The sequence below is a fragment of the Phragmites australis genome, chromosome 4 (genome assembly GCF_958298935.1).
Source record: "Phragmites australis chromosome 4, lpPhrAust1.1, whole genome shotgun sequence".
In the NCBI taxonomy this organism is placed as follows: Eukaryota; Viridiplantae; Streptophyta; class Magnoliopsida; order Poales; family Poaceae; genus Phragmites; species Phragmites australis.
In genome coordinates, this window is record NC_084924.1 from 12152977 (window position 1) to 12225065 (window position 72089).

A 72089-nucleotide genomic window follows, 5' to 3' on the forward strand; every position below is an offset into this window, starting at 1 on the left:
CGTGAGCAGCGATCCCACGCTGTGCCAAAGCCCACGACCAACTAGTCGTTTTAACTTCCTGGTCTCCAGGTCCTGTAGTCCGACGGGGGTCCCTTGTTGGTCGTGACATCCTACAAAATAGAGAGTCTAGTCTTTCGAACTTTTAAAAACTTACTAGTCTTATTCCATGCTCGTCCGGAAGGTTCTACAAAATACAGAAACAAGTTCGTCTCTGAGCAATCCTACACGTAGAACTTGCGCAACAGGATGATGTTCTAGGAGTTGTGAAATTCACGATCGTCCTCCATGGCTAGCTTGACCGCACCAGGTCGGGTGACATCGACTACTTTGTAGGGCCCTTCCCACCTCGGAGAGAGTTTCTTCCGACCGGCCTTATTCTAGATTTGCCTAAGGACAAGGTCACCTATGATCAGTCTCTGCTCCCTCACCTTGCGGTTGTGATAGCATTTGAGGCTTTGCTAATATCGAGCAACTTAGATTAGAGCACGCTCGCAAAACTCTTCGATCAAGTTTACATCATCCTTGTGTCACGCCACCTGGTCATCGTCCAATTAGTTGGCCACTCGAGGCGACTGAAGGGCGATCTCGGAGGGAAGTATTGCCTCTGCGCCAAAAACAAGGAAGAAAGGGGTCTCTCTCATAGCCCTACTGGGAGTTGTTCGTAGCAATCAGAGTACTATAGGTAGTTCATCCACCTAGCATCTTGAATAGCTGATAAGTCAATCAAAGACCCGAATTTTGATCCCTTGCAGTATCATTCCATTTGCCCTTTCAACCTATCCGTTGCTCTGTAGGTGTGCCACCGACGCATTTCGACCTATCTATTGCTCTGTAGGTGTGCCACGGATGCATAACAAACTTTGGTCCTGATATTTTCGTACTAGTCCTGGAAAGCACTGCTGGCAAACTGAGTTTTGTTGTCCGTAATTATGCGATTTGGACTACCAAACCGCACTATTAACTCCCGTATGAACTTAATTGCTACTGCGGCGGTGATATTCTTAACGGGCTCGGTCTCTATCCACTTGGTGAATTTGTTGATTGCCACGAACAAGAACTCAAAACCTCCTGGGGCTTTAGGGAACAGTCCCACGTGGATATCGAGCCCCAGACTGTAAAATGCCAAGAGAGTGGTATAGTTTGTAGTGCTTTGGCTGGTAAGTTGGTTTGTCGGCCATGGTATTGATATGACTCGCATCGTTTCACCAGCTCGCAAGTATTCTGGAGGGTAATGGGCTAATAAAATTCTTGCCAGAACGCTTTTCTGACTAGAGTGCGATACGAAACATGACTACCACATGTGCCTTTATGGTCATGGATATCAGAGAGCAATGTGCTCCTATCTTCCTAAGTGATGTGTTTTAGTAAATGCCCATTGCTCCTCTGGCGACAATGGCATCCCTCTATCATGAAGTATCTACGAGTTTACCGTGAGACCTTTTCTCCTGACGCATCATTATCAGAATTTACTCGATTCCGAAGGTAGTCCAAGATCTGATCCATCCAGGTCATACTCGAATCGAGCAGGGCGACCACATGATGACCACCTGAGGTCGACAACACCAAAAAAGATGTTTTCTCCAAAGGTATTGCCTCTAGTGCTTCGTTTTCAAATGAAGCATCTCCTTCACCTTAGTACGAGACTACAGTGGATGATCGTGTGAGTCTTTCTTCAAAAACTCCGACTAAAACAAGTTCACGAGAAGAAACTAAATAGACTAGCTCATAGACTAGAAAGTTATCTTACAAAGTACGTACCTAACTTTGTATCTTGAACCAGTTAAACTCGAGTAGCTCCTGAATTTAGAGTTTTTGTTATAGTCGTAGCTGCAGCGACGTTGGGTCGGAGCCGTCGTGTTCCCCGAGGCCGCTTGCGCCATTGGCGGCCATGTTGGGTTGGTGAAGCGAATCGATGCATGCCGACGGTGCGATGACTGCGTTCTTGTGGGCTGCTGCGTGGGGCAGGCGGTCTTCGTTGAGCGCGACGTCCCGCGTGCTGGGCTTGTGGCAGCCGGCATGGTTGCTGACTGGTGATCCCCGCAGCGTTAAGATGCGATCGTGTCTGTCTTCGAGAAGAAATGCAACTGCATGTCCTTGCATAGGCACCATTATTTTGGTTATTCATCTTTTTCATATAATATTTATTAATCTATTGGTTTTTTTTCATTTACTATATGATTTTTAACTACTTTTTTAATATAAATTTCAATACACATTTAAGATAAGCCATGCGTGTGTGCACGCCGTCTTCGTGGGGCGGTGTATGGCCCCAGACTGCTGGAGTTAACACTTGAAACGGAAGCTTGACCCAGCTCATTTGGACTGTCAACTGCAGTCAGACTAGCTTTTGCCAAGATGATCTTGTAGGACAGCAATAGCTGGGCATATCCACCTCGAGAGTTTTTTTATTTTTTCAATTAAAAATTTAAATAAATAGACTCTTGGAATAATATTTGTAAAAATAGATACCTGCCGCCCTCTGAGGGCGGTAAGGGGTGACACGCCACCGTGGCACTCCTTACCGCTTTCTGAAAGGGTGGGTATGGCTAACCGCCCTCCCACCGGACCTATCTTTGGATTTTTTTAATTGTACAATTGTATTGTTCAATATTTGAAAATTTGAAATTAAAATGGTAAAAAAGTGGCCAATACGGTATAATGGGAAAGCGATATTTTGGAAAATATGGATCGTTGTACATATGTCGATATTTTGGACTAGTTTACATATTGTTGGGAGGATACAAAATCAATTTTTGTGAACAAATTATATATGTGAAGCACTCGCAGCATATTACACGGCAATGAGACGACAACATAAGATTATACATACGGTGGAAAACATTACATGGGACTGTAACCACGAAGACACGACGACAAAAAAGGTGGCATGTACGATTCACATAAAAACCTACTTAATAGTACGTCACTCCTAATCATAACATACCTTAGGGAATGGAAACATACCGAGTTACATTAGATACTCTCTACTGAGTGCACCTAGGATATTTGTCCTTTCGCAGAGCATCGGGACCTACTGCCTTAGCACGATAAGCCCTCTTAGCTTCGCGGGCCTGAGCCGTGGTATGGTCCTGCGTTGCCTTCCTCATACGCTCTTCTTTCTGCCGCTTCAGTCATAGTTCCTCTTGCTGTTGCTCGTACATCCGGCATGCGTAAGCTTCCCTCCTCCACCGCATGGTCATATCAACTCACCGCTTCTGGTCTTCATTTTTCTCAATGTCGAGCCATTCAATAAAGTCACAGATAGGTGGAGGAGACCGAACAAATAAAACAAGATGAGAGATTAGTAAAATAGTGCGTAAAATCAGGAAAGATGTGGCTGATCTTTGTCGCTATACCGGTGGGTACTCATACGGTCCATATTGAGACTTATCGTATTGGTAGTTGGCACACTAAAAAAGCGTAAGCCATAGGTGTAGGAGATGTCCTGGACTCGCGAAGCCTACAACGGTCACCACAGAAGCACATCGGTGGTTCGATCCCCTGGGGATGAAAATCCCCCAATATTTCTTGGGTGGGCTTAGTGAAGCTGAGGAAGACATTGCAGTTGAGAGAACTGAGAAATGAGTGGTTGATCCATGCATGAAGGTGGGGTTATTTATAGTGGTGGAGGGTAGGAGTATTCAATTCCCTCTTGAAGGTCAAGGGTCTGGACGAAAACGGTCGAACTGCGACCGAAAAAGCTCGTACGCGCTATGGGCCTGCTCATGCGCCCAGTACGGCTATGTGAGAAACATAGTCAGAATCCAGAACAAAAATATGTGAGAAGTAAAGCATTCAAATATTACATACGTACCCGGCATCGACACCACAGTGAGGCCATGGTGGGCTCGTCCTCCTCAGGCTCGTCGTACCATTCCTCAGGGTACGAGGAGCGGTCCACAACTAGCCGGCCTATCGTGAACCGCTCGTAAGACCACAGCTGCAGCAGTAGTGGGCACCCAGCAAAAGTGGCTAGTGGCTCCTTCTTTGTGCACGTGTCACACAACGCCCGATATGTCGCAGCAAGGACAACAGAGGCCCAACTCAACTGTGGGACCTCATCGCCCTCCTCATCCGCTATCCACCTTGCGTACGGAACAAGGCTCCTCGACACCAGGTGGTATTGGCCGCTGGTGAACATAACCCAGCCAAATAGCCAAAGTAGGTAGGCCTCCAAATGCCTTAACATCGAGTACAAGCTGACCTCCAGGTGCATGTACGCAGGCTATAAGTAATGTAAGTGATGATAAGAAAAATATCTGGAAACTCGAAAAGTAAATAAGAAGTTAAATTGGAAGGTACCTGGAACTGTAGGATCCACTTTTTCGTGAGCTCTCGTGGATCAGACAAGAACTCAAGCACGTAGGGGGGGTGCGTCATATGTCCGTTGAACAGGGGCGAAGCACTGATGCATGACGTTCATCCAGTCAGTATCCATATCGATGACTCCAATGGTAGCTCCGGCGCAAGGTAAGCTTAACAGGTAGGCTACGTCCTGCAATATCGGAGTCATCTCGCTGCAGGGGAGGTGGAAAGGATAGGTCCCAGGCCTCTATCGGTCAACCAGGGTAGCTATCAGCGAGCGATCAAAATAGAATCGTCTCGCCGCTGCCTCGGGGTTCTTCGTCGCTTGGGTCTCCACCAAACGACAAAGCGGTAGGAGTCCCGATGCTGCCAACCTGCACCATTAGGAATAGAAATAAACCGGGGGATGCAATACATAAATAAATCAGCACATACGTATCTAAATAGCGACATACCGGTGCTTCCAACGATCATCGATTGTAAGTAGCTCCCCAGGGCCACGTGGTTGGAATACCCCTAACTCCGTCTGGTGAACGACGAACAAGAAGTTGTGGTGCCTCTTGTCCACTGCAGGGTCAAGAAGCTCGGGGGTTGGAGGGTGCATCATATCTGCATTAAAATCACAGGTACACGAATATATTGCAACATGTAGACAAGAAGAATATATATTGAATCAAAATATATATTGCAACTACATATACATGAATAATATGTACAGTCTGTTACGTGAAAATATGTGCATAGTTACGTGAACAGAACAACATATTACATACAGGTACGAAAAGTTAAATGAATATATTGCGACATGTAGGTACAAACGTAAGGTCCAAATGCAACAGAGGGAACTAAAGCTATTACCGTACAAATATAACAGCAAGGTACGCTAAATACATTCACACTAAACCGTGGTCACGCACTCACCTACACAACAGGTGTATTTTTCGGACAATACTTGTACATATGACCTATTTCATTGCACTGGCTGCATCGCTTCACCCTTGGACCCGCCTTGGATTCATCTATATCGTTGCGAATCCAGCGAGTTTATTGACGTCCCGGTGCGTTCTTCATCCTTTCGAAATCAGGCACATAGATTTGTGAGGGACCTGAATTACTTGTAAATGTATCAACAATGCCATAGCCATACAGCTCATGATTCCAGGTGTTCAGTATCTGATTCTTCATGAAGTACTTTGAAACATATTGGTCGGAAGCATATTGTGCTTCGCACATGCAGCTATGACATGTGTACACGGCCTGTGAAGCAATTGTGGCTTCTGGCATGTACAAATGCATGACCCACTCCTAAGCACGCACTTTTACACATACCGCTCACGTCTTCTACCCCTACGACCCTTATCCCGGCATAGGACACCGAACCTATGCTCCGCAGTCCCCTCTTAATTAGCACGGTGCATGTGTGCCTTCTTTGTGGCCTTCTCCACATACTCACATAGCATCCATCCATAAAGCATACAGTTATCTTTCATTGCCTTCGAAGCAGCTACGTACCGATTAATAAAATATCTGCAAGTCCCATACATAATACCTTCTACAATTCCAACAAGTGGGAGGGACCTCATACCCCACATGACCCAATTATAGACCTTAGCAAGATTTGTTATCATTATCCCATATCTTGCCCCACCACTGTCGTATAGTAAAGCCCATTTTTCATTTGGCTCATTACGTATCCACTACGAAAAGTTCATAATAGCTGACTCTGGCCTCCTTACTATCTGAAGAGTATCTGTTTGGAGAGTTCCAAGAGCTATTGGTTCATCACTTGTGGCTGCTACCTCAGCTGTCTATTTCATAGTTAGTTCGTCTAGTCTTGCACACAGGGCATTGAATTTTCTTCGCTGGTTCTAACTACATAATTTCTTGAAAAGCTTCATCAAGTCTTTGTTTTTGAACTGTCTGTAAAAGTTCGCACCCATATGGCGCATGCACCACGTGCTCTTCAAGTCGGGCTACTTTGCTGTAATACACCGTCGAACACTCCCATATTGCATATCCAGCAAAGCCTGCAACAAACCCGCATGTCTATCATGAATTAAACAAACATCTAGCTGATCCAAAACGATAGCATGCTTCACCCACTCAAGGAACCAATACCAGCTATCCCCGTTCTCACTCTCCACGAAGGCAAATCCAAGTGGTAGGACTTGGTTGTTCCCGTCGACCCCAATTACAGACAATATCTATCTTTTATACTTCCCAGTGAGGAACGTCCAGTCCAGGCAAATGATGGGTCAACAATGCCTAAATTCTTTGATGGTTGCCGCGAATGCAAAGAAAGCACGCTGCAATACTCGTTTCCTGTTGTACTTCACATCAGTCGAGAGGTAATGCTTGATGTTATAGTAACTTTCAGGGTTTTTTCCACATATTGTGGCTAATTGACGAGGTAGATTGTGATATAAATCTTCATACATCCCGAACCTTATGTCAATAGCCTTCTGTTTCACCCTTCATGCCTTCGCGTAGTTTATTGTATGCTGGAACCTTTGCTCAATAGCACGGATTATTGATCGTGGCTCATACTTCAGGTTGTCCACAATCTCTCCATACATAACATTGGCAATAAAAGCAGATAACAGGTTCGGTGGGAGAACTCTATTTCCTCAATATGACAATTATGCTCCCTAACTATTGAGCACTGCCAGTAGTCAACCCACTTCCCCTTGCATGCGTGCACCCACCAAGGACATTCAGGCACCAAACACTTCACATCGTACTCCTTTTTACTCGACTTCACAACCTTGAACTGCCTCCGAAGAGACAGCGACCAGAATTTAACTACATCAATAATAGACTCCTTAGTAGGATACATAGCACCCTGAGACACCTTGTTCTCATGATACTCCCACAGTATCCAATCAGCCTCACTAACCACCAGCTTCAAAAATTCCTAATTCCTCCACTCTGCAGGAACATGAGCATTTCCCTCCTCATCGGATGAATCCTCATCGGCAATGGCTTCCTCCAGCTCTTGATCCTCCAACTCCATCTCTTCAATTATGTTAGGGATGTGCTCCCCCTCATCGGCTACATCCCTCGGTTGCATCTCAGGTATATCCCCAACATCTTCTCTGGCCCCGAAATTTATCGGGTCTGATTCATCTACCATTGTCTGACTTATTCCCGCTACTGCTTTCACAGAGTTTATCTCTATTAGATCCTTCTGGTACGCCTTAGCTAACAAAACTAGAGGGAGTCCACGGTCACATGATATATCTACATACTACCTCCAAGTAGATATCGCATTGATCGGGACGAGCTCGCCAAAGTAGCTCTGATTAGCACGGCTTAGGATAGCTCTCAGCTTAAGATCATATTGCTGCAGATCTAGTTGAAAATGACGTATCAACCACTTGCACACAACCACAATGGTCCTCTCTTTGGCTTTACTAAGACCCTTAACGACATACCGAAACCCAGAGAGATCTACACCGTTATGACCATAACTAAATTGACCTTCACCATAATATATCTGAAAATATAATTTATCTGCCATACCTGGAAACATCCAAAATACATCCAATGTTAAGACCGACAAACTATATTACTGATTATCAAAATTTTAAAAAACATTACAGGCATCGATTATCGCCTAACAATAGGTTCTTCCATATTGCCCCTAAGCAAACTAACCTATAGTTATGACTTACATCATTATTCTGTATAATCTAGATATTCGAAACTACCATACTATAAATACTACTATACATTTAATGGTTATCCTACCATGTCGTAATTAATATTGACAATATACTACAAAATACAACATTTTCTAAACTCTAAACTCTAGGTCATACCGCTAAAATCTAGATCTAGTGATACTTTACTTACTAACAAAAACATGAGTATAAAAGAAATTACCGAAAAATGCCCTTCAAAATCCGCCGATCGAAAACAGTAGGACTTCGCCGCGCTATCTCCCTCTCCTCTCGTCTTCTCTTCTCTCATTTTCTCTTTTTTCGGAATAAAATGAGGATTTTTCCTCAATTTATTGGCTTATATAGAGGAGGGACGAGGGGAGAGGGTGCGGGGCTGACCTCCTAACCGCCTCCTGAGAGAGCGGTAAGGGTGCCCTACCCGCTCTCTGAGAGGGCGGTTAGCCCCACCCACTCTTTCAAAGAGCGGTAAGAAGGCCACCCCTTATCGCCTTCTGAAAGGTTCAGAGGGTGACAGACGTCTATTTTTACAAATATTGTTCCAAGAAGTCTATTTATTTAAGTTTTAATGAAAAATATAAAAATACTCTGTCGCCGCCCAAGCCCAGTATCAGAATATTCTGCAGTTTGAACCCAACAGCTTTAGTAGCCCAATACGAGCGCAGAACAATTACTTCCAGTCTTATGGCCCTAGGACCGAAACAGAGATTTCCTTTTCTAGATCTAAAAAAGAGAGATATTTCTTTTTTTATTTGTGCCCAATTTGGCCTAGTAGTGTCATGTACCCATTTTGGTGAACATTTAATAAAGTCCCGGCGTCCCTCCAAAAAAAAAGGATCACCTTGAAAACCTTAGGTGTGGGTCACCGCCGCTCACGCCATTTCTCTTGGGGCATCTAAGGTGGAAACATTAGGTTATTAGAGAAATGATGTAAATTCCTTAAATACAAGCTCTCAAAATTATGAAAAATACGCCAAGTGTTAAAAGTAATCAATGAAATAGAAAAGACATAACCATCTTCCCATCATCCAATAGAATCACATAAATTGCACTTGTCGGTAAGGTAACAAAAGGGAGAACAAAGAGACAATAGTTTAAATATAAAGTATTAGATTAAATTGAACTAAATTGACGTTAATCACATAGCCTAATTACAAGAACACTTAGCCATAATGCAAAATTAGGTGGACTTAACCTTGGTTAAGCAACGCCATCAGATCGATCTATGTTGCTTGGAGAAGAGCAGCGACAAGGATCAGTACGGTGTCCTCGGTGAGGCTCCATTAGTGTAGGTTGGTGGAGAAAGCTACGTAGATGTACTCATCACTGGAAGAAATCTGCATGTGGCCAACTTTGATCTTCAAGTCATGCCCAAGCCCCTTTGATCAGTTGGGTTTATTGGGGTTGGTTTTACCTCGGTGCAAAGATTAATGTGCGTGAGGTGCCAGAACCCATTTTTTTTATAAGACCATCCTCAACTATATTTTCTTCATTTCGTTCTCTCTCCGATTCCCCTCCCCGTTCCTATTTTCTTTATTTTCTCTCATCTCTAACAGCTTTTCTTTGAAGGGATTCTGAAAGGAAAGTAGAGAGAATCTCGTTCTAAAGGGAATAACTTTGAGAATCCCTTCATGATAGAAGCTGTGAAGAAAAACCGTTGGAACGCTGAAGAAAACGAGAATACCTTCGTGAAGGTATTCTAAACCCTGACAGAAATCGGTTGAGAATAATCTAAGATAGAATGATCTGGGACCAAGATATGGATTCGATTTTGGCCCACCGAACACAGGCGCAATGTGGGGTTAACCAACCTCTTAGGATTCAATCATAGCAGTTAGAGCATTAGCAAGATCACAACTAACTAAATAGTAACGTACCAGGAAAAGGGCAGAGGAAAACCCACAGGTTCCAACCAAAAGCTCAAAACTCTGAGTCCCTTGGCTGGATATGGACACCTGTTCCAACATCCCAAGTGCAGCCGCCATGTGTCACAGGCAGGACCAAACCAAAACCGCTCACATGCAATGCAACCCTGCAAAGCAGAACTCAAGAGTACATTTAATCTAATCCCCATGCAAAGCACCAGCAAGCGGCTTTATCTCCAGATGTTGATGCGCCCCATGTGTTTGGCTACAATCTTCAAATAAAGAAGCATAGATTTCAGCAACCTTAGTGACACACACGTACATGAAGCTCCAAATGCATATATAGACAATGGAAGGGACGAAGGGTTCATTGAAGGTAGCCACCTGACTTTACGGACAACATTTCTTGCTTTGGTGAAGCAAACTCATGGCCTGTCGTTACTCGTTCTAAAAGCTAAAGCATAACTGATAACTATATATGTTTGTGGACAATACGTAGGGAGTGTTTAAATTGAAGGATATGAACTGTCGGTGTTCGGTCTCTCGTGCCACCCACTTGGTAAACTTCTTGCAATGAAATGACCATGCATATATATAGGAGTATGCTTTAGCCAAAGGGAGAAGCTTTACAATATCATTAGTGGCATATACTTACCACTACCACTGCATGCGCCAGCAGAGGATATTCTCTCAATTACCAAAAGTTATAGAGTTTTGCCATGCCCTAAGTAACTCTAATGATTGGTGACACTGAGACAACTAGCACTGGATTCGTAAAGTTCTTTATTATTTGACTAAAGCTTCGTCTTTGTATAACCTATAGCTTTTGGAGGACTAAGACCGAATTAACTTGTTGTTTACTTTATTCAGTTCTATTTTCCAGATGCTCTTGATGGGCTGACGAGTAAAAAAGGCTTGACCGCGCATTACTCCCTCTGTTTTAAAATAGATATTGTTTAGAGATGTGCACAATCAAACTTTTGAAGAATTGACCACTAATATAGATGAAAATATTAAGATTTGTCATATAAAAATGTTATTAATAGTTTGTCATGAAAATAAACGACTATATTCTCAATAACTTTCAATAACAAATTATTATAAAAAGTATTGTTGAAAGATGTGTATTGGAGATCGTATCAGTAAATCACAAGTAAACAAGAACACAGATATAGTATATTTATAGACTTCTCTACTATTGTGTCGACACAACAAATGTGATACCATATTTTGAAACCAGGTTTACTATAGATCACTTAAGTAAAAATTTCGAATGTGTGCCATTTATAACATAAAACTATAAATATTGTGAGTAGTAATATAAAACTACAAGTATTATGCACTAATTTCACAAAAAACCTGATTTAATTTACATTCACTCAAAAAATGGCCTTATGTTTCTCAAAAAATCCTAGAACTTTTGTACCTATTTCATAAAACATGTGCAACCCATTTTAATTGGAATCACCCAAAAAGGTTGTGCAGAATTTAAACTAAAATTCTCTAAATGGAATGCTTTTATAACTCCTAATAATTGTTAGGGCCTCAAATAAAATCCCAAAAAATATGGAAAAATTCACTAACATTCTTTTTATATGATGGACTAATTTCTAAAATTATTTCCAGGCCTAGGTTATACACTTACAAAGTAATTCATATTTTCACATATAACCTAGGGCTAGAAATAATTTTAGAAATTAGTCCATCATATAACAAGAATATTAGTGAATTGTTACATATTTTTGGAATTTTATTTGAGGCCCTAACAATTATCAGGAGTTATAAAAGTAGACTTTTTGAAGAATTTTATTTTAAATTCTACACATGATTTTTATGTGAGTCCAATTAAAATAGGTTACACATGGATTATAGAACATGTACAAAAAGTTTTATGATTTTTGGATAAATATAAGACTATTTTTTGAGTGAATCTAATTAAAATTGGGTTTTGTGTGAAATTAGTGTACAATACTTGTAGTTTTGTGTTACTATTTACAATACTTATAGTTTTGTATTACAGATGGTACAATACTTATAGTTTTGTGCAATTCACTCAAAAAATTCCTTCCGATTTTTCTTCACAATTAGTGTGTGGCATGTGGTAGTAGCTTCTCCTCTATTGATTGCAGCGGGGCATTAGTGTCAGTGTCCTTAGACCACCACATAAAAAGCTCGGCTAGAAAAAGCAGGGACCCATCCCAATTTTGGCCCACCCAGGTTGGCCCATTGGGTGTTGTCGACGGGCCTAGGCAATAGTTTACGAGCCTAGAAAAATAGGTCAAGCCCGAGCCCACCTAAAACATTAATTTTAATTATATTTAATCATAAAATTCAATGGGCAGCCCAAAACCTAGCATGAGCCCAGCCTGACTACAACCCGACTTTGTAGCCCAATGGGATTTTTTGGCGAGGCCTAGGCAACCATTTTTTGCTCGAAATGAACCAGACTTTGTTTCAGCCCGACCCAAGCCCATCCCAGCCCAGCCCATACTAAGGTCTAGGTCATCTTATGCATTGTTCACCTAGGATTTTAGATGATGCAGATGAGACTTAAGAGGAGGAGGATTTCATGTTAGTGTTAGAGTTCAGCTGTTTTTTCTTTTATCACAAATTGGGCTGCCACATCTAAATATGCACTTGATTAAGTTAAATATACCATGCATGACAAAGAGGTTGTTGAAACGGTAATTAATAAGGGTGTCTTCAAAAATCCATATCAGCTAGCTACAAGTGTGCTCATATCAATTTTTTTAGCTTATATGAGAATAAATAAAAAGAAAGTAGAAGATAGTCTACACATTTAATACAATAATATTGCAGCTTATTGTTGTGGCCCTACATTGATATTGTAGGCAGTGCCATAATTAGACTATTGGGGAGATTGTCTATTGTATCATTTGTTGATGATATATATAATTTTTATAGATAGTTGTTATCTATATTATTGAAGATGCTCTAAGGCTATCTATATCCTAATTAAATGCTATGATACTTAGCGATTAGGTCCGTTGACACAAGAAATGATCTGCTCCCTTGTCCAAAAATGGTAGGCTTATTTTGCCTTGCACATAAACCAAGGAACAATTGAAGATGACTAAAATGTCCCTAATTACTATCTCTAAACATTATATTCCATGTATGTATGTGAGCAAATGCAAAGTAAACAAAACAATAAGTATTTATTAGGGGTATATAGAGATAACAAACATATTTTTCATTGTAATTAGATAAAATATAAGCTTGTATTCTTGGAGGGATTGAATGGCTAACTACATTCTGAATCTGTTTTAGCCCTATGAATACAGCTGAAAATAACAAAAGAACCGGGAGATAAAATCTCACCCTTACGCCATGATTAAGCTTAAAATCTCTGCGACTTTGAAAGGATTGAATGGTTCAAGAGAGGGTAAATTGGGCAATTAAAAATTTCTACCGAAATCAAGAACAAATATCAATCTTAGTCTAGAAGAAAGTAAATACAACTACATGAATAAGCTAGGAGAGGGCAACAAAATAAGCAAACAAAGACACTAAGAAAAAGTGGAATTTAAAAGCTTGCAAGAATGTAAATGCTCAAATTAAATTGCGGAATAGTAAATAGATGGACAAGAGAATACGGATTTTTTCTCGAGGTATCGAAGAGTTGGCACTCCCCCTAGTCCTCGTTGGAGTATCCACCAAGGATATCGCTCCCTCTTGAGTTATCAAGACTCAAGTGCTCCCTCATGATTGCTACTTCTCCATCTTTGGATTGGCGAGCATCACACCAAGTACAAAACTCTTCCCGGGGCTCCTATAAAAACTCCAAGAGCTCACCGAGAACACCTCCAATCACTAAGACCGGTTAGGTATTGCCAATCACCAAGAGTAACAAGCCAATAACTTCACTTGACCAAGATCAAATCTAGATTACAGCTAAATGCACACTTACTACTCTCCAAGCACTAATAAAGTCCTTAATCTTCAATTAGGGACTTTGAAATCAACTTAAGTGCTCTCTCTTGCTTCTAGATAACACACATAGTATACGAGCTTCTCTAGGTCGCTAACAAGTCAAATGAAATCAAGTGGAAGGGTATTTATAGGCTAGAGATCCAAATTATAGCCGTTGCATAACCACATATTTTTTCTGCTAACACCGGATGATCCGGTGAGTATCTTTTTACTCACACCGGACAATCATGTGAGTTCAAACTTCAATCCTCCACTATGCTAGCTGTCATTAGCCGTTGTACTGTTAATAGTCCAGTGTACGCATCCGGTGAACAAATACTTAACACCGGACTATAATGTGAGTGTAACTTAGTCAAAACTACCCATTGCAACCCTCTCTGGAACTATTAGTCCGGTGACTCTCATCAAGCCAACACCGGACTATCCGATGGGTTGAGCTACTTCTGCCATCGAAGGCTCCACTGGAGAAAAAGCTTCGATGTACATATATAACTATCACTGGACAATCTGGTGAGTAGTTCCAATTCAAAACACCCGAAACAACCATCTCTGAAAATATTACTCTGGTGTAGTCTTTAATCAACTCACCAGACCATCCGGTGAGTATACCATCTTCAATTTGCCTCTAAAAAACTTAGTCGGTGATCCCTCATTTCCATCACCGGATCATCCGGTGAATTCAACTTTATTTTCCTGAGCAAGTTCACTTCTGCTGAAATTGGTCCGGTGATTTCTCCACACTAACACCAAACCATCCGGTGTAACACTTCTGAAATTTTTGGACACGTGTCAACAAAAAATAATCGTTCGGTGATCCATCAACTTATATATCGGATCATCCTATGTATTCAACTACTTTCTGTCTTGCTGATTAAATAAAGCTCTGGTGGGTTCTGTCGGTGTATTTAGAACCAGGGGTCCCTAAGTCCCGAGGCCAGACCGGCCGTCCACCACATATCACCACCCTGCAAGATAGGTAGAAACAGAGTGCTCGGGGCTGCACGTGGCAGCCCCCGAGGACTCGGTGCCCCGAAGGTCCCGCTGAAGTGCTCGGGAGAGAGTGCTCGGGGCTGCACGTGGCAGCCCCCGAGGACTCGGTGCCCCGAAGGTCCCGCTGAAGTGCTCGGGAGAGAGTGCTCGGGGCTGCACGTGGCAGCCCCCGAGGACTCGGTGCCCCGAAGGTCCCGCTGAAGTGCTCGGGAGAGAGTGCTCGGGGCTGCACGTGGCAGCCCCCGAGGACTCGGTGCCCCGAAGGTCCCGCTGAAGTGCTCGGGAGAGAGTGCTCGGGGCTGCACGTGGCAGCCCCCGAGGACTCGGTGCCCCGAAGGTCCCGCTGAAGTGCTCGGGAGAGAGTGCTCGGGGCTGCACGTGGCAGCCCCCGAGGACTCGGTGCCCCGAAGGTCCCGCTGAAGTGCTCGGGAGAGAGTGCTCGGGGCTGCACGTGGCAGCCCCCGAGGACTCGGTCCCCCGAAGGTTCGCGCAAGCTCGTTCAAAGACTCGAAGGGCCCCGTCGTCAGGGTGTCATCCAGTCAAGGGCCCGATGCCGCATTTAATAGGCGCGCGTGGCCAGACATTCTGACATCCTGACATTCTCGGCTGCCCACGCCCCAGTGTCAGACCCTGCCATGCAATGGCAGGGGGGCGTGGGTCCATTAAATGCACGGGTCCCGTCCCGTTTTCGCCTGCGCGCCTCGGGATAACGTCGCCAGAATCGAAGCGCTCGGCCTGCCACCCTGCCCTGGCAGGAGAGCAGGACAGGGTGGGCGCACCGGGCACCTCTGAGGCTGTCCGGTGGGCCCTTTTCAGAGCACCCCGAAGCTTCCGCAGCGGCTGGTGGTCGAATGCACGCCGCCTTCCTCCACCGCCCCTGTCACTTCGCCAAAATGAAATGATTACGCCTTTCTCCGTGGCACCTGGGCATTCGCGTCCCCTCTTTTCCATTCAGGATATGTCGAGGTCGGCGCATCTATAAAAGGAAGGGATGGAGGACACCGAAAGGAGGAGGAAAAAAGGAGAAGAAGAGAGTCAGTCGAAGAACAAGAAAACAACAGCCCCCGATCGCAAGACGATCAAGAGACCAGCTAGCTAGAACATAAGAGCCTCCAGCTCTTTGTAAACAGCTCTCCTTGGAGAACCAGATATATCCTTGAAGGATCCCCTTCAAGGATAGATATAACACTCATACAGGAGTAGGGTGTTACGCCCCCGCGCGGCCCGAACCTGTTCAAAAACCCGGTGTACCCGCAAGCCAGCGCATTTACTTCCGTTCCCGCTTTTTTCCCGTACAAGCTTTTCTAGGATCATCCCCCCGGCCGAATCTCTAAAGAGGGGTCTCTCGGGATCCCTGCGACAGGAGTTCACTCTCCGACAGCTGGCGCGCCAGGTAGGGGGGAATATCCCTAGATTGTTTGTTTCCCTTTTTTCTCGACAGGAAAAGATGGCTGGTGGGCACCGTCTGCAGCGTTCCGGCTCCACTTCCAGTAACGGAACGCCGCCCCACGACCAAGAGGTTTTTCCCGCCCAAGGGGATCAGGGCGCTGGGCCCATCAGCGCCGCCGCTGCCGGCGTGCTCTCCGACCCCCAGCAGATGGTCGGGGCCCCGGCCGCTAGGTCCGCCTCTGGATCCCGTCGAGCGCCGCCCCGGCGCAGGCTAGCTTTTAGTGAGGCCAGCCCAGGGAGCGCCTTGCTTGCAGCGCAAGCCCTCCTCAGGCACCCTCCCATTCGGGCCACGCCAAACACTCCGGAAGGCCGGTGGATGCAAGATATCGCCGCTTTGGTCGGCACCGCTCGTCGCCAGGTGCAGGTCGAGAGCCCTCGCGCCACTTTTCAGCGCGGTGCCGCCAGAGTCGGCTCCTCAGCGGGCAACACCCGCACGGGCCGAGGGGCCTCCAGGCGGAGCGCCATCCCCCAGGACGTATCCGAGGCCCGGGACCTCCGTTTGCGTCTCGACGAGCGAAGGGGCCACGAGGATGCCCGGGTCACTCTCGAGCGCCAGCGGGAGACACGGCAGGGGGTTGGGGCAGAGGACCAAGCTTCCTCTCTCCCGGTCCACGACCACCGGGGATCCCCGGCTCGCCGTTCCTCTCCACCAAGAACCCCCGCTCGTGCTGCGGGGTACGGCACCGGTTGCCGTGCCTTTACCACCGAGCTCCGTCGGGTGAGGTGGCCTTCCAAGTTCCGCCCCGAGCTGCCGGAGAAGTACGACGGGTCCATCGACCCCGTCGAGTTCCTCCAGATCTACACGACGGCCGTCCAAGCGGCCGGAGGCAGCGAAAAGGTGATGGTAAATTATTTTCATGTTGCCTTGAGGGGTTCCGCCCGCTCCTGGCTTATGAACTTACCCCCGGGATCTATCAGCTCCTGGGACGACTTGTGCCACCAATTTGTGGCCAACTTTCAGGGTACGTTCGCACGTCCCGGGCTGGAGTGCGACCTCCACGCCGTCCAACAGCAGGAAGGGGAGACGCTGCGTCGATTCATACAGCGTTTCAGCCAGGTTCGCAACACTATTCCGCGAGTGGCCCCCCATGCTGTTATTGTTGCTTTTCGGCAGGGCGTACGTGATGAGCGGATGCTCGAGAAGCTAGGTACGCACGAGATCGAGACCCCTGCGGAACTTTTCGCACTGGCCGATAAGTGCGCCAAAGCTGCGGAGGCCAGGGCATGGCATGCTCCTCGCCCCGCTTCCGATCGACCAAGTTCTTCCCGCTCTGATAAGCGGGAAAAGAAAAAGAGGAGGAAGCGCGAGGCTGCTCCCGTTGAGCTAGCCCAAATCCCCGCTCACGGGGAGCCACAAGAGCCCGATCGCCGGCAAGAGCGTCGGCCGGATGCCGATCGGCGCCCCGTCAGGGCCCCTGCTCGGGCTCATTCTCGGGCCTCTGCGCCCGCGAGGGCCCCAGCGCCGGCTAGGGCGTCAGCTCCAGCAAGAGCCCCGGCCCCTGGCCGGGCTCCTATTCCAGCGAGGGTCCCCGCTCCCGCGGGGCCCGAGCCAGGTAAATGGTGTCCCATACACCTGACCAGATGGCACGACCTCACAGAGTGTCGTACGGTCAAGGGACTCGTGGAGCAGCGCCAGAGGGAGCGCGACGAGTCTCGCGGGGGAGGCAATACCGAGGTCATTCCCAACAATGCCGAGCTCGGCTTCCAGGAGCCCGAGCATGCGGTTGCCTTCATCGACGGAGGCGCCTACACACCCTGCTCGCGCCGTGGCATCAAGGTCATGCGGCGCGAAGTATGCTCGGCAACCCCAAGCGAGGAGGCCGCAAGACCCCTGAGGTGGTCGGATGCTCCGATCACGTTCAGCATGGCCGACCACCCCGTCAGTACTGCAGCTGTGGGGCGGCTACCTCTGGTCGTATCTCCCACTGTCTGCAATGTCAAAGTCGGCAGAGTGCTGATCGACGGTGGTGCCGGCCTCAACCTCCTTTCCAAAGAGGCTTTTGAGAAGCTGCAAGTACCCTCCCGACGCCTAAAGCCGTCGCTCCCCTTCTGTGGAGTAACGCCCGGACACTCCCTGCCCCTCGGGCAGGTTGAGTTGCCTGTCACGTTCGGGAGCCGGGACAACTTTCGTACGGAGTGCGTCCTCTTCGATGTCGCGGAGCTCCCTCTCCCCTACAACGCCATCCTCGGGCGTCCGGCGCTCGCCAAGTTCATGATGGCCGTGCATTATGCATACCTTACGGTTAAGATGCCCGGCCCCGCAGGCTCTATCTCCGTGATCGCTGACTCCGGTGGCGCTGTCTCCTGCGCCGAACAAACCTACATGGCCCTAGTCTCAGCGCAAGCCGAGGCTGATGGCTCTTCAGGGGGCCCGGGACCCTCTTCATCCAGACCCCGACTCGCCGCCGACACGACTGTTCCAACGAAGGAGGTCAAGGTGGGCGAAGACGCTACCCAGGTTGTCCGTATCGGCAGCGACCTGGGCAGCAAATAGGAAAGCGCGCTCGTCGCCTTCCTCCGGGCTAACGTAGACGTGTTTGCCTGGCAACCGTCTGATATGCCCGGGATCCCTAGGGAGGTGATCGAGCATCACTTGGCCGTGCGTCCGGACGCCCGCCCAGTGAAGCAGAAGGTCCGGCGGCAGGCGCCAGAACGCCAGGAGTTTATCCGCGAGCAAGTCCGCAAGCTCCTCGACGCCGGATTTATCCGAGAAGTTCTCCACCCCGACTGGCTAGCAAATCCAGTCATCGTCCCGAAGGCCAACGGCAAGCTTCGCATGTGCGTGGACTACACCGACCTTAACAAGGCTTGTCCTAAAGATCCTTTCCCCTTACCTCGCATCGATCAAATCATAGATTCAACTGCGGGATGTGATCTTTTATGCTTCCTAGATGCAAATTCTGGGTATCACCAGATTCGCATGGCCGTAGGGGACGAGGAAAAAACTGCTTTTACTACCCCGGTGGGGACTTATTGCTATATGTCAATGCCTTTCGGCCTGCGCAACGCTGGATCATCCTTCCAGCGCGCCATTCGTATCACACTTAACTCGCAGGTTGGCCGCAACGTCGAGGCTTACATCGACGATCTCGTGGTCAAAACCCGAGACCGCGCCACCCTGCTCGAGGACCTTGCCGAGACTTTCAACAGTCTCCGCTCTACCCGCCTCAAGCTCAACCCGGAGAAATGTGTCTTCGGGGTCCCGGCGGGCAAGCTCCTTGGTTTCTTGGTCTCTGGCCGAGGAATCGAGGTCAATCCGGAGAAGATCCGGGCCATCGAGCAAATGCGACCCCCGGTTCGACTCAAGGAGGTCCAGCGCCTCGCCGGCTGCATGGCCGCCCTCGGGCGCTTCATCTCTAAGCTCGGGGAGCGGGGGCTCCCCCTCTTCAAGCTTCTGAAGAAATCCGGTCGTTTCGACTGGACGCCGGGGGCCGAGCAGGCCTTCCGCGACTTAAAGAAATACCTTACCTCGCCACCCGTTTTGGTGGCTCCTTCTCAAGGTGAGCCCCTGCTGCTTTACGTTTCGGCCACTCCTCAGGTTGTGAGCGTAGTATTGGTGGTGGAGCGAGACGAGTGTTCAGGGCCGGGTGCTGGGTCCCAGCTCCCAGAGGCCCCCGATCACTCACCTGTCCTCGTGGCTCCCCCGGAGCGAGGGGTCGAGCCCGAGCACACTGCTCTTCCTAGCCAAGGAATCGAGCTCGAATGCCCGGCCAACCCCGACCATACCGCCGACCCTGGGAGCTGTAGCAGCCCCCCGGGTGGGGCCACCGTCCGGACCCGCCGGGCACAGCGACCGGTGTACTTCGTCAGTGAGGTCCTCCGGGAAGCTAAGACAAGGTATCCTCAGGCTCAGAAGCTGCTCTATGCCGTGCTCGTCGCCTCCCGGAAGCTGCGCCACTACTTCCAGGCGCACAAAATCTTAGTGGTTACCACTTATCCACTGGGACCCATTCTCCGGAACCGGGAGGGCACCGGGCGCGTTGTCAAGTGGGCAGTAGAGCTGGTGGAGTTCGATCTACACTTCGTTAGTCGCCAGGCAATTAAAAGCCAGGCGCTCTCCGACTTCTTGGCAGAGTGGACGCCCGTCCCCTGCGTCGACCCAGAAGAGTCTTCTGCCTATCCCGGGCGCGACGCGCCCGGGCACTGGGTCATGCACTTCGACGGCTCCCTCTCGCTGAAAGGCGCAGGGGCCGGAGTGGTTCTCACCTCCCCAACGGGTGAAGAGCTCCGGTACGTCGTACAGTTGCATTTCCGCGCATCCAACAACATGGCGGAGTATGAAGGTCTCATCGCCGGCCTCCGGGCTGCGGTGGGGCTCGGGATTCGTCGCCTCCTGGTCAAGGGGGACTCCCAGCTGGTCGTCAACCAGGTCTCCAAGGAGTACCAGTGCACGGATCCTCAAATGGCGGCGTACGTGGCCGCAGTCAGGAAGCTCGAGAAACGCTTCGATGGCCTCGAATTACGGCATATCCCTCGCCGCGACAACGCTCCGGCCGACGAGCTCTCTCGCCTGGCCTCATCACGTGCGCACGTCCCTGCCGGAGTCTTTGAAGAAAGACTCGCACGGCCTTCCGTCCTGCCTGCCGAACAGGATGAAGGGGAAACCTCGAACTCAATTCAGGGGACCCCGGCGGTGCCCTCAGTGGGAAACCCCGTCAGGGCGCCGCCATCCGGCGAGTGCGCTGTGCTCACCGAATGTTCTCAAGATGCCTCGTGGATGTCTGACATCCGAGGGTACTTGAAAGAAAGGTTCCTACCCGAGGATGAGGCGACTGCCGAAAGGGTTGCTCGGCAGTCCAAACGCTATGCCATAGTAGACGGGGATCTCTACCGACGTAGCGCAGGAGGTGTCCTCCTAAAATGCATCTCTCGGGCAGAAGGCGGCGATCTTCTCGCTGAGATCCACGAGGGCGAGTGCGGTGGCCATTCATCGTTCCGCACGCTGGTCGGGAAAGCCTTCCGGCAAGGTTTCTACTGGCCCACAGCTCTCCAGGATGCTTCCGAGCTGGTTCGGCGCTGCAGGGCATGCCAGTTCCATGCAAAGCAGATTCACCAGCCAGCTCAGGCTCTCCATACCATTCCCCTGTCATGGCCTTTTGCGGTCTGGGGTTTGGACATTTTGGGTCCATTCCCCCGAGCAGTCGGGGGCTATGCATACCTATATGTCGCTATCGACAAATTCACCAAGTGGCCGGAGGCAGTCCCAGTCATCAAGATAACCAAAAGCACGGCGCTCCAGTTTGTCCGCGGTATCACTAGCCGTTTTGGTGTCCCCAATCGGATCATCACCGACAACGGCACCCAGTTCACTAGTGCCTTGTTCGGGGACTATTGCGAGGATCTTGGCATCAAACTTTGCTTCGCTTCCGTCGCTCATCCTCGGAGTAACGGGCAGGTCGAGCGTGCCAACGCAGAGATACTAAAGGGCCTCAAGACCCGGACCTATGACGTGCTCGCTAAGCACGGGAAGGGATGGGTGGATGAGCTGCCAGCCGTGCTATGGGCCAACCGGACTACGCCAAGCCGCGCTACCGGGGAAACTCCTTTCTTCCTCGTCTACGGCGCCGAGGCGGTCCTCCCCTCCGAGCTTACTCTAGGCTCCCCTCGAGTGCATGCATACTCTGAGGGCGAGCAGGAGCATCAAAGGCGCGACGACGTAGACTACCTGGAAGAGCGCCGGCGGCGTTCTGCTGTCCGGGCGGCTCGGTACCAGCAGAGTCTGCGTCGTTATCATCTGCGTCACGTCCGGGCCCGGTCTCTCGAGGTGGGGGACCTAGTTCTCCGGCGCATCCAGTCGCGCGAAGGAATGAATAAGTTGTCCCCTGTGTGGGAAGGTCCTTTCACCGTAATTGCAGTCCCCCGGGCAGGTTCTTTCAGGTTGGCGACGGAGGAAGGGCAGCCACTCCCGAATCCGTGGAACATCGAGCATCTTCGACGCTTCTACCCGTAGACGGTCAAGCTCGCGGTTCAGGTTGATAAGGCCGGGGGCTTCTCCCCGCCCGAGCAGTCTGGAGGCTTCGCCCCGTGTGGTAAATTGCTGTCACGCAACCTTGTAAATATCGTACATTCAGTATTTTAATAAGCAATCACTATGTCAAATTATATCTCTGGATTCCCTATGTTTAATCTGTCTGGTGAGGTGCTCGGTTGTGCGAGAAAAAGTTCGCTCTCTCATTTTTTTCCCGTTGACAAAAGAATCCCAATCGGTATACATGCGAGCAGTCGCCGCTGACTTACGTCCGGCATGGTAGGCTGTGGTGTTCGGTGTCGTGACGGGCTCCCGGGCACTAACCGAGTTTCGGGGCGCTCTGAGTAATCCCATCACTCGAGCTGCTCGAGTAGGCCGGAGCTCAGGCCCTCGGAGCGGGCTGTCGGTGCTCGGTCTGGCCTGTCATACCCAGGCGCCACCGAACCATAGGACCTCTAGGTTATGCCTCTGTCCGCCTTTGTCTGCCGGTTCGGGTATTCGAGAGGTCTCGGGTCGAAAAAACGAGAGCAGTCTATGGCAAGTACCGCACTAACAGAGCGCACCAGACAAAGAAATTCTATATTCTCTCTCTTAAGTCACAGGTCGGCAATCACAAGCAGTTCGGCCGCGAGGGCTTCAATGCCCCGGTCTCTGGTCGGCCCCAAGGGTCTTCGGGTGGTCCTACCGCCTAGGCTTGGGTGGTCGAGATCACCCGACCCTAGGAGCCTCGTATGACTCTGGGCGCTCGGGCGCTCCGTTGAAAGGATCAAGTCCCCGGGCCCCCGAGCTCGGAATCAACCCCTTCTGGGTCGGCTGGCCGGAAGGCCGACGGCTGTCCGGTGAGTGGTTATGTTCAGACAAGTCTGCTTTCAGTAAATTTATGTTCCCGAGTCATTCTCGGGGGCTCTTGCGCTTTAATCTGCTCGGTGAGGTGGTCTCTTGGCACGCAAAAACCCTGCCGCGTGTCGGCTTTTTTCCAGAACGACAGAGCGGCTCGTAGAAAGGAGTACCGTGCGTGCGGTAACGTCTGACCGAAGCCCTTCGTGGTGGTCGTGGTGTTCGGTCCGCTCTTAAGGACCCCGAGCACTACCGGGTCCTCAGGTGCCCTGGGTAATCCTATCACTCGAGCTGCTCGAGTAGTCCGGAGCTCAGGCCTTGGGGGCAGGCTGTCAGTGCTCGGTCCGGCCCTTTTTGAGCCCGGGCACCACCGGACCGCGAGGACTCTTGGTCACATTCTCGCTCACACGCGTCTCCCTTCTACCGGCTGAGTGGTCGCAAAGTGAAAAGGTGTCCGCTGGGCACGGCGTGTTCCGGGCAGGGCCGTTCCATCTCCCGAGCAAGGGAGTCTGTGTCTTTGTTTCTTAAACTAGGCAGTACGGACTCGCGAGAGCTTGAAGGCTGGCTGCGCCAACGCCAGCAACCAGAACAACTTCATTTCTCGGGGATGGGAAGGTCGGGAGCGGCCCGACTGAGTACTCCTCGGGACTTCCAGGCGGAGCGCCAGAGGAAACATCAAGCATACAGAGAAATTGGAGTTGCGAGCCCAAGGAAAAGCTGCCATTATATTCACAAGACATAGACAAAGCATTTTTCTAAGGGTTCACTCCTAATATTCACTCCTGCATCTACAACAAAAGAAAAAAGGGCGCCGAAGGCCTAGTCAGCGGCAGAGGCGTCGGCTGAGTCCTCTGAGTCGTCCCCGGGGGCTGGCGGTGGCGGCACCTCTCGCCTGAAGCCGGCCGCCACCGCAGAGGCGGTACTCCTAACCGCTGCTCGGGCGACCTCCTCCTCAGCCTCGACCACTCCCTCCCGCGCCGGCTCCAATGGGAAGTCCGGGTCCCTGCTTCGGTAGCAGGCCAGGACATGCTCGGCCACGGCTTGGGCCAAGCCACGTCCCTCCCGGGCGGCAAGTTCCTGAACTGCCCAGGGCAGGGTCTCGAGGCGCTCGCAGACCTGCTGCAGCTCCAACACTTGTCGTGCGGGGCCGTCGCCCTTCGTGTCGCCGACAAGCCGCCCAAGACCACCTTTCTCCATGGCCCGTCGCATCCGCCGGAGTATATCCTCCAGCATCTGCACGAGGTTGACCCGCGAAACAAAGGCTGCCTCGAGCTTCTCCCTGGCGGCCCGCAGCTGTGCCTCAAGTCCCTGGTCCTCGGCCGGACCGGAAGAACCGCCAGCTGCGGCGGGGACGGCATCCAGCTTCGCCTTAGCCACCACCTCGGACAGGGCTTGTTCACGGGCGGTCAGTTCCGCCTCGTGTTTCGCATTTTCTTCCGCCCTGGTAGCCGCGGTGGCCGCCGCGGCAGCGGCTTCGCCTTCCCGGCGACTCAATTCGCCCTCTCGGCGATTCAGTTCGCCTTCCCGGCGACTCAGCTCATTCTCCCGTCGGGCCAGCACCTCCTCCTGCTGGACCACCGAATCCTCCCGGGCTCCGAGATCAGACGCTAATAGCTCGTTATCCACTTCCCGGATGGAGACGTCCTCTTCCCAGCGCTTGACTTCTCCTCTGATCTTCTGGAGGTCGTCTTCCCAGCGCTGGAGGTCGGCGCGCGTCGTCTCGACCGCGCCCTCTCGGCGGGCCAGCTCGGCCTGCCGCTCCTCTGCAAGCCGTTCCCGGGCCGTGACTGCCGCCTCCCTCACTTGCGCCTGCCCCATCCTGGCAAGGGCCTCGGCAGCCTGCTGCCTCGACGCCTCAGCCAGGCGGGCGGCGTCTTCTCGTTCCCGCGCGGCCTCTGCCCGCGCGGTCCTCAGGCCTTCTCGTTCCCGCGCGGCTTCCGCACGGATGTCCTCCAGGAGCTTCTGCTCCCGCGCGGCTGCCGCACGGGCCTCCTCTCGGGCGCCCGCCAGCTGCGCCTTCTCCAGTACCAGGCGGGCGTGCTCGGCCTCGAGCTCCCCCTCCTTGGCCTCCACCGCCGCGCCCAACTGCCCGACTGCGGCTCGGACGCCTTCAATGGCGGCCAAGAGGGGATCGGCAGGCCGGCCAGGCACTACGAGCGCCGGTGGGTCCCAGGCTTCTCCGCCGGATGCCTCCAGGGGGGCCGAGCTCTCCACAGGGCCCTGTGCCGCCATCCGCCCCGGGCTCTGCCTGCCCGGGGTAGGCTCCTCCGGAGCCAAGGCCTCGGACGGCAGCTGCGTTCCCGCATCAGCCGCCTTGCCCACCGGCCCCGGCGAGGCATCCGCCTCCACCGTTCTCCGCCCCGGGCTCTCCGCGCCCGGGGTAGGCTCCGCCGGCGCCCTTCCGGTAGTCGCCGCCACCGCCTCTCTCCCTATGGCCGCCACGTCGATTGGCGCCTCCACGTCGATTGGCGCCTCCGCCGTTCCTACACTGGCCTCCGCTGGCGCAGCGGGCAGGTTCGGCTCTGGCCTTGGCGCCTGCTCCCTCTCCGTCGCCGCAACGCCTGCGGCCGGCCTACGGGAGACAAGTAAAAGTTGTCAAAACTTAGTTCGGGCCGAAAGGACCCATGGAAAAGCAAGAAAAATGACTCACCGATACCGCCATTTGGCCGCTGGGAGCCTAATGTCCGGGTCCGGTGCCGTCGGTCCGGACCCCTCCCGCCGCCTCTTCCGCTGAGGGCTCGGCTGGGCCACTGCGCGGGCCTCGGGTGCCACCGCACGAGTCTCGGTCTCCGCCGCGCAGGTCGCAGGCGTCGGCGCGGGCTCCATCCGCACCAGGCGCGGCTCCAGCACCGGAAACGCCGCCGCTGCCGTCGGCGACGGCGGAGACTCCGGCAGCAGGATCAAGGCCCGGGGTCGTTTCCCCCGGTCTCCCGACGTCAACTCTTCAGCAGCTTCAGGGGCGCCCTCTTCTCTGGCGCGGCGGCTACTGCTTGTGGCGGCCCCGTCGCCAGCCTGCGCCGAGCTGCCAACAACCTCCTCACCCAGGAGTTCTTCCAGCCCGGGGAGTTCAGAGGCCTCGGGACTCCGGCTCCTTGGCCGGTCCACGGGCCCTTGGGCGTCAAACTCCGGCAGCCGCCTCATGATAGCCACCCGGTCGGGATGGGCGCAGAGCGCCATCTCCGGCCACGGGAGCTCCGCCCGGCTCATGTCCTCCGACCCGGTGATCACTCGGGTCATCCCTCGCAGCTCCGCCTGCCCCAGATCCCAACTCGCGCCGATCTGGGTCCTAGTGATGTCCTCCGGCCCGGTATAGAACCAGCTTGGTCGGGCCCGCTCCCGCAAGGGCGCCAGTCGTCGACGCAGGAAGTCCACGACCACCATAACAGAGGTCAGCCCGGACTCGCGCAGCTCCAAGATGCGCTCCAGCACCGGCTTTAGCCTCGCATCTTCTGGCGGCGGCGCCTCCCACGTCGATCGCCGAGGTTCCGCCGCCTTCTCTGGCAACTCGAGCCGCTCGTGGGGGTCGATGTCGACGAAGAACCAGTCCCGTCGCCATTCCTCCCACTTGCTGCGCACCACCTGGGGAATATAATGGTCCCCCAGGCCTTCCCGGAGCCGAAGGTTGCAGCACCCCGCGACGTCCGCCGTGGAGTGCCCCCTCTTCTTCCCCACCGGCCGAAGGACGAAGAAGTGGCGAAGCAGCGTCGCCGACGGCATCACCCCCACGAACATTTCGCAGAGATGTGCGAAGACCGCCAACGCCACGACGGAATTGGGGGTTAGGTGCGCCATTTGGATGCCGTACGTCTCCAGCACTTGCAGGAAGAAGGCGGAGAACGGCGGCACTAGCCCCGCCGCCACGAAGGAGGTGAAGAGGACGGTTCGTCCAGGAACGGTCGTCGTCGGCGTCAGAGTCGCCGGCCTCACCACCACAGCACCCTCCTGACCTTCCGGCACCAGCAGCTTCTTGATTTTATCCGCCGCCTCCTCATTCCTCAGGCGTGATTCCGGCAAGATGCTGTCCGGAGTCCTATCCCGGCGTCCTCCTCCAACCCTCGTCATCTCAGCGGAGCGGAAGGCGTTTTTTGGTGGTGAAGAGAGAGAAAAGGAAGAACGCTCCGGTCGCTTGGGAATTTCCTAGGGGCTTCGAAGCGCAAAGGAAGCAGGAGCACGGGTGCGAGAGAGCGTGAAAAAGGGGAACGGACCGATCCATTCCCCCTTTTATATCTCAAAATTCAAAAACTGCCGCCCCGGACGGTTCGCTCGGCGAAGCGTCGCCTCGGTCGACGCAACTGTCAGGCGAATCTCCCGCCGATCGCGCGATGTCAGCGGTTGCCAGGCGTATTTTCCTCGATCTACGCGGTGACCGCGCGGGCCGCCCGTATGATTATCGTGCCCCTCGGAAGTTGTATGGACACGCGACCACTCATTTTCCCGTTGGGGCATACTTGAGGTCTAAAATCCGCAGGGGCCACCTCTCGAAAGCTTGCCACATGGCATCCGGCCAGCCTTGGCCTCGGTCGCGACGAAGGGCCCATTCGCAGTCTCCGTCGCATCGACTGCCAGCGGGCCCGGGGGCTACTGTCGGTGTATTTAGAACCAGGGGTCCCTAAGTCCCGAGGCCAGACCGGCCGTCCACCACATATCACCACCCTGCAAGATAGGTAGAAACAGAGTGCTCGGGGCTGCACGTGGCAGCCCCCGAGGACTCGGTGCCCCGAAGGTCCCGCTGAAGTGCTCGGGAGAGAGTGCTCGGGGCTGCACGTGGCAGCCCCCGAGGACTCGGTGCCCCGAAGGTCCCGCTGAAGTGCTCGGGAGAGAGTGCTCGGGGCTGCACGTGGCAGCCCCCGAGGACTCGGTGCCCCGAAGGTCCCGCTGAAGTGCTCGGGAGAGAGTGCTCGGGGCTGCACGTGGCAGCCCCCGAGGACTCGGTGCCCCGAAGGTCCCGCTGAAGTGCTCGGGAGAGAGTGCTCGGGGCTGCACGTGGCAGCCCCCGAGGACTCGGTGCCCCGAAGGTCCCGCTGAAGTGCTCGGGAGAGAGTGCTCGGGGCTGCACGTGGCAGCCCCCGAGGACTCGGTCCCCCGAAGGTTCGCGCAAGCTCGTTCAAAGACTCGAAGGGCCCCGTCGTCAGGGTGTCATCCAGTCAAGGGCCCGATGCCGCATTTAATAGGCGCGCGTGGCCAGACATTCTGACATCCTGACATTCTCGGCTGCCCACGCCCCAGTGTCAGACCCTGCCATGCAATGGCAGGGGGGCGTGGGTCCATTAAATGCACGGGTCCCGTCCCGTTTTCGCCTGCGCGCCTCGGGATAACGTCGCCAGAATCGAAGCGCTCGGCCTGCCACCCTGCCCTGGCAGGAGAGCAGGACAGGGTGGGCGCACCGGGCACCTCTGAGGCTGTCCGGTGGGCCCTTTTCAGAGCACCCCGAAGCTTCCGCAGCGGCTGGTGGTCGAATGCACGCCGCCTTCCTCCACCGCCCCTGTCACTTCGCCAAAATGAAATGATTACGCCTTTCTCCGTGGCACCTGGGCATTCGCGTCCCCTCTTTCCCATTCAGGATATGTCGAGGTCGGCGCATCTATAAAAGGAAGGGATGGAGGACACCGAAAGGAGGAGGAAAAAAGGAGAAGAAGAGAGTCAGTCGAAGAACAAGAAAACAACAGCCCCCGATCGCAAGACGATCAAGAGACCAGCTAGCTAGAACATAAGAGCCTCCAGCTCTTTGTAAACAGCTCTCCTTGGAGAACCAGATATATCCTTGAAGGATCCCCTTCAAGGATAGATATAACACTCATACAGGAGTAGGGTGTTACGCCCCCGCGCGGCCCGAACCTGTTCAAAAACCCGGTGTACCCGCAAGCCAGCGCATTTACTTCCGTTCCCGCTTTTTTCCCGTACAAGCTTTTCTAGGATCATCCCCCCGGCCGAATCTCTAAAGAGGGGTCTCTCGGGATCCCTGCGACAGGAGTTCACTCTCCGACAGGTTCCTTCTTTGGACTCCGAATCATCCAGTGAGTTAAAAAAAAATTAAGTTCGTCCAATTTAAACTTTCTTGAGCTTTAACTTCTCGACATCTCAACCATGGGCTTCTATACGCTACATAGTGCTAGAATTTCACAAGTATGTATCAAACCACGTCTAGACTCAATTAGGTCAAACTACTACTTTTAGCCCCTCTTTATAGTACGGTCAAAAGACTATGAAAAAGATATCTATACTACTCTAAGTCTACTTCATCTTCTTTATGATACTTAGAACTAGAAGATCCTTAATCTTGATGCGCATGTCCTATGATTGTCCGTATAATCGTTTTAGGGACTAAGCATACCCAAATTTTTATTTCAAACTAAATTTTTTTATTCCATTCAAAACAAATTATTATACATAATAATACGGTTACCATTAATCACTAAAATACTTAACACTTATTAAAAACCTAGACGCAACTTCGTCTCCATCGAAATCATACATCTCCCTCACCAGACCACACCTTACCGCACCATTTCACAATCTTATCAGCGCTGCTCGCCAACTAAAGCATGAGCTATTGGTTGTTGCCACATACACCATCTTTTTGCCTTTTCACGGAACAGTTAATCGGTGAGATCTATTGCCTGCATCGAGACCTACAATATACTTCTCTAGTCATGAACACATGATATATGGGACGTCTTCCTATCAAACTTTAAAACTTTTTGACTATCAACATCTTTCAAAATGTACAGAGTAAACATAATATTTTTAGTTTGATGCACTAACTTCAGAACACCAGTCGCGCATACCAAAACCTTTACAAACTTTCAACACTTCCCAATGCATTTATACAATTTGCTTCTTGCTACGCTAGTATGCTACTTTCACCGTATTTCTGACCATACAAGAATCAACCGGAGTGTAAAAAAAACTTCGCATGGAATAATGGATTTTAATTAAATTTATGATCATCTCTCAATTTGCATTACCTCACGGATCCTCCGATTTCGTTAGTTCAACTTCTTGCGAATCTATAAAAAGCACACATCACCTACCACTATAGTAGATCTCTCCGATTCGAAATAAGTGTAATTTTGGGTATCGACGTAGTTATAAAATTCAATTTTGTCAATTTTTTGTTATAATATATTAATAAAATATAGTAAAAGAATATTATTATAAAAATACCTTTCGAGATAAATATATCTATATCATTTTTAAATATCCAGACTCAATACATAAAAAAGTAACGTGTAGTCAAAATTTAAAACAGTCGACTACGTATAACTAAAATAATATACTTATTTTAGACAAAAGGGAATAGTGGACCCACATCATAAACATACAAAACACCTAAAATACCCCTAATAAGCTTCTATAAATACTCCAGCCCTTCACTTCTTCCTTCCCTTTTCCCTGGCTCCCCTCTTCCCCCTCTAATAAACACACAATTACCATTCTGTCCCTCATGGCTCTCTCCGGTTTTGCTACCCTGCAAGCCTTCGCGGCGATGGCACCACAGCATGCCGGGTTCCGATCCAATGACACTGCAAAGCCGCCCCCGACTCATGGCCCGGCGGTGGACTCGCCGGAGGTGGAGGCCGGCGCCGCCGCTGCAGGATACGTCGACGAGCGGCGACTACGCCGGAGGATCTCCAACCGGGAGTCCGCGCGCCGGTCGCGCGCGCGGAAGCAGCGCTGCCTCGACGAGCTCCGGGACCGCACAGCGCGTCTCGAGGGCACCAAGCGTGAGCTCACGGCGCGAGCGCAGGCCGCGCGCGGCCGCCTGGCTCTCATCCGGCTCGCCAACGCCGGACTGCGCGCCGAGGTCGCCGCACTGGCCCGCCGCGCGCTCGCGCTCGGCCATCTGTACGCCGCGGCCACCGCCGGAAGCAGCGGCGGCGCCTTCAGCCTCGGGTTCGTCGACATTGAGCAGACGATTGCCTCGTTAATCGCATAGCGCGAGGAATGGAATGGCCAATGCTGGTGCATGATGCATGCAGCATGCATGCGCGTACTCGAGCTGTCGAGCAAGTGTACCTTGTTTGATCGGAAAACGGTGAACGAAATGGAGCAACGTAAATCGTGAAATCATGTAGATATCATCATAAATCATGTATCGGCAAAAAGATTAATTTGCACGGATCTCATTGAACTTTAAGACGATAATCGTAATCTGAGTCGATATGTATGTACCTACACGACAGCTTATTTTCCTTTTTTCACGCTCGGAAATTTTCTACTTTCGCACGAAGTGATGTTTCGACGAGTATATCATTTAGATATGATCAGCACTTACGTCTATCTCTACCATTTGATAGTATTAATCATCTCCATCGAACAACTTAGATCGAATCTAGCTATGATTAAATTATTTATTTTATCTACTGTATAAAGCAGAAATTGATTGTTTAGTCCCCACCCCCGTTCCACGTCTATTTAATAAAAAACCAGACGTAAAACCGCCCCCAACTCCCAAGCCGAGAAAATCGGGCTGCTTATCCGGCCCCGGCGCCCCCATCCTCCTCCTCAGATTCGCCGGCCCCACCTGCCATGACCCTGGATCCCAACCCCTAGCCCCGTTCTGATCCCTGTCGGCCCCCAAGCCACCTTCGCCGGTCCGCCACGGCGGATTCGCGGCGGCGCCCGCGCACTGCGGGCCGTTCGACGGTGACCCCGTCGCCCCACGGCGGGTATGTGGCGGCGCCCCGCGCACGGTGGGTCGTTCGACGGGAGGGTTCGTCGGGCGATGGACCAGGACGAGCGCCTCCGCCGTGAGCTGGCCGCCCTCGGGGGCGACTGTGGGGGCTGGTCGACGCCGCGCTGGCCGCGGCTGCACGGGACCGCCCGGACGAGCTGCGCGCGCGCCGCGACGGCATCATCGAGCGGCTCTACGCCGCCGCCGGCTGCAGCAACTGCGACGGGCGTCTGCCGCGTGCTGCTTTGGCGGCGGTGGGGTTGGAGGAGGAGGAAGAGGCTCCGGCCTCGCCGGAGGCGGAGGGTGAGGCGAAAGCTGATGTCGCGGAGGAGTGCGAGGAGCTCGGCAGCGGTGGCGACGGCGAGCCCGGGCTGGAGAGAAAGATCGTGGCCATCAGGGGCTTTTTAGAGGACCCCGACCAGGTCCCGAAAGAATGCATTTTTACCAACTCGCAACGCGAATTCGCTCCAAATGCGCAGCTTTTTCACACAAACTGCACGTTTGTGGTGTTTTGTCACAACCCGAGGACGAGCTGGTGAGCTTGCTGCAGAACCTGGCAGACATGGACGTCACCTACAAGGCGCTCCAGGTGAAGCTTTTTTGCCATTCTTTTACTTCACTTTTGTTTTGCTTACGAAAGGAGATGAGATTTTTTAAAGTTGCTTGTGATGAGCACCCATGGAGAGGGTCAAAAGTTAGTGTTTGTGTTCCCACAGGAGGCAGACATCGGCCGGCATGTGAATGGCCTCCACAAGCACCCCTCCGGCGAAGTCCGGCGACTGGTAAAGCAGCTCATCAGGTGAACAGGAACATTGTTGCTAAACAAATGATTTTCTGGTTGGAATATGCTGATTAATTATCCTTTTGTGGAATTTGGTGTTGCTTACAACTTGAAGGAAGTGGAAGTAGATAGTGGACGATTGGGTGCGCCTGCACAATTCTGGCGGTGACGGTGGCAACTCAATCATAAGTATGTCACTGTGCAAAGTTTTACACTTTATTTGGATCAGGATTTTTTTTATAGAAAAGGTTTATTTTTCCCCTGTTCCTGATAATCCTGATGGGTGAAATGGATTGCTTTGATGATGGCAGCTGATGGCGACTCCCCGGAGAAAATCCAAGGCAAGAGCCACCAAAGCCCTCGGGTAACTGTTCTTGCTTAGAAATGGCTCTAAATAACTAAACCACAAGCTTCTTTTGTTATTCCCTTGTCTGTGGAAAGTTTCTTTTTGGTAAGAAGCATCGTGCCTGGAATATTCCCCTCTCTATTACTCCCCTGTTAGTTTACCAAACGATCACAGATCTGAAAAAAGGTAATTATCCATGCTTTTCTCATGCTGAGTAAACTACAAACAGATTGCGCAAAGCAAGTAGCTGTTAGTTATAGTGATACTTCTGTTTGCAATTTAATAGACCTTGTACTTTAAGCTTTTCATTGATTGCAAACTTAGTAACAACGGTACCTCTGTTAATGCAATCTTTCAGGTTTCAGGGTTCCAGTATTCTCCCAGCCCACAGAGGCATAGTGTGTCACATATAATCTTCCTAAGACGTAGTATTCATTTTTCATTGTTTTAATAGCCATAAAAGTTTACTTATGGGGGTCTATTCTTTATTTCTGACATTTTAGATGGTTCAAGTTCAGAGAGGGCTAATAATAGGTTTGAGTCAACAATGGATGTGAAGCGTAAAGCGAGCCATGTACCATCATATCATAATTCCAGGTAGATCAACAACAACCATCATTCTTCTACTTCATTATTTGGTCCAGCTGTAAGGATTTAACCAGATCTTTTCTCCTAATTCCCTAGGTTCCCATTGCTATCAAACTGACGTTGTGCACTGTGTTTTGTTTAAAGTAGAACTAGCTCTATCAGTATGAACCCCAGATGTAGCATCTTTTGACCGGTTTTGCCTCACATGCCACTACTCATTGCACAATGTTGTCTAATCATGCAACTTGCAAAAAAGATCAATATTCCACTTTCAGTGAAAAAAAAAGAGTTCTCACGAAAACTCCAATTTGTTAGTGCTTTGTAATTGTCGAAAGGAGGCTCGTTCTTTCTTTGATAGATTTGTGGCTGAGAATGATTTTAAGTTTTCCATGCAGAAAATGACAAGGGACCACAATGATTTCCATGCAGAAAATGATTTTAAGTTTTCTGTGCATAAAAGACTTCTGGACCTTGATAGGCTGGATTTTGCTAGGAAGAGGCTCCAGGAGAATTATCACGAAGCACAAAATGGTAAATTACAAAAAATTGTGGTGACTACATGATATTGTAGTAAATTACCTGATTATTATTTTGTTGTTGTAATGGGCCTTTGCTGTGTTGTCAATAGAGAGTCTTATAAATCAGAGCAATCACTTGAAAGTGTGCTTTACGAATTCTGATAATTTAGGTGGAACCTCTAAAGGAGCCCTGAATTGCATATCATGAAAGACTACATCTCCTTTTTTTTCTTTGTTGGTATTATCTTTTGTTCAGCATTTGTTTGAAGCCAAATGTGTCGGTTAAGTTCTTCTGGCTGAGTATCTACCATTTTACATATTGCACAGAAAACAATCTTACCATTTCTTTAATCACATGATTAGGAATCAATTCCTTATTTCAAGCAGAGAAAAAATTTGCATACACATTAAACTTATGTTCAGGAATCCAATAGACAGCCATCTGTTTCCAACCCTGCATCATCTACAAAGAAATCCTCACCTCGTAGACATGTTCTGTAATAGTGTGCTATGTCATTTTGTTGCTTGTATTCATGTTATATTTTGATACAAACCAATTTAACATTTTGTTTGTAATCATGTTTATGGTGAAACAATTGAGAATATCGCTATGATATATGTTATCTTTGGAGTGATATGCTATCGTAATAGTAGAACATGCATTCGAAACAATTGAATATCATGTGTTTGATGAGAACAAGTGATGTGCCTACTCCTTTGGTTATGGACTTATGCCAGCCACCTAGTTGACTAGTTTGAATTTTGCATCGATTCGTGGAGTGGTCATATGGTTTGAATTTTCTATTTGTACAATTTGTATCAGTTTTCATTCATTGACTATTGTTGACCATTTTCGTGCACATTTGGTCAATTTGTATTTGTAGCCTGGCATATGAACTTTTGTATCAGTTTGCATTCACTAACCACTGTTGACCATTTTCGTGAACATATGCTCATGCTCCATCTCGTCAAAAATATTTCCTCAATATATTTCCTGCAGTGTTCAGTTGACCAGATGGTTGAAACAGCTCACCATGCTTGCTTTTAGATAGTGTCCATATACTCAATTATCATTTTCTGCTTTCATTGAAGTTAGGATTGACTTTTGAATAATTTATTTTGTACAGACAAAAATAAAAGGGGTAAAAAGTTGAACTTTGGAAGGAGAAGGGGATATTGCAACAACCACGAAGAGAAAAAGTGAGTTTTTGTAAATTTGATTGAGTGGCAAGTTTGATTAAATTATACAAAGCCTCTTCTTCTCTAAACAAAATTTGGAAATGGTGAATCTGTATGAAGATAGTGCATTGTTTAGGATTGTTAAATGTGATACCAACATTTAGTTTGAATCCTGCCAGCAACCTGCAAACTTTGCATGAAGAGCTACAGTTTAGTTTGTCAATTGCCTGTTGTTTCATTTAGATTATAACATGACTGAGCTGAAAGTACTGCCACTCTGGTATGCGTACAAGAGGTCAAGCAAAAGAGGAAGGGGTTAAATTTGTACAATAAATAGGCAGCCCTGCTCTCTGCATTCGAAGCTTTCAAAGTAGTGTCAGTAGTCCCGCACTGAAAATATATTTCCTTCACCATGAGCTATTCCACCTTTTTTCATCTAGTATAGATTTGTGTATGAATGCTGGTGGCTTACCGTCTATGTTTTCAGTGTTATTTTCACTGCTACGTCACATGTTGTTTGTATTCATGTTATAATTCGATACAAAATAATTTAATATTTTGTTTGAAATCATATTTACAATGAATCAATTGAGAATATCGCTATGATATATATTATCTTTGGAGTGATATGTTACCATAATAGAAAGATATGCATTTGAAATATTTAAATACCGTTGCAATGCATGAACGTTGTACTAGTTATAACTGGTGGATGAGATCAGCACGTCTTTGTTTAGTGCGCTGATTAAAGCGGGGACAGATTAATTTCGCCAACGTCGTACTTAAAGCTGTCTGCTTTGGGGCGTTAATACCATTTTCGGGTGGGATTTCGTGTTTATTCTGCGGGTGGCCGGTCGCCGTCGCCACGTCAAAAGCGGAACCGCCATCCGTTTGCACTGGTGTGTGGGGGAGTTCCATCAATCTTTGGTTACATCAAGATTCAATTGGCTTCCAACTTTTGTGCTCAGCAAAATATGTTATTTACTTTTTCCTGTGCAGTGACTATGCTGAAGCATGTAGCATAACAATAAGGACGCGGCTAGGGGCACGGCCCTGCATCGGTTTGTCTGAACTAGACCCGGCAACGGGTCGGGTCGGATCGGGGTCCGCGGGTTTTAGATCCGGCGGGGCGGGAGCGGGGGTGAAATTAGACCCGTGGGGGTCGCGGGTCAGGTCCCCAAAATAGGTTCGGGTCGGGTTCGGGGATAAATTATCACCCGGGGGGTTTCCACGGGGACTCGAAGCAGTATGTGGTCCGTCACCGCGTCACGTCCGTGGAGGCAGCCGACAGCCCATTTACGTTGCAGCCTTGCAGGCCCGCACCCCGCATGCCTGGCCCGCGTCACGTCCTCGTCGGGTTTCGGGTCCCCGCGGGGTTCGGGGTTGGGTTCATTTTTGCACCTGATATGTGATTCGGGTTCGGGTCGGGTTTTTTATTCGAGTTTCGGGTCGGATACGTTCTGACTGCACCCGGCCCCGACCCGTCCCGTTGCCAAACCTAGTCTGAACCCCCCCCCCCCCCTCCGGTACGCCCAGCAAAAGGGGAAAAACTGTTGCCGTCTGCATGGCTAAAAATGGCAAAACAAACCACATGCATTTTTTCCCCATCAACATCATAAATGCCGCCTTCCATGCTGCATCAGCGTTAAGCATGTAGAAAAACTAAAAGAAATTTAATCTCGTTGTGTCCACTTCGCATCCAAAAAATAATAGGCAGATCATCATAATATCATGAGAAAACTCGGCGAGATTGGCGCGTGGAGACTAGGTGCTTGTTGTTCCTGGTGTACGCCCCTGTATGCTTGAGACTTATTGTTCTTGGTTGGTCAATTGGATACTAGTAGTTCATTCCATTTTATCTGAGTCTGTTTGCTGCAAATTTCCGCTTTCTAGCTTGAGTTTCCCTTTCCTTCAGGGATTCTTGCAGGCTTTAGCTACCTGATGTGCATTAACTCAGAGCATGAAGGCTGTAGCTAGTTGATGCACATTAACTCAATTCGACTGCTGGATCTGGAGAAAAAACAGTAGCGTTTGATGTATGTGAAGTATGAAATGTAGTTCTATGAATAATTTTATTGCAAATTTGGTTATTCTTGTTCTTTGAACTTGTTATAGTCCTAAGATCATAAGCGATAAGTATTAATTCTTTTTTTACTTGCTTTTCTTTTGGATGCGCCCTCTATAAATAAGGTAGGTACATGGTTGGCCTAGAGAGTCTATGCCGTATTCTAAATATTACTTTCCTAAACTGACTCATATTCTATTCCTAAACTGACTCTATCTCCTTCCTTAAATAATTCTATTTCCTTAGAAATCTCCTTTATTTCTTAATCCCTAAACCTTCCTAAATCTAAATCTTTTCTTCTTGAATAGCCTATGGCTGTATTGCTACATGACTCAAGTTATTGTTTGCATGAACAGTAGCCTGCCAATGTGCTGAGCGTGACAACTCGATCCTAGATGGATGCATAAGAGGTGAAATTAAATTGCTAATAACTGAGATTTTTTTTTTCCTATGATGCCCGTCCACTAGAGTCGGCTAATATAGCTTTGCCCCTGTGTGTCAGCCTGTTTGGCGCTCCGATCAACAGCCATGTTATCTAACGACACAATAGGCATGCGGGCAGGATGGCAAACACATACGTGCTCGAAATTAGATTTTTACCAAAATATAAGTGTGGCCAGGCTAACCGCAAGGGAAAAAAGAAAGACACGTACAACATCTTACTTGCAAACACAGTACATCTCTTTCAATTGAAATAAGACGTTTTGGATAGCGGAGCAGAGGACAAACATAAATTACTAGCATGATGATTATATATGCGTGTCCCTATTTAATAGTAATGGCCGCCAAGACTAATTTAACCGAGTGGCTGGACCGAACCCAGTTCCTCCTGTTGCTGTTGATCCTCTCCGCCGCGCGCCAACTCCCTCCCCTCCTCTCAGGCCGATGCCGGAAGGGAGCTGATTCTCCCATTCCTACCGTGCCGCCGGTGGAAATGGCTCGAAATTCTTCAAGTACGGACGAGCAAAAAAGTTATGAGCTTTTGAAGTTTCAGGGGCTTTCTATAAATTTTACTTGTTTTTCGGGAATAAACCAATTTTTTTATATTTAAAATCTTATTTATGACATCATAAAACATTTATTGAATTATTTTTTAATTAGAAAACACGTGGAAAATGTTCATGGGCCCATGGACCATGGCTTGGAGGCCGGTCCATGGGTCTACAGTGGACTGATTACATAAACCAAAGGGGTATGCAATTTTGGCCGTTAGATCTCGATCAGATGGCCAGAGGCGAAGGGGGCTTGGACCGGCGACGCGGACATAGGCAGCGGCCGGCCGACGGCGCTGGGCCGGAACATCACCGAAGTAGTGCAAAAATGTGCTACCGGCCATGGATTTCGACAGGACAAAGCGTAAAAGAGAGAGGAGGGCATGGGAATCATTACCACGGGCTTCACATCGGCGGAGAAGAACTGAGGGAGGCCAATGACGGAGAGGGGTGGTCAGGTGGAGCTCAAGCTCGGTGCGGCGGTGCTCCGGTGGCAGAGAAGGACCTAGGCGCGGCAGGACGAGCTTCCTGTGGCCTTGCGACACCAAAGAGGGGAGCAAAGGGATCAATGGCGGCTCAGACATAGAGAAACAGTGTGGCGGCGGAGCTCACCAGCATTGAAGAAGAATGTGGCGCCGAGGACAAATCTAAGTGGGAACTGAGGTGGGAGCGGGTGGAATACGTGTGGAACATCACCAAGAAGATGATGGATGGCTTAAATACGCAAGAGGGGAAACGAAGCTGTCGGGATTTGAAGGGATTGGTCGGCGGCCTTAATGGAGATAAATGCGGCGGTTTTCGAATTAGAGAGGGGTAAAGGAGGGGAAAACAGTCGAAGACTTGTCATTAAGGGGTGGGGATCGCGGCCACAGCCTTTAATTGGAGGGAAACGGCACGGGAAGGCTCCGATTTGAATCGATCGGTGGAGATTTTGGGGGCGGATTCCACAAGCGGGAGGAAGAAGAAGAGAGCAGGTGGCTCAGGCGGGTCACAGCTCGGTGCTCGGCTCGGCTCCAGCCAGGCCCACACGACAGCGGGACAGAGGAGGGAGGGAGGGAGGCGGCTCTAGAGCGGCGCAAACCGGCTTGGGCGGCCCAGCACGGGAGGAGGGGAGGCGGCCCATGCGGGAAAAGAAAAGGAGAGAGGGGTGAGGGAGGAGATGGGTGGGAAGAAGGAAAATCGGCCTGGGAGCATTTTTACAATTTTTGAAATTGTTTTTCTTTTTTACATTTTTAACCAAATTCAAAAGAGGTTAAACGAGCACCTTCAAGCGAACTTTTGCAAACATTTTTCATGCATAAAAACCTATTGCAACTTTGATGGCATAAATGCATCAAACACAAATATAACCTATGGCAAATTTAAATTTAGAAATTAATTTCTTCTATTTCGAACAAAAATCTACCTCTCCTATTTAATTCTAGAAAAAATTTAAATTATTGCAAAAATTGAAAGTTTAGGGTGTTACACTTCTAACTCGCCCCCTCCCGCCCCTAGCCTCCATTGATCGGTGTGGCTTCAGTTTCAAGATACATGAGCCTTTTTTATAGATGTGTTGTAGCACCATAGCTCATTTTACTGCAGTGTAATTGTTTTTGTTGCACCATATAGAACTTGTTTTTTTGTCCAAAAGGACTTTGCATACTACAACTATTTTTGGTATCGCAGAATCTATCCTTTCGCTTTATAATTGTCTAATCTTGCTGCCTCAAATAGGTCTTCATGGATTCTTGGAGGAACTACCCGATGGGACTGCCAAAATGGCACGAGTGTCTATTGTGTAGGTGTTCTGACCAAGCTCTAATGTCAACATCCTTCGAGATCGAGACTTTTGGTAGGAGGTTTTTCTTGTGTTCAGCACTTGACGGTGATTTTATGGTGTGTGTGTCTCTCTCTCTCTTTGCCTTCGTCCAGACCTCCCAACTATACATTGAGTATATCAATACTAACTATGGGTTTATTGTCCTAAGTCTTGTCATTTGAAGGAATGGATTGACCTTTTAAGGAGGCAAGAGGCTGAGCTTCAAAGGCGTGAGGAAGACCTACAAAGGTGTGAAGCACTACTGTGCTAGCAAGAAGAGGCTAAGCGTGAAGTAGCACGTCAACGAAGAAGGAGATATTTCTGGTCCTAGAAGGGGTTTCCTATCCGCATCAATGTAATATTACTGTCAACTTTGTGTTACCAGCAGACATACAACCATGATAATAAAATTGATGAGTTGTACTAGAACTAGTCACATTAGTAAACATATACTCTATTTTTACACCTAGCTTTTCCAAACCTACCTATTTCGGACCTAGCCTTTTCAGACTTGCCCTTTTTAGAAGTACCCTTTTCTGAATTAGCCTTCTTATCAGTAGCCTTTTCAAACATAGTCTTTTTAGAAGTTGGCTTTTTAGACGTAGCCTTTTCAAACGTAATCTTTTCAAAATTAGGCTTTTCAAAAATAGGCTTTTCAGATGTATGCTTTTTAGAAGTAGCCTTTTTAGAATTAGATTTTTCAGAAGTAGCCTTTTTAGAAGTAGCTTTTCAGTTGATATGTCCACTCCTTACTGTAGAATCAACTGATTTCCCAAGGCTAATTTTCGTGGACTTAGTCCATGCACCAGCATGAATCTGCTGTATAAATAGATGATCTCCTAGCCACATATAGAATCAAACCACTAGCCTCAACCTCCAAAACTCAGATGAAAATAGCGTCCAATCCTTTCCCTAAAAAATACATGTCGGATACTACGCCTAATGGGGTTGGAGTGCCCATATGCTAGTGTAAAGACTTTCGTAGGGTGATGAAGTCCTTGGAGTTCTCCTACACCTACTAAAAGAGGTTCTTCATGTGCCGCAACTATGAGTATGATCAACCCCAGAGAAGCATCAATGTTGGCTCCCTCTGCCAGGTAATAACTTCTAGCCAAACTACTCCAAACACAACTAAGATTTATCACTTAACATTTTGTTATTCTTTGCAGTTGTCGCCACCACAATGTGACTTCTTACAATAGCTGGATACTGAGTAGTCGGAAGTGGATGTGTTCCTCCTTCACATTCAGCACCACGCCTCTTAGCGACGTTTTCATGAGATGAAAGCTGACGAGACGTGGGAGGCTACTGGCAAGTGCATTCGGGAGGAGCACCAGAAGATGAGTGAGGAGCATAACCGCATGATGATAGAGGCCCATGAGGCGGAGAGGGAGAGGAAGCACGAGAGGGCACGTCGGACGCATGAGGCGGGACCGGAAACAGCGATGAAGGGAAAGTACCCACGTTACACTCAATAGACCAGATGTTGTCATCCTGCTATTTACATTCCCTAAGGCATGTTAGTTTTAGAAGCGGTACATATTTGATTGTGTACTGTACATGCCGTCGTGTACGTCGGAGCTCCCATTAAAATCACTGTGTTCAACCTCCTTCCGTATCCGTCAACTCTGGGTATCCAAAATATTGTGCAAACATTTAATGGCACTAGACGAATCGACAATAAAAAATGACGACCATGGACGCTTATTCTGCCGCAAATAAAATTAAATTCTAGCGCAGCAAGGTGTCTCCAATTCATTAGGCAACACCTTGTTGCCGCCCTATGATTAGGCGAGACCAAGGTATTGCCAGTTCATACCACATCAAGATATCATCCGTTCATGAGGCGAGACATTGCTCTCCCCTGATTAATGAGCAACGGTAGCATATTCTTACTAAATTTTGAAACGGGCATGCAATTATATATATATATATAGGAAAATTAGTCTGTACTCCTAGGAGTACATACTCCCTATTATGATATATCACATAAATGAACTGAATATACTCCTTTATCACTATGAGTATACCTATATACTCATTCTGAGGTACTCCATTATGAATTACATGAAAAATTGAAAAGAAGTCCATCAATTTTAATACATTTTGATAATACTTTTATATTTGTACATAAAATATAATATACTCAAAAAAATATGTATAAACCACCTAAAAAAGTATACATACCACTTGGATGATCTTATATACTCACATACTCCATGTACATATTATTTATCACATTAGATACTCCCTATATTATGAAATATATATGTCAGAGTACATACTCTCGGGAGTACCAAATATATATATATATATATATATATATATAATCTTGTTTGATGTGTCAACTATTGTTGCAGCCCATTGAACTGCGCCTCCACATTGCATTGGACTTGGGCACTTGGCCCAACTCAGGTCCTGAAACGGATTGGCCCGATAGAAAGTGAAAATATCTCGGCCCATTTTCTTCCGAAAGCTGTGGCAGGCAGGGGCAAATGGTAGAGCTTTTTTATTTTTATATTTTTTGACATAAATAATTAAATAAATATATTCTAAATGAAAATATTTATAACAATAGATATCTATGGACCTCTCATACAGCGGTTAGGACCTTATCAACTTCTGAGAGAGCGGTAACCAGTCCACTAACCCACTGATGAACAGTACTCGACCGGAGTTGTGTTGATAATATTAATTTTTCAATCGTATCTTGTCTATACAAAATAGTGGTTTTCTATTGCTCCAAAAATCTTAGAACTTTTTTTATATATTTTATAATTCATTTGTAATCTATTTTAATTGGATTCACCCAAAAAACCTATGTAAAATTTAAACTAAAATTCTCTAAGAAAACCTACTTTATAACTTAGAACAATTGTTAGGAACTCAAATAAATTTTTAAAAATCTGGAAAAATTCACTAGTATTTTTCTTATGTGATGGACTAATTTCTAAATTATTTGTAACTCTTAGTTATATGGTGAAAAATAAGTTACTTTGTAATGCTCTATTTATATGTATTTTTATCATTTCATCTTTTAATTCAATTTAAATTCAAACATACGCACCCCTTGACTGCGCCAGGAGTACTGTTCACAACTATATTTCTTCAATTACCACTAGTACGCGTGCAAACAACTACGAACCCTACCACTACTACATGTGCAAACAAAATACAACGTTACATGACATGGTACAATTTATTTAATTACAAACAACATGATCATGGCACATGGACGAAGGATCAATATTTAAACTCCCCGACACACAAACAAAAGATCAATGTTTAAACACTGGAAGACTCTCCTCCTATAGTTTTCGAGCTCATGGGATACCTTCATTTCGCATGCAGTACCATACTTGCACAACGGTGGTGGTATAGCAAACGTAGGCATACCAGAGCTCGTCATCTCTTTACTTCGCCTTATGTTTGGGGCAGAGATAACATACGCAATTCAGTATTGTCTTTTATAGTCGTTCACAGCATCAATTACAAACACACGCTGCTGCAACCACACATAGCAGCACAACACCTCTGTCGTGCGTCAGGATTTAGACATGAAGTAATCACACGACTCAGCTTTAAGTATGAAATGACAACATCTTGCTGGCAGCAGAGTATCTCTGTCGTAACTCACACTTTAGACATGAAGTGATCACATGATAAAACTTTAAGTATGAAATGACAACACATCTGCCATTAATTGGGCTTTAGACACGAAGACCACACAACTCAGCTTTGTATAGAGAAGATGGGAGGGGAAAATAGAGATACATGGGAAAAAAATTGATCTGTGAACAGTACTCTGGTCGAGTACTGTTCACTTGTGCTCTCCGATGAGGCGGTAAGGGTCAAGTGGACTGCATACGGCCCTCTCAGGGGACGGTAAGGGTCTAACCATCCTAGGTATCTATTTTTATAAATATTTTCGTCCAGGTATATTTATTTAATTATATGTCAGAAAATATATAAAAAAACTCCAAATGGTAGCTGCCTGACCGTGCTATGTGGATTTTTTTGAAATATATTTATAATTTATTAATATTGCAAAATTAGGCTCCTGTTTGCAAATTTCACATAAATAGATCCATGTGGCCCAAACCACGGGTGATAAGGGAAAATTTGGCTATTGATTGGGCGATTTTTTTTCAAAAATCAGAAAAATATTAAAAGATATTACGTTCCTTTGCTCATACCTTGAAAACACAGTTCAAATAGTCATGAAAAATTATGAAAACAGTTGGTATGGTGGAGTATGCTCTTTTCATGAATTTTACAATGAGAAAAAAAATAAAATTATAGAAAAAAAACTTGTCTCTTTTTGCTGTTCATTGTACAGGTCATTATTTATGCTGAAATTTGAAGGTAGTGTCCTCTGTACCACTAAATATATTTAGAATTTTATTGTGACTCTTTAGATGGTGTTTTGAAGGTTGAGAACAAAGAACTATTATTTTTTATTTTTGCAAATGTTGCCCAACAAATATTCAGGGATTGGGCCTGGTCGCCAGTTGTTCGGGAACAGGGTTATATTTCTGTAAAATTTTCAATCCAGACATAATTTTATAATATATTGATAAAAAGAAAATATATTTTAGAGAAAATTCTGCAGAGTGCAAGAAACGTCGGGCTTTGGACAGGCCCACAAGCTGGTCCAACAAGCATGTAGTAACTCCATTTCTTGATTTCAGTGACGAGGTACTCCGAAAAGATGGAGGGTACTCTACTCCGAGTTTTTTTATTTTTATATTTTTTATTAAAAATTTAAATAAATAAGTTCTCCGTAGGAGAAATTACAAAATTAGGCGTTTACAGCTCTCTCAGTGGGATGCAGCCCTCTGAGAGAGCAGTTAGGTCACCTATCCGCCCTCTGAGTGGGCGGGAGACCTAACCACCCCTCAGAGGACGGGTACGGCCTGCCCACCTGAGCCGCCTCCCTTACTGGTAAGGATCCTTACCGTCCTCTTAGGAGGCGGTAAGGGGTCTTCCTACCCGCGCCGCTCAGCTCCCCCATCCGACCTGTACTATAAAAAGGCTAAAATTAGCCTAAAATTTCATTTAATTCAGAAAAAAGAAAACGTTGAGAAAAGGGAGGAGAAGAGAGGAGAGGAGAGGGGAGGAAGAGAGCCCAGCGAAGCCCTGCAGCATTTGAGCTGTGGATTTGAAGATTATTTTCGGGTAAGTCTTTTTTTCCATTTATTATTGTTAATTAGTGCAGTAGTAGTATATGACATAGGTTTTAATATGTATGACCTAGGGTTTAGAAAATTGTCAAATTTACTTAGAAAATTGTACGATAACAGTGAATTATAGAATATTATTTTTACTATATTATTTTTATTATATTAGGGTTGTAATGTGCGACATAGGAGGTAGCAGTATATGATAATTTGCGAACATAGGATGTAGCATTTAGAAATTATTTGATCCGATAATTAGAAATATAGTTTGTTGGTCTTAACATTGGTTATATTTGCGTGTGTTTTCAGGGATGGCAGATAAATTAATTTTTCAGATATATTATTGTGATGGTGAAATTAGATATGGTTTTAACGGTGTAGATCTATCTGGATTTCGTCATGTCATGAAGGATCTTAGTAAAGCTAATGAGAGGACCATTGTGGGTGTGTGCAAATGGTTCATGCGGTTTTTCCAATTGGATCCGCAGTAACATGAGATGAAGTTGAAAGCTGTCCTCAGCCATGCTAGTCATGGATACTTTGATGAGCTTGTTCCCATCGAAGTCACATCAACTTGGAGGCAGTATATAAATATATGTTGTGAACGTGGCCTGCCGCTGATTTTGTTAGCTGAGGCGTACCTGAAAGATCAAACTGAGGTGAACTCTGCGGAAGCAGTAGCAGGACCAAGTGAGGCAGTGGAAGATGAATCAGAGGCGGCTAATGTCGGGTCCAGGGAGGATGTTGGTGATATTCCAGAGTTGCAACCGATGGGTGTAGCTGATGAAGGGGAGCACATCCCTAGCATCATTGAAGATATGGATTTGGAGGATGAAGAGTTGGAGGAATGCCTTGCCGATGGGGATTCATCTGACGAGGAGGGTAATGCTCCAGTTCCTGCAAAGTGGAGGGATCATGAATTTTCGAAGCTGGTGATTAGCGAGGCTGACCGGACACCATGGCAGTACCATGAGAACGAGGTGTCACAGGGTGCTATGTATCCTACAAAGGAGGCAGTTATTGATGTAGTGAAATTCTAGTTGTTGTCTCTTCGAAGGAAATTCAAGGTTGTTAAATCCAGTAAAAGGGAGTACGATGTGAAGTGTTTGGTTCCGCAGTGTCCTTGGCGAGTGCACGCATTCAGAGGGAAATGAGTAGACTACTGACAGTGCTTAATAGTTAAGGAACATAATTGTCACATTGAGGAAATAGAGTTCGTCCACCGGAACCTGTCATCTGCCTTCATTGCAAATGTTATGTACGGGGAGATTGTGGACAACCTAAGGTATGAGCCACGATCAATAATCTGTGCTATTGAGCAAAGGTTCCAGTACACAATAAACTATGCGAAGGCATGGAGGGCGAAACGAAAGGCTATTGAGATGAGGTTCGGAACATATGAAGATTCATATCACAATCTACCTCATCAATTAGCCACAATTTATGGAAGGAACCCAGGCAGCTACTATGATATCAAGCATTACCCCTCTACTGATGTGGAGTACAGCGGGAAAAGAATGTTACAGCGTGCTTTCTTTGTATTCGCCGCTACTATCAAAGCATTTCGATATTGCCGACCCATCATATACCTAGATGGAACATTCCTGACTGGGAAGTACAAAGGGCAGATATTGTCTGCAATTGAGGTCGATGGTAACAACCAAGTCCTGCCACTAGGGTTTGCTTTCGTGGAGAGTGAGAATGGGGACAGCTGGTATTGGTTCCTAGAGCGGGTCAAATATGCAGTTGTTCTTGACCGACCAAATATGTGTCTCATTCATGATAGACATGCAGGATTGTTGCAGGCTTTGCTGGATATGCAACATGGTAGCGTTCGACGATGTGTAGTAGCACAGTGGCCGACCTCAAAAGCAGGTGGTGCATACGCCATATGGGTGCGAACTTCTACAGACAGTTTAAAAACAAAGAGTTGATGAAGCTTTTCAAAAAGTTGTGCAGTCAAAACCAGCAACGGAAGTCCAATGCGCTATGGGCAAGACTTGATGAACTGATTCTAAAACAAACTGCAGAGGCTGCACCTAACGGTGATGAACCAATCGCTCTCGGACCTCTTCCAACCGATACTCCGCAGATAGTAAGGAGATCAGGCTCATCTACTAGGAGCTTCTCACAGTGGATACGTAATGAGCCAAATAAAAAATGGGCTCTATTGTACGACAGTGGTGGTGCAAGGTATGGAGTAATGACTATACGCTTGTACCGTACGCCAAGTTGATAGCGGATGCTGATGGGGAGGAGGTACCGCAGTTCAGTTGGGCATCCGCTGTCCTTACTGTGATGTATCGGACGCTCTGCGACGCGTGCACGAAAAAAGAGCCACTAGCCACTTTTACCGGGTGTCCACTTCTTCTGCAGCTGTGGTCATACAAGCGTTTCGTTATAGGCAGGCCGGTAGTGGATCGCTCCCCATACCCCGAGGAATGGTACGGCGAGCCAGACGAGGACGCGCTTACTATGGCCTCGATGTGGTGCCGTCGTCGGGTACGTATTTTATATTAACACTTTCCTTCGCAAGCTTTTTCCATCTAACGATTTGTAACGATGTTTGTCACGTAGCCACACTGGGCGCATGAGCAGCCTCGCAGCGCTTACGAGCATTTTCGTACCCAGTTCGACAAGCTATGTCCGGGCGACGTGGTATGAGAGCCTTACAACATCTTGGCCGTGCAAGGGCGTGCAGGATTGGATTTGTCACTGTTGTGTACCCACGACGAGGATTACTGGCTCACGAAGGCGCCGCTTGTCTTCGATATCTACGTCGAAAAATACTCACCGCACCGCATCATGCGGCAGTTTGGTCGTCACCAGGCATTCCCTCTCGCACTCAGTAGAGAGTATATAATGTAACCCGATATACTTTCCCTCCCTAAGGTATGTTATGATTAGGATCGACGCACTAATAAGTAGATCTTAGTGCGAATCATACATGTCACCTTTGTTTTCTCATCATATCGTTGCCGTTACAATGTATTGTAATGTTTTCACCCTATGTTTAATACTATGTTTGTCGTCGTTCGCACCCCATACTCACGTAAAATGCTACAAGTGCTAATTACTGATTTTTTATTCTCCGACTATTACATAACCTACTCCAAATTTAAATTCTAAATTTTCTTAAAGCTCTTTTTTATTTCTTGAATTACACAAAAAATTACATTTTTAGGGAAAAAAAAGCCCTAACCGTCCCCTCAAAGGGCAGCAAAGGGGCTAACCGCCCTCTCCGGGCCTACCCGCCCCCTAAGAGAGCGGTTAGTCCCCTTGCCACCCTCTCTCTCAGAGGACTGCAGCCCCCTGAGAGAGCTGCAAGCGTCTAGTTTTACAATTTCTCCTACGAGAAATCTATTTATTTAAATTTTTAATAAAAAATATAAAAAAAAACTCCTCTACTCCCGCCGGCGTTGACGAGTACAACGGCGGCTACTAGCAGCCCGGTCAATTCAGTGGTGGGCCCTGGGCTGTTCCTGTTGGCAACCGTCTCACCCAAACTGTTCAACACAGATGCACATATTTTTTCTTTCACATCCTCCCACAGCGACATCGACGCCTCTTGCACAGATTGTGTCGAAACTTGAGATGAGACATTCTACCTGTGCAAAGGTAGTTTTTTTGTTCGTTAATGTTTGAGGCGCATGTTTTCTCAATTGTAAGTGTGAAGACATTTCGGAACAGGTTGCAAATCCATGTCTTGATTTCATGTGTGTCAATAACTGATAAAGTTAATGATGCAAATACTTATTTAAAATATGGATATCTAGTCATCAATCATGCGTATTGAAGAGAATGGCACAAGATTTATATAAGTTAAAGTCTTTTTAGGTAATAATACTATGTCATATTTTGTCTTCATTAATATCAAAAGAAGCAATTACGATAGAGGTGTGTGTGGAACTAATCCTATGAATCTCAGTAAATTCTCTCCTACTCTAAATCTTGAAGCTCTTGACGGATAGATATGATTGTAGCATGATTTTGTTATGAATCTCAATGGGTAGTTTTCTGCTCCTATATCGACTATGCTTGGTTTGTATGGTATGTCCAACTTCTCGCTTCCCTAGCTCTCCCTATGGCTTGGGATGTGACTGTCTGGCTTGGAATCAACCTTTTTAGATGTACCCCTCACATCTGTATATAGTCAAGTCAAAGAGATATACTGCACTTGATATGTCCGAGTGTAACTTTCTATTATATTATTTTTTAAATATTTGAAAGATTTATTCTTAATTTGAAGATTATTTTCGTGTAAAATATGACGTACCGACTATAATATCAACATTTGCCTTATTTATTATATGACAGTTATAAAACCTACCCTATCGGATGAAGGGCGTATATACGATGATAATTTCTATTAAATCTCTAACTATTAATTATTAAATTCTTATCAATATAAAATGGCTAGTGGTGGTTAACCTCTACTTTTGTGGGAGGCTCGAGCTTAACCAACATAGATCGGCTCAAATACTTTTCAGTTGTCATTTAAATGGAATGTCAGGCATTCACTCTACTAGTAAAAATTGCAAGGTTTCACTTTCACTGTACTATGCACACATTTTAAAATTCATCGCTCAATCAGACAGCAACTGATGCAAGATGCAACCAATCTCATCCCTGTCTGATCCTGTCACCCCATTGAGCTGTGTGTCCATGCATCTACGGCTCGTCGGAACTTTCAACTACTGATAATAATTTTTAACCGAAAGGCCCCCAATGAGGGGAAAGGAGCTTAGCAGGAGAGGCTGGCGCAGTGTCACAACTCACAAGTCACAGCTTCATGGCCTCTCGCAAAAGTTACTACTAGAGTTGGGGCTCTAGCTGTGCCATTTCTAAGCTGTCCGACGTTTTGGTATTGCCCAAAGCATCGTATGGAATGAAATATTTTGGATCAGGCTAGTAGGGTACCGAATATTTCGTGTCAAGAGAGCATGTTATGTCTAGGATCGGTGTGTTGGTATGGTACGATGGTTTAGGCTGTGCTCATGTGTCGAGACGGTGCGAAAAGGATGCGAAAAGGGTAGAAACAATATACATGATCATTTTTCTATGTTTATTTTTTAAAAAATTTAGATTATTTTTCTTTGTTTATTCTCTAATCTTTCTGATATAAAGCATGAGATATTAAGATACTGTTTGTTTGGTGAAAGACGGTAAGAGATAAATATATAAGTATGAGATACAAATATGAGATGATAAAAAATAAATATATAAACATTATCATGTGATAGAGAGCATGAAAAATATAAGTGTAAGATAATAAAAAATAAATATATAAGTATATCAGATGATATGAAGTAGAATTGTATCTGAACTTGCATAATACGGTAAAGACACGGGGTAACAAAGACAAAGACAGTGTTTGGACCTTGCTAAAGTTAACTGGTATCGACACAGCACGACACGATTTATCGATCATTCCTAGCATAGTGACACGAACCACGATAAGACCAAGCCAAGCCGATACGCTAACCAAGTCCCAGCTCTAGTTACTACCAGCAGCGCTATCATTTGCGAGCTAATGGAGTGGAGCAGGCAGCCATGGTCCATGGAGCCCTTGTCCTGTGCATGAAAAGTAGCGGGGGCAGTAGTACCAGCACCTCTGCCCCCTTGTGATGTCCCTCTGCTGAAAAGCCGGTAGGGGCACTGGTGAGAGATTTTGAGGGGGGCCTTCGTTCACCTTCACAGCCTGTTCATTCGGCATGCAGAAAAGCCGGCAGGGGCGTGCAAGTGCCATACTGCTTTGCTTTCATGCTTTGGCTGCAAACAAACATGCTCAAACCTGGTTCTCGTACTGGTAACAACATCGCACATGAGTCACTGAAGCACTCCCTGTCCTCAAGCTCCAGCATTTGGAAATGCTGACTTGGGTTTGAATGCTTTGGACGCGTCAAAAGTTCAGACAAGCAGTAGCAGTATGTACATCTGGACAGCCAAAAAGCCTGGTCTATCGACTTGTCAGGAGGCTGCTGCCATGCTAACCTGTGCGTGTTTCGTCGGAGTTTTGTGGTTGCCATTTACCGGTGCCTGTCCCTGCCTCCCTGGGACTGGGTGTGTCTGAATTCTGATGCATCTTCAGATAATATCTAATGTTACACAGTTGACTCATTGGCTGATTATTTGAGGCAGTGATTCAACTGCGAGACTAGTGTGGGGCTCGTGTACCAATCCCTCGTTGCATTCAGCTTCAACTGCATCTATCGGTTTCAACCATATGCTAGCCAAAATCTATAAAACTATATGTTTTCCTAAAACATACTTCATCCGTACAAAAATATAGAGTTTTAGTGAAAATATGAAAGTCAGATGCTAACCTTTAGAAACTTTGACTATTAATACATACAAAAATATTAAAATTTATCCTATACAAATGATATTAATAGATTTGTAATGAAAAATAATTTCAAATAATTATATTTTTTATAACCTTGGACAACAAATATTTAAAAAAATCAACGGTCAAAGACATACATTGGATACCAAATCATTGTCCTAAATGAAAAGCAAAAACTAAAACGTCATAGGCATGGATTGGAGACCAAACGGTGTCCTAAATGATAAGTAAAAAGAATGGAGATATATATTTTTTTCCTAAAACATATTCGATCCATTTAAAAATCTAAAGTTTTTAGTATAAATACGTAAGTTAGATATGCATGCCGGGCGTGTTTGTTTTCTCATTTGCATGCGTTTTTTTTTTACCACACCCAGACAAGAAGTAAATTTTATAGGATCTTATTCAGAAAGACCTTGTGAGATCTCATCTATACCATCTATCTCGTGATCCAATGACTGGGCTAAAAAGTAGAGATATAAAATGAACACGTATTATTACAGGAGAGATAGTCTTTTGTAGGATATGGTCCTATAAAATTTACTTCCCACCTAGACAGGCGGTGAAAACCTCGCGTTTTTTCTCTTGATGGACAACAAACAATCCCAACTATTGGCTACTGCGACACATCACTAGCGACCTAAAACAGACCGTTCGCTCCTCCTCGCACCACGCCACCGCTATCACCATACATTCTCCACTCTGACACTTCCTAATCTTTTTTATAATAGTATTTTAATGAAAAATTGTAAAAATAAAATTCATAAATTATAAATTATAAAAATAGATACCAATTGGTAATCAAAATGCCGACATCTCATATGACACGCACGTGGCTATGGTGAAATAGACCTGTCGGTACTCTAATAAGAATACCAATATCCTATATGACACACACGTGACCGTAAGAAAATGGACACATCGACAGGCATGTTGGCACTCTATATGCTGACAGATCTTGCTCTGCAGACTAACATGATGCCAACATATCTCACTCTACAGGCCAACAAGATCCCGAGAAGTCTCACTATGTAGGCTAATCAAGGCATATTGACAGATCCTATATGACCACTTGTCATCACTCAAACTGCCAACAATCCTCCGCGCAAGGTCAACAACCTTGATCACGTCGAGCTAGCCACTTATTAACATTCAGAGTACCGATAAAAGTCTAGTAAACATTTTGGATACTGACATGTGTCTAGTCTACACTCAAAATGCCGAAGTCACCTATTTTTGTAATTTTTCTTTTTAAAAATTTATTTTTGTAATTTTTCGTTAAAATACTATTATTAAAAATATCGTCACTCCCCCTCCCACTCTCGTCACTCCCCTCCCTCTACCCAACAACCATCGCGGGGACCCCAGGCCCCGCACCACCCACAAGATATGAGAATACTATGATCCCCTCCTCCCAACTGCCTTGCCTTCACATGCGCACAAGAACCCGCACCGCCTTGACCCCTCCTCTCGCACCCAGCCAAGCCAAGCCGCTTCCATGAGACCATGACCGGACCCCTCATCCACTCGCAACGATGAGCAGCAGTGCCCGAGGTGCCTTCTTGACCGGCCGGTGAGCTGCTGCGATCTGTCGCTTGCGTGCATCGCGCTGAGAAGGGGAGGGGGGCGATGGCCGCCACGAGGAGGCTCTCGGAGCTGCTGCAGGAGCAGCAGGAGCCGTTCCTCGTCGAGGCCGCCAAGGCAAGGAGGCCCCGGCGCGGCCGTGGCGGAAGCAGGGGAGGAGGAGGAGGAGCAGAAGGAGAAGGTGGGGGCTGCTGCCCCGCGGCCGTGTGCCGGCGGCTGCTCAGGCTCTGCAACCACGGGTTCAAGAAGAGGAGGAGCGGCGGCACCGGCGGCGCGGGCGGCGTGAGCGGGCTGCGGTCGGTCCTGAGCAAGGTGCTGTGCAGCAGGGCCATGCGGAGGGTGCTGCAATGCGAGGGTCTCGGCGGCCTGTGCTTCTCCGGCGCCGGCAGTGGCGGTGACCGCGAGTTCCGCCGGCTGCGGCGCTCTATCGGCGACAGCGGAGAGTGCGACCCTCGCGCCATGGAACTCGGCGGTGGGATTAACGGGGACGAGGAGGATGAGCGGAGGAGGTGGAAGGCCGACATGGAGTTGGACTCCTCACGGCAGCTCAGCCCGGTCTCCGTCCTGGAGTTGCACTCCGACGACGAGGAGTCTCCGGTGCATTCCCGTTGTAAGCTCTCTGACATCTACTGCCATTCTGATTGATTCAGTAGCTGAGCTACTAGTTTATACCATGATTAAACTTGTTAATATTGCTACATTGTGCTATCCTTTTACCCTGCATGTGTGTTATCATTTCAAGATTTCCTTTTTCTTTCTTGTCTGTAATTTTTCCTTGACTTTTTAGGCCAAAATTTTGTTGTCTTTATATATCTCCTGCTGTGCGTTCCTCAATATTCTCGGTAATGACAGAAGCTGAATGCAGATTAGCATGTTAAAACGTGAGCTTAGATTCTTCTCTGTTCTTGTGACAGGGGAGGATGAGAAGCTATCAACCTCCGGGAGCTCACCTCCATCCGAAGCTTTCCTCGGCCCGACCTCCCCATGCTTCACCTACAACCTCCACGACAAGTTCTGCGAAATGGAGGTCGACGAAAGCGACGAAGAGATGGTGAGAAACGGGAAGTCCATAGAGGAGCAGATCTCCTCATGGGAGAAGATCGCAGGGGACATCTCCAGGATCCCCATGATGATGGAGCTGGACCTGTCACGGTCCATGCCGCAATGGCGCGAGCTCAAGAACGAGGCCAGGGAGATCGGCGCCAGGATAGAGACCCTCATCTTCGAGGACATCAGGAGGGAAACCGTCTGTGACATGCTTGCTTCACATTGTACATTGGCAACAGCAACATCTTGTTGATCAAATAGAGAGGAAGAGAGGTTGGGACCGAGGAGAGGGGCTTGGTTTGGAAAAAAAATAGTAGAGGAGCTGTACAATTTGAGGCTTGATGTGGAATTCTTTTTCCCTTAACTCCAAAGCCTTGGACTCCTGGTCTCTTTCCTGTCTTGGGTTCCATGTAGTTTATATTTTGCAGACATGATATGGATGGCAAAAGGACAGGCTTTTAACCTTTCTTAACAGAGATGTGTAGACTAAACATACCAATGTGTAGACTTTTATGCATGAAAGCTGTATGAACTTCAAAGCTGCAAAAGTGCTTGCTAGGATTAGGATTAAGTAAGAAAGTGAGACTAGGGTTGCTCAGTACTGTCTTTTTAAAATTCATCAGTAAACAAGCCATTTTTCCACGCAAACAGCAGCTGACAGATCTCTGAACAAAAGTCAGAATATCAAGGCTGCATGACCATATAAAGAAAAGCATGATCTTTTCTTAAGTGGAGATTTGCCCATTTTGTTTAGGCAACGGAAACACGCACCACATTTGGAATCTGAGAAGTGGGGTTGGCTTCCAAATGGAGGGAGTGAGCTAAAGCTAAGGCCTTGTCCTTTGCAAAGAGGACAAGCATCGTGTACATGATGGCCCCTTCATGTGCCTGCAGCCTGCACCCTTGTCGAGACAAGTTGATCTTTAATTGGGGAGTCAAAGAGGTAGCTCATGGTTGGCGGTACCATCCTCTTGCATTGCATCGCCCCCGTGATATGATAAAATAGTTCCTAGATTAAGGAGACTAGTACTGCTGGTGTACTGATCGTAACTGAGAGTTGAAGTGTTGAGCACGTAGTGAAGTGATTCCATGTGAAGGGGGATGGAGTGGGTTTTGCCTTCACCTATCTCATCCGTATGTCCCACGTTCCGTCCTGCTGCTCTGATATGAGATTGGGTGATTTTTTTTTCCATTTCGTCCCGTGGAGTCTTGACTTTGACCCGACCTATCTCGCTCGATTGGAATCGTTAAAAATATAGATCAAGTTTCATTATAAGATAATAGATACCACAACATATAAATCAATAAAAAGTCGCATCTGAGATTCACAAGATATAATGTAACATGATAATAGTTATATATATATATATATATATGCATTAGTTTACTAAAAATTTTATTACAAAATAATAATAAAATTCTTAATAAACTCACTAAATATGTATATAACATATACTCCGGAACAGAGTATGACGGAACAGACCTTAACCCTGCTCCCGCCCCATCCCGACCGATGCCCCACCCCATTTTACCCCCCTCTAGCTAGTGCCTCGCCCCCATCTTACCCTAATCGGGGTGGGACGGATAGAGACTCGACAAATCAGCTGAGGATTTAGACCTCTAAGGAAAATGGAGAGGAAGCTGAGCCTACTCTGCAAATTAGATCAGGAGCAAGCACTTAAGCACCACAAAATGTTGGCATCTTTTTAGTTATCTAACCCTTTTGGCCTTTTCCCAACGATATATTTTCACCATTTCACATAGGATAACATTGTTAGTCGTTGTAACAAGAAGAAAATGCAGTCTGAAAGTCCGAAGATCAAATGCAAACTTAGTCCATTTCCGTATTGCGCTGCGTCAGCACAGATGAATCGTAGCAGCACAGCTCTGACTAACCGAGCTCAGCAAGAAGCGTATACCGATTAATTTCGTTTTTTTCCAAAGTAGTTTGCTGATGTAAAAGTAGATAAATTCACTTGGGGCTTGTTTTTTACACGATAGCATAGCAGCAGATGAAGCGGCGTTTAGATGGGGACAAGAGCCATTTATTGGCGTTTCGCCATCAGCACGTACGCACATTGCGTCGTGCATGGCCACTGTTCGGAGTTCGTCGCCGGAGGAAAAGGCAACTGATAGTACTATGATTATCCTCGTTTGTCCTTTTTCCTGGAGCCATGCATGAAGCATGATCTTCCTCCTTGCCGCACATTTCCTCCATCGGCCAGCCATGTCGTCTGAAACTTACGTGTACTCACTCAAGCTCATAGGTGGACGGATCAATAGGATGAGGTAGGGTGGGGGTGCTCTATCTTTCCGGCGGCGAGACCTACACGCCGATCTCTTTGCATCTGTTTTTCAGACCTAGCAACACTGATTCACAACGGAACAGCTAGTGCTCAAGCTTACAGAAAGCAAAAGGCCCTACACTAGCGGATGCAACCGTAGAAAGAAAAAAGGCGGTCAGTGTACAACTTGAGAGCCTGCTCGAGGACAAGGATTCTCCCGACATGTACCGGCGATCGGCGTCCGGCCATCCATCCAAGTTTGCCGTTCCGTATGTGTAGATTAAATTTCCAAGCTGTATATATGGTCACATGGTTGCGTCTGCCGACCTCGATCTGCAGCCATACTTGAGCTGAGCATACATAGGGGCGCCGATCAGGTAGGTGATCAAGAATCCGGATCTTGCTCTAAGATGAAGCATCCATGAGGTTAGGTGATCGAGAATTCGTGCCTCTCAGGGTCGCATGCACGGCATCACGATTCACGGGAGTTAGACAGAGCATGCTTTCAGATTATTATGGTTGTGTTGGGTCGCCCGTGCGGCCCGGGCCACGCCCATGCATACCATCGCCATGGCCGCCGCGAGAGGTGTGGGGTTGGGACTCGGGAGGACGGGACGGGCACGCACGGCGGGCGGGTGGCGCGGTCGAGCTGCTCCAGCTCCAGCCTCGCGCCGCGCGCGTCACACGGCCATCAGGCCATGTGCCCCATTAATGGCCCGGCGGTGTTGGCAGGCGGCAGATTTTGCACGTACGGCGCCTGTGCACATCACGCCCAGCCCCAGCCAATGTTGATGCCCCACCCAACCTACAACTCTCATCGTCATCTCACCATCTCCATGCGTACGGTACGATTGCACAACAGTGACTAGTGACTGATGAGTGAGTGATCAGTCTAATATTTTTGTCATCAATTAGCCTGTCTTAGACTCTGATTGAAACCACGGATACGCACGTACAGTGCTTGATTCGCTGGTGTGTACAGCACGGCTGCACGGAGAGATCTTTTTTGGGACGGGATACTAATTTATTCTCTGAGCATTGCATGCGTATGAAATGTAGATCTCCATGGCACCAATGTCTAACAAATCCTCGAACCTGAAGCTTCGATGCATTGAAAATGCACGATTGCTTACGGCGGGTAACACTGGAAAATCAAGTGCAACAGGAGCGGCAGCATGTGCTGCAACAGTTGCAACTTGCAACGTTTCCTGCTAACTGGCCACGGCAGCTTGGAACCAAGAGTTACAAAATCCTTTGGGACACGAAAAATGACATCGGGCGGTAATTGAAAAATCACGGTTATCGCGATAACCGCTCGAAATTTGGTGAAAATTCGCTCAAAATTCACTCGATCAAATTTAAAATTCGACGAGAATTAGGACCGAATCGACCGAACGGTAATCGGTCGGTTTGCATCGGTAACCGGCCGAATTTAGCGATTTATCGAGCGTATTTTCTGTATTTTTTGCATTATCGGTAACTGTTCAATTTTATCGGTAACCGTTCAGTTTTAGCGATTTATCGAACGGCTTTCTCGAATTTTAGTGAAGTTAAAAAAAAACAAAAAAGGTTCGACCTTGTAAAATCAATAACTAAGTCATCTGAGTTTCAAATCAAGTAAATTTTTTTTGTTGGTTTCCTTGTAACATGATCTACATGATAAAATTATTTATACTCATAAAAAAGTTGACTATTTTCTGTGAGAAAATGTATTTGCTAAACCAAGTTAAATTCATAGTTTACTCTTTGCTAATCCAAAAATCATGAAACTAATTTTGTTAGTCTTCTTACATGATCCTATGTCTTTTGAAAATACATGAACTCACGAAATAGTTATTGTTACATGCAGGATTGTGTAAATGTGTTGCAATTAGATTAATTCATAACTAACCCATCACACCTCCAAAATTATTGAAACTACTTTTATTAGTTTACTTATACTATGATTTATGTAGGAAAAATAATGATAGATATGAAAAAGTTAATTACAATGTTGTTTTTTAACATATTCACTTTATGCTTGTGAACATTGTAAAAATCATAGAGAAATTAATAAAACTCTAAATGAAGTTAAACCAATTTTAAAGATTTTCTTAAGATACGTCATACACAAGAAAAATATATGTTTATATGTTAAGTTTTTTCTTAACATAAGTTATTAAATGAGCTGCTCGCATCAACTTTTTTTTTCAAACTTCCTGCCTATAGAATATGATGTAAATGATATTATTTTTGAAAATTGTTTTCACAGAAGGTCTTATAATTGTCTCTAGTTTTTAGGATTTTTTATTTTTTATTTTTTTATTCAAATTCGATTACCAAACGGTTTGTATTACCGGTGTGGCTTGGTAAGGTCGGTAACCACGAATTTCGCTCGTTAACTGTTGATAAGTTGAACCTACTTGGGACCAAAGCTACGGACGACACGCACCTGCACATTGACGCGGTATACGAAGATTCAAGAGCTACACCGCTTGCAATGAATTCGAACGAGGCAGATTCTCACCAAGGGAAAATTATGCAGTCACTCTTATTAGTATCTATCACGTTAAAATGATATTAGTAATTGGTACCTCGATAAGTTCTATTTAACATATCTGTATAACAAAGAAAATGTATTGCAGACGGTGTCCATGTACAAATAGGCCGCCTGCACACGCACCAGCACAACATATATATCAATCCATATGACACCTACTAGTCCAAGAAACAGTACATCTAGATCTCTAATAGGCACAAATTATCTATCTATTGTAAGTGCTAGGCAGATTAACCTCCAAGGCGTGTATACAAGCACAAGTAGAGCTATCATCCATGGACCGTGGCGAGATCTTCAAGGATCTAGGGTTTCCTCCCCTCCAGCTCCAGACTCTACCGATGCAAACAGACACGCAGCCGCAGGAAGGGCCCGTCCTTCCAGTCCTCAGACTGCAGCAGCAGCAGCCGGCAGTTTGTCTCTGCTTCCGGCCTCGGATGCTCTTGGCCGGCAACCTCTTGTCCTGTTCCGGCGTCCCTCTCTGCCCTGCACGTGCAGACAGGCATGAGAGGGACAACGCAGGAGCTGTTCAATGCTCGCGACGTAGGAGCTGCGTTTCGGCCTGAATGCACGTTGCGATGATTTTACTGGCTGCAATCTATCTGAGCATGGCCATGCACGGTGCCAGTGTCTGAATTTTGTCCCGTACCTAATTGATTTCTCGCCGTCTTCGCATGCATGCCTGTCGATCATGTTTTTTCTTTTTTATGTTTTGTCATGAGAAAAAGGAAGAGAGGAAGACGTTAATAGCAAAAAATAGCACGGCTCACGTCTTTTTTGGAACGCGGAATTTTTTTAATCCTGTGTTTTTTTATGTGAAATTAAAGATTCTATGAAATTTCTATAGGATCCCTGTAAAATTCTTGCGTTCCAAAGTAGCCCTCAAATTTTTGTGAATGTGGAATGGCTGGTGCTTAAAGTCGTGTCGTTACCGAATTATGTGCATAGAGTAAATTCTTGCATAGAGGTTGTATCCCTTGGAATCAATCCGGAGATACATCTGGTGAACACCGAACTATCTAATGAATACAAAAGCGATTTCTTGCATAAAATTTTGCTCTCTGAAAAAATCTATTTGACGAAGGTTCTGGTGCAAACACCGGAATATCCTGTGACTTCGTATTTTCTTGCATAGAGGGTGCAAAGAATTGCTCTCTGGAACATTTGTTCGGTGAACAATCCGGTGAATATCGAACTATCCGGTATGTATAAAAGAGATTTTTTTTAGAAGGTTTGCTTTCTGGAAAAAACCATCCGGTGATGTGTCCGATGAGCGCCGGTCTATCCAATATGCTCAAATACAATTTGTTGTAGAGAGTTTAGACGTCTTAGGAATTAGTCCGATGCAAACCTCTGGTGAGTTCAATTCTACATCAGAATATCTGGTTTGGAACAGAGTTTACGATTCTAGCAAAATTGAACTCGTCGGATGGTCTAGCATGTAGAAATTTGTTCTCGTCGAACCATCCGATGCTCAGTACGAGTCCAAGTCGAGTTAGATTTTTAGATCTGTTCAGATTCTTTTCTTAATTTTGGCCGAACAAGAAGTGTATATAGAGGTTTTATGGTTGAGAATCCTATTTCCATAAGGGCCAAGTCCAAGCCACCCCTATATATAGTTGAGGGGGTGGAGGCCGATCGTAACAATTTGTCAATCATTAAATTTTGCATCTACTTTCATTTTTCTCTCTTGCATATTAGGGCTAGCTCTATTGCTCCAAATCTTCACGGTTTGGACGAGTTTTCTTTCTTGATTTGATTATAAATCAATCGGGCAATAACTCTCACGGTTGTTATTCAAAATTCTTTGTTTGTTTGCTCATAAAAAAGTCACAATTTCCCTACAAAATTAGAATAGTTATCTAGGATTCAAGGATTTATGTGTTGTAGTGGTTGCAAAATATTGTGTCAACATAAATTGGCGACTCCGCTGGGGAGCAAGGGGTCTCCATCGACTTCAACACCTAGGATTTGGGCGCATCCCCCCTGTTGTTCAGTCATGGCCAGTGAGGAAGCCGAAAATAACCCCAACAACATCATCGCACCGACACTTGAAGAGCTTCTCGAGGATGATCGTTAAGCCATTGAAGCTCAAACGTGGGAGGTAGAGAGGATGATGCTTACATACTATCAGAAAATAAGACAAGGGGTGATCAAGAAGAGCAATCCAACATCAATCATCTACACTAAACTTGAGGTAAAGATCAATATAAGTGATGTTCCTCATGCTTTGCAAGAATACATTATTCACATGGTTGATCAATCCATAGGTGCTGCTATGAGTAACAAATTTGATACATTAGCCCAGGGTTTAGATCAATCGCTCAAGAGCCATTTTGATTCTATGGCCCGTGAGGTGCAAGGTATTAGAGATACACTAAAACAACCCTTGTCAGATGATGATGATGTTAGTGCCTCAACTTCGAATAATGATAGCAAAAGTCGGCAAGCCCTTTTGGTTTATTGACACAATTCATGTCACCTATGTCTATACAATAAAACACGTCGATGCAACAAATTTATAGCCAAACTAATATTATAGGTTGTGACACCTTCACTTGCTACACTGAATGTTACTAAATCGAAAGTCACATAGTTTATTTTTCTAGTACCAAATGCTACATCTAGTATAACTAGCTCGGTTTCGCATGTAGCTAATTACAATGGGCGAGTTAATGAAATTTCGGGCAAACATGCATATAGTTCCGTACAATACCGTAGCATATAGCACATCTTATATACCTCACAAAGTACCGGTATCCCTTATAACCTATTACTGGATACTTACTTTAACATAACTCTACCAAATACTCCATGTGTATAGCCCGTAATGCCTCCACATAATATATTAGGTATCTACCTCAACTTCTATCAGTTTATACCATATTGCACTGATAATCTTGTAGTGAACTTACCCTAGGTTATTTGGTGTATTTTTTTTGATAATCTTTTAGTGAACTTACCCCTTAAGCAGCATTTAGATGAATTTGTGTATATTTGAATTCAAATTAAATTTTAAAAAAAGAATATCACAGGAAATGATAAAAATGCATATAAATATTTATTACAAAGAAATCCACTTTTTCACCAAATAACCTAGGGCTAGAAACAATTTTATAAATTAGTACATCACATGAGAAGAATATTACTGATTTTTTTCCTGATTTTTGGGAATTTATTTGAGGCATTAAAAATTGCTACAAGTTATAAAAGTATGCTTCGTTGGAGAATTTTAATTAAATATTGGCTTAGTATTTTTGGATCAAACCAATTAAAATGGGTTACTAGTGAGCCCTAGTTTGCTTATAAAAATGTTTAGAATTTTTTAACCACTCATATACTCTTAGACAAAATTGAGAGTTAAATAAAAAAGAAATACACACGTACACGTACAGGACATAAGCTAGTGTCTTGCCCGCTGAACGTTCTAGACATGGTTTTTTTTTAATTTTTAATCTTTTGACTGGCAGGACCCATAAAATCTCGCCCGTGATAATATTGCTAATATTTAAAAAATAAAATATATAAATAAAAGGTGTTGGGTTATTGGCACCTGTGGGCTGTCCCGTCTTGCCCATCTCAGCAAACGAGTGGGCCTACTGCGAATTTCTACATAAGGGGTGCTTTGAATTGTTTTATTCTCAACTTTGTTGTCTACAAGATAACTCCCCTCACCAAATCCGTTTGGATCAATTCTGCAGCAGGTTTGAACCCTCTTAGACTCCTACAAATGCTCTGATTCTGTTCTTGTGTATCCAATTTAAATTTACAGTAACCAAACAATGACAAAATTGAGAAGTGGAACCTAAGGATTTAACCGTCAGCTCTGATACAACAATGCTTAGGGCCAGTTCCGTTTGCTACCAATGTGATATAAGCTAAATAATGGCAGCGCTGACGAAATTGGCCAATATTTTGTTTGGAAAAACTGGCCTCGAGGGAGGCGAGTGCGAAAAATGAGGAAATGAGCACCAAGCAGAAAGAAGCAGAGTGGACAACACGCCATGCATTGGACTATGGAAATGTATCCCATCTAGATTTGATTTGATCGAAAACTATTTTCTAACGTTTTTTAAAATATTATTGTGATTGTCGTGTACAAATGGTGCTCCATGGTCTCTTGTATTTTATTTTTTAATCTATTTGCATAAGACGAGATTTATATATTTCTAACAAACTTAAAACATTTCTCTAGTCATTGCATGTGGTCCTTCTATTTGTAAAAAGAAAGAAAGAAACTAAATTCTTTCAACACAAATCTAGCATTTGATATTTTTGGTGGACCTATGAGAACATCAGACGGAGATAGAAGTATGGGCGGATCCGGCCAAAAGAATTATTAATGTCACCTTTACAAAATCATAGCGTATCTCATGTAATAAACACTAACAAATATTTAGTTTCTATAAGAATATCAGACAGAGATGAGAGCAGGAACGAATCTGGCCAAAAGAATCATTGATGTCACCTCCATACTCATAAAATAAACACTAATGAATATTTAGTTTTTATAGAGATTACTACATTGATGTCACGTAACACCCCTGAACCATCCTGGATTCCTGGATCCGCCCTGGAGGGAAGGATTCGATCCTCATACCATCCTGGATCCGCCGCCTGGAGGGAAGGGTTCGATCCTCATCGGCTTCAGGGATTTTTGCCAGCCTCACCACACTCGCCTCCACGGCCCCACAGGAGCTCTTGCAAGAGAGCTCGAACCCATGCAGCCCGAGTCTAAGCCCGAGCCTAAGCCCGAGCCCGGCCCACCCAATCAGCTTCGGGGCCCCTTGTGGTTGCTGCCGTTGTCCGTGCAGGCAAGATACGCAGCAAGAAACATGTCCTCCCTCGGCCTGACGCCGCGGCTCCTCGACTTGGTTCTCCCCGGCGGCGAGACGGCCATGGCACCAAGCCCTCCCGGCGGCGGCGGCACGCGCAGTTAGCGTCCGAACTGCAGGCTTGCTTGCCTCATCGGGGCTCTGTTTGGACACCACCGACTCCTGCTCCCACGAGAAGGCCACTGTGCTGCTCGACCTGGACGCCACAGCTCCCTGCTTCATGTAGTCATCAGAAACTCCTGGAGCTCTAGAACAGATAGTGTTACATTTATCAAATAGTCTGATATTCAGAAAAAGAACATAGTGTAAAATTCGGTGTTCACATTTTCTACATGATGTACTCTAAGTTAAAGTTTTTGATTTTGTGCTAACTGAAGATGTTTTAGAGTATAGAGAAATATGTTCGCTTATTTTAAGGTGTGCAGGTGACAAATATAATTTGACGGTCGATGATGGGTGATAAGGACTAAGCGGATGTTTGGTGTCAGACGATGAAAAAGAGTCGGACGGAGTCAAGGGTGATTTTAGATGTACACATAAAGATCAAGCAAAGTATGAAATGGAAGATGAAGACAGTGTGGTGACAAAGTCAAGCAAAGAGGATGCCAGTGTAAGTGATAAGGCAGCCCGAGGAATCAGGAGCAAGAGAGACTTGCTGGCGTTCAAGATTGCAAGACTGATGACACATATCGTCATCAGAGCACTTGCTTTAGGTGAAAGCAAGTTATGATTAATCATGCTTTGAGAAACGTGCTAGTGTTTTGCGGTTTGGCCTCAAAATCATGTGAGGACAGGATAAGTATGTGACATCATCGTAAAGCTTACGTTGCGAAGCCAAGTTGTAAAGGCGCCGAGACCGTCTGATGAATATAGAAGAAAATGAATTAAAATGCACTCGGTGGTAGGTAGAAGTGTACTACAAGAGAAGTGTATTTTAGGGAAAAGCTAGAAAACTTGAGGGTCAAGTTTCTTAGGCCTATAAATAGATGTAGGGTTATGGGAGAGAATGAACCAGCCATTTGATCCCCTTGTACCATTCATATGAGAGTATTGTGCTAGAGTTTTAGAGGAGATGATGATGAGTGCTTAGTCTATGTAATAGGTAGGAGTTTTAAGAGGAAAATCTTTGTAATTCGTCTATAACAGGGTTGAACTATTTGAGTAATGAAGTTTATTTCGTTTCATATGTTTGAATTTCACTTCTTCTAGTTTCCCTCTCTTTATTCCCTTGCCTTGTGTGCATATTTTTTCTCTTCGGTGTTGATTTTCGCTTTCTTTTTGAGCTAAATTTTTAACATCTTGGAAGGTTGTTCTTCTTGATGCTAAGGTCTAAAGGTATAAAATTCACATACACATACATATATGATAGGGTTTTGAATTTCTTTGTCTTTAGACTATCATCTTAGAGATCTTTTTTCACCCGATGTTCATCTCTTGATCCTTAAGTGATCTTTTCTCAAGATTCAACTTTTGTGTGGGGATGAGTCATAGATTGGTTTGCTGTGGAATCTAGTGTTCGATTCTAATCATGAGACCTACTTTTTGTTGAATCTTCTAGTTTGGTTTTTGATGTTTCTCTGGAGTTTTCGGAATTTCTGGGTAAGTGTAGTTTTTCCGCTATGAATTTGTATTGTGTTCTATTGTGATTATCTTGTAGAGGTATGTTAGGTGTTTGAATAGGAAAAAACCATCAATTTTACAAGTAAATTTGTCGAGATGTCTATTCACCTCCTCTAGTTACCACTCTCGATCCTACCCGCTCGCTGTGCCACCACAGGGTTTCTTAGAGCTTTATAGCCGCAGGGTGCCAGGTTGGGCAAGGCTTGATCCAGTGATGGTAATGGGGTTCAGAAGTGGTGACTTGATCGGTCGTCCTCTCCTGTGTCTGTTTCTCTCCCTTTCTCTTTGATCTGGGCAAGGCATGGTGGCTCCAGCAGAAGACACACTGCACGTACGCAACCGCGGCTAACAAAATTGCATCAATTGGCAGCCCAACAGACATGCTTGCAGTGTCCACCTGTCTAACATCAGTCGGTTGTGATCGAGCAATTTATTGCAAGTAATTGAAGAGAGATAAAAAAAGTAAAGAGTAAAAAAATCATTTATTGATGGGTGTTTATATATTTATACATATTAAATGGATATGATAAAAGACTTATCTATTAGGAAGACATCTCTCCTCAATAGACACAACTCTTGTTAGTTGTCATCTAATTGATCATATGTTATTTATTTACAACACTCCCCTTGATCAATTATTGTAGCTATATACTTCTTATTCAAAAATTCTCTAAAATCATGTGAGAAATAATGAGGAGAAAATAATATATTGATATGTCATTAAAACTCTTTTAAAAACTAATAGGAAATTATAAGAACAAAAAGATATGACATATATTAATTATTGCTTTATTGTAAGCTCATATAAGTAACCTAAGTAGTAAAAACTAATTAGTGAGCTTAGAGGACCATAATTATGATCTATGAATCATATTAAAACCTCCAAAAATCTTTTAGAAAAATAGGAGGAATAAGGTAGATATTGCCTTATTAAACTTATATGAGAAACCGTTTATGAGAAACTTATAACATAAAAGAGTGCAATATAATATGAACATGTTATTATTCAGGGATCAACTCCCCTAAATCATACAAATCTCGTAGTCAGCGCATATTAATTCCATGAATACATTTTGGAATGTGAAAGTTGATAATGACTTGCTGAATAAATCAGTGAGGTTATCACATGATTTAGTTTGCAAGATTTTTATTTTTTTATTATTTCAATATTCATGAGGATAGAACAATTTATGTGCAATATGTTTGGTTATATTGTTCTTTATGTAATATGTTTGTATTTGAGCAATACATGCAAAATTATCTTTATAGATAATAGTTGGTGATTCAATGGAGCTAATACCACATTATAGTTGTATGTAGTTTATCATTCTGCGAAGCCATACGTATGTATATGATATTTCAAAATGATAGGTGGAAGTAGTCTCTGGAATCTGTTTTGAGTACTCCTATCAAAAGGCTATATCATCATGAAATCGGTCTGTGATTTAACGTTATGGGGATCAGTTATATAGCTAGTATATGAATATCCTACTATAGTCATATCTTAATTTTCTGATAGAATAAACCTATATTTTTGTGTCATAAAGATATATATGAATATCCTATTTGACGCTTGTCTAATGGTGTTGTTAGAGCTGCGCTTTTTAGCTAGCAAATTATCTGCAAATGCAATATCAGGCATGTTGTGGTTTGCAAGATAAATGAGTGCTTTGATGACACTAAAATATAGAACTTTAGGTTCAATATCTTTTATTATCAACCCAAGATATGAATAGATCTTGATTCATATTTAGGGATTGAATGACCATAAGTATTTTGATGGATACGATTGTCCAATATTATTTGGATATTGGTGGACTGATGGATAAATATTCCTGAAGAAATATGTTCAAGTTATACACTTAGGTGAAATTTGGTTTTACCCAAATCATTCATCTCAAATTCCGTCTTAAGATGATTATATACTTTGTCATGTGTGGTTTGGAGATGATACAAATCCAATTAAGATTTTATTATGAACATACATATGCAATCATTGAAGTTGGAGTAACCATTCTGTGGAAGGAACTCATTTAGTCAGTTGTACTACAATCAACTTAACTGTTTGAAGTAATAAAGTGACTTTAAGTTGTACACAATATATATTATGATATGTATTTAGATTCATAATACGAAATCCATTAGGGAGTTTTATGTTTGAATCTATTCAATTCATTTGATCTGCCAATGATATTGAATATGGAAACATAATTTTCAAACATACCATGGGGTATATATTATCGTAATTGATGTCAGATCTCTGCGTGAACCCTTGTGTTACAAGTCTCACTATTTCACCATCTTATGGAACAAAATCCATTTAGCTTCCATAGGGAAGACATTGTGTTGTTGAGCGAAAGCAATTCTCCTTAATTATCACCTTTGGTTTGACCAAGTTGAGTATTGAAGCACCCTGCCTAGGACTTTTTGTCTGAATTCAATTGAAGGTGTATGACCATTTTGAGGAGAAATATATGTTGACAATTTGTAGCATTTGTATTGATTGATTCTATGAAATCAATATAGTTTATGTAAATATTATCCTATGTAACTCCGTGTATTTCTCAAAACAATGGAGTTAGGGTGTTCCCCTGACCCAACGCCTAAATTTGTGTCCATATTTGTATTTAGATGCTGAATATCTATAGGTGTTTGGATAGTGAATATCCATAAGGTGTTAATCAACTTGATATTGATTTGTATTTATTGTCTTGGAGGATGTTCTCTCCCTATTTCCGAAAATGCTTGCAAGATGTTGTATCCCTTGTGATTATACTTCCCCCTTTTATTTTGGTTTTGGAGTTGAGTAATTTTGTTAGATACCTCCATTCTTTCTGGCACATTAATAGCGGAAATCAGATTTGATGACACATTTATGATGAGTAAACGTATCTGATAGATTATTTATAATATGTTGCAAATATTAGATGTTCTAAATAAGGATTCAGATGTAAGGTACGTAGATATGAGGACTGAATATGAATGTGTGTGATATTATCGTTTGATTCCTAGTATTCTTTGTGGTATTAATATCTCCCTAATACCAAAAATTATCCTCAAAAGTTATAAGCATAGGGTAATGAATATGTCCCTTGTGAGGGACTTAAGGTATTATATGATTGACAGATAATTATATCTCATATGGATCCATAATGCCCTTTGATGTATGTTGTACGATGGTGATATCGGTACATGAAAAATGTAACCAATTCGCAGATAGAAAATACTTGACTGAGGCTAAATTTTCACATACTAACAACAACGGAGGGAGCCGTATGATTGAAGTTGGATGAATTTGGTTTAATGGTGTGGTGTGTAAAGCTATATGTCACCAATAATTATGCAAATGATTTGATTATCTAGATGAGAGATTCAACTAGACTATATTGCACATAGGGTACTTAGTGCAGTAGTATCCAAAACCAAACAATAATTGAGTGCATGTTAATAATGGCATTATCCATATGAATAGATTTGATCATGCATCTAGAATAATCTGCTCTATTTTTTATTATTTGAGTGAGTTTGGCAAAAGTGTGGTGCTTATGGATAAGAACACATATGGGGCTATTATGTAGATGCATCAATTAGTATGATAAAGTACCTAGATGGTCCATAAAATTGCTAAATAGAGCCACATGTATGTTATTGAATGTGTTCAAGAAAATTAAGTAGCGTATTATGAATTTTAAGGTAAGAGAGTCTTAAAATTAATTTCTCTATGACACAAGTGGTGCACATAAATCTGAAGATTTTGAGAATTGATATTGTGACAAATAGAATTGTTAATAATTTTTTCATTATCTTTAAGGTAGGTGATCAAGGCAATCATATCAAGTCTTGATTTGATGAAAATAGAAAAATTATTTTGTATGTAATATGTGGTACGAGTTTAATGTATGTATACTATAATCCAGATGGTATATATAGGGAAGCTTGCCATATCCGATATTTTGATTAAGAGGAGAAAATACTCTTTGTTGTCATCATGGATTTCAATAGAAACAATTCTGACAGATATCTCTATAACTTAGTAAGGTATGTGTTGAATCGAGATATAATAGAGTATCATTGATTATGACTTGAGTACCCATAGGGAGAGTAATTATAGCACGATTGGAGCCAATAATCATTGCATCATGTTCAACGATTGTCAAAATATTTTATTATCTCTTTGTAAGAGTTTGAAATTTTTTTATTTCCCTAAATATAGAATTTGTGGTAAAACTATCCACAAAGTACATTTTCTCCTATATCAGATTGACTCCAGTAGAAATCTATACATAGAAATAAAGGATTTAATATAAAATTCTTATCAGATATATAAAATATATACAAATTGTATGTAGCATCATTGTTCTGATACAATATTGTGACATACAATTTAGTAAATTAATATCAACATATTATATTACAACACTTAATAGGACATAGATAACATGGTATCTATGGAATTGAGAGGCTAGATAAGATCTTCAAATATGTCATGCGAAGCAAATTCGACAATCATATTTTCTGTGCTCATGGGGTCTTCTAGCTGCTAGAGAGTATGGTTGTTACTTGGTTCTTGTGGAACTTGTTGTGAACAACTGACATCCTTGGTGGTGTCAGTTTGAAGATTGAAATGTGCTTCAAATCTTTGTCCTTGAGTAGGTCAGTTACATCTCACGGATTGTAAATATAGATTAATTAAATGTCTCAAGGTGTGACATTTTTTAGTGGAGTGCTCGTAGCATCCACACTTATGAAAAACAATAGATTTGTCAAATTTGAGTTTAGAAATGTCTTTCCCCTGCTACGGTGCACACGATTTTTACTTCCTGTTGCGTCTGCGTTTACCATTAAAATTTATTGGGTGGCGTCTAAAGAGTCATCGAACTTGTTGTTATTCTAGACAGTATATGTATTTCAGGTAAAGGAGCAGTGACTATTGAGCGCTGATAATGATTCCTAAGAAGGAGTTCATCATATTTTTCAACATGAAGTAATATATATATATTTAGTCAGAATAAACTTAACATTCTGTTGCACAGTATTGTGGCTATAACATCATATCTACGAGAAGCATAGTTGATTAAGTTTTCTCTATCTTTTCCGCATAAAAAACGCAACTTGAAATATATTTTATGAACAACAAGATTGAAATCTCCAACAAATTTTAAATCCTAGAATCGGAGATATGTCCATTCATGACTTACTTTGAGCAGAACAACATTCTCCTATTCATATATGGTTTTAAGAGCTAGACATAAAGTGCTTGGATTCTCTTCTATATGAGATTCGGATATATGGTGTCTTATTATGTATAATAGTCTATATTTAACTTGATCTGCTAGCGGTGGATCTCCCTGTTGGGGAGGTTTGAGTGCCACTACTATTCCATCAATCATAAAACCGACCTTGGCATATATTGCCCATGCTGGATAATTGCGACCGCCAAGCTCAAGTTCATCGAACTCTTTTACGGTCATCGTATCCTACATGGATCTGATCATAGATTTGATTAATTTACTGTAGAAAAATTAAAAATCATCATGGTAATATTGTACTAATGGTGCAAAATCTGTAAAGTTAAGTTGACACTTGGATTATATAGTGTAGACCCCAAATTATGTTGCTAACACATTAAAAATAATCATAAAAAATGGTGTAGATCTCGTAGTAGTAGAAGTCATAATCTTACATTTGTCAGTACATGTCTATATTCTTATTATCTTTTGTTATGCTAAATAGAATATTTGGAAGAACACGTTGAAGTTAATCATTAAGTCAAGATGATAAAATATAGATCTCACAATAATGATGGATAATCTATAAGTATGTAGTAGATGTCATAGTTCTATTACCTTGTGTTTTATAAATATTTAATTGAGGTAATGATTTAAAATTTTGTATGCTAATTTTGCTTGAATTAAGCACATTGTGCTTATATGAAGCAATTGCGGGCTTAAATATAAATGTGAGTGCAAAATAATTAAATTGCAATATAAAGCAAATTGCAAGAATTTAAAAGTATGGAAAGGTAAAGGCATGTTTTTGGGAATGCGGGGACGCAAACACATTGAACATGTTGCAAATCTAGTACTCATTGGGTCTAGAAATGCTTATTCATAAAAGTACATGAGCTTAAATAGAAAAAAATACACACATTACTATTTATATGTGCTATTTGTTAGGACCCAGGGATCATATATGGAAATAGCCTGCCACTGTAATTTTTTCCTTTCGTTCAGGCCTAAAACAAATTTGGGTTGAAACCCTTATACCATTTTAAGCCAAGGCAGTAGTGGGGGATATTTTTTTTTCATATTTCGCATGGGCTAAACAAACCTGGGTCGTAGCCCATGCAGCCTTTTTGACCCAAGGCCCATGCAGGTGCCCTCCCACCCCGCTCCATATAAAAGGAAGGAGGCAGCCGGTGGTTAGGGTTGTAACCCTAACTGCTCCCCCCTGTGCAACCACATGCGAAAGGTTGCCGGGATGGAGGGCCACGCCATGATGTGTGGAGGGCGGCACTGATGCGGACTTATAGTTGTGCTCCATGAGCGTTGCCGCCTGCCGCTTAGGGCCGTCGTCGTCGTAGTTGGGCGCCATTGGAGCAGTCACTGTGGACCGACGTGAAGCTGACCCAGAGCTATCGCGCCTTTGTCGCATAGGTGTGTGG

General features: G+C 45.4%; 2 protein-coding genes and 1 pseudogene across 2 annotated transcripts; all 3 read left to right on the forward strand.

The window, feature by feature from the left end:
- The first annotated feature begins 30448 nt into the window (after nucleotides 1-30448).
- On the forward strand, nucleotides 30449-31489 carry LOC133915723 (basic leucine zipper 1-like). The gene has a single exon (XM_062359002.1). It carries the CDS (start codon nucleotides 30493-30495, stop codon nucleotides 30982-30984), a length of 492 nt encoding a protein of 163 aa, XP_062214986.1. The 5' UTR covers nucleotides 30449-30492; the 3' UTR covers nucleotides 30985-31489.
- Nucleotides 31490-31496: 7 nt separating this feature from the next.
- Nucleotides 31497-35707, forward strand: LOC133915724 (probable mediator of RNA polymerase II transcription subunit 26c; annotated as a pseudogene).
- Nucleotides 35708-52954: 17247 nt separating this feature from the next.
- Nucleotides 52955-54630, forward strand: LOC133914199 (uncharacterized). Its single transcript, XM_062357333.1, has 2 exons — nucleotides 52955-53712; nucleotides 54017-54630. Exons 1-2 carry the CDS (start codon nucleotides 53148-53150, stop codon nucleotides 54400-54402), a joined length of 951 nt encoding a protein of 316 aa, XP_062213317.1. The 5' UTR covers nucleotides 52955-53147; the 3' UTR covers nucleotides 54403-54630.
- The last annotated feature ends 17459 nt before the right edge of the window (nucleotides 54631-72089 follow it).

Excerpts from the sequence above, each read along its gene's own strand:
- LOC133914199 (XM_062357333.1), top strand. The coding sequence starts at position 53,148 with ATGGCCGCCACGAGGAGGCTCTCGGAGCTGCTGCAGGAGCAGCAGGAG. Across the intron at positions 53,713-54,016 it reads GTCTCCGGTGCATTCCCGTT|GGGAGGATGAGAAGCTATCA; the intron begins GTAAGCTCTCTG and ends TTCTTGTGACAG.
- LOC133915723 (XM_062359002.1), top strand. The coding sequence starts at position 30,493 with ATGGCTCTCTCCGGTTTTGCTACCCTGCAAGCCTTCGCGGCGATGGCA.